This window comes from Protopterus annectens, chromosome 4.part0, assembly GCF_019279795.1.
Source record: "Protopterus annectens isolate FY-2018-M chromosome 4.part0, PAN1.0, whole genome shotgun sequence".
Taxonomy (NCBI): domain Eukaryota; kingdom Metazoa; phylum Chordata; order Ceratodontiformes; family Protopteridae; genus Protopterus; species Protopterus annectens.
In genome coordinates, this window is record NC_056733.1 from 371993102 (window position 1) to 372065190 (window position 72089).

The following is a 72089-nucleotide window of genomic DNA, read 5'->3' on the forward strand; positions in this document are numbered from 1 at the left end:
TTTGTGAAGGGCAAGTCACTTAGGTCCTTAATTTTAAATTATCTTCTGTTTTTCCTTTCTCCTTTTCTACTTTCAAAAAATAAATAAATAAATAAATAAATAAATAAATAAAATTTCTAAGCTTGTTTCCTGCCTTTCCTGTAACTAGTCTAGTCCAGATACAGATTTGCTGTAACCAGGACTGTGTATAAGCTTCTAAGCCCCCAAAGCCTTTCTGTGTTGGAGGGAAACCTTCTAGCTTATCAGTGGGAGTAGTAAGCACTAGGTAGCCTATCTACCACAAGAGTGGTTTCTGGCCCATAAATTGTAGTTTATTGGCCGTTTGGGCAGTTTTTCCATCTCTTTCAACTTTCTAGTTTAAAAGCCTGCGCTTGTCTCCCACCTTTCCTGTAACTAGTCTAGTCCAAATACAGATTTGCTGTATCCAGGACTGTTTGTAAGCTTCTGAGCCCCCAAAGCCTTTCTGTGTTGGAGGGAAGCCTTCTAGCTTATCAGTGGGAGTGGTAAGCACTAGGTAGCCTATGTACCACAAGAGTGGTTTCTGGCCCAGAAATTGTAGTGTATTGGCTGTTTGGGCAGTTTTTCCATCTTTTTCAACTTTCTGGTTTAAAAGCCTGCATTTTCACTTGTTTCCCACCTTTCCTGTAACTAGTCTAGTCCAGATACAGATTTGCTGTATCCAGGACTGTTTGTAAGCTTCTGAGCCCCCCAAGCCTTTCTGTGTTGGAGGCAAGCCTTCTAGCTTATCAGTGTGAGTGGTAAGCACTAGGTAGCCTATGTACCACAAGAGTGGTTTCTGGCCCAGAAATTGTAGTTTATTGGCCATTTGGACAGTTTTTCCATCTCTTTCAACTTACTGGTTTAAAAGCCTGCATTTGCATTTGTTTCCCACCTTTTCTGTAACTAGTCTAGTCCAGATACAGATTTGCTGTATCCAGGACTGTTTGTAAGCTTCTGAGCCCCCAAGCCTTTCTGTGTTGCAGGGAAGCCTTCTAGCCTATCAGTGGGAGTGGTAAGCACTAGGTAGCCTATCTACCACAAGAGTGGTTTCTGTACCAGAAATTATAGTTTATTGGCTGTTTGGCAGTTCTCCATTTCTTTTAACTTTTTGGTTTAAAAGCCCACATTTGTGCATATTTCCCACCTGTCCTGTAACTAGTCTAGTCCAGATACAGATTTGCTGTATCGAGGACTGTTTGTAACTTCTGGGCCCCCCAAGCCTTTCTGTGTTGGAGGGAAGCCTTCTAGCTTATCAGTGGGAGTGGTAAGCACTAGGTAGCCTATGTAGCACAAGAGTGGTTTCTGGCCCAGAAATTTTAGTTTATTGGCCATTTGGGCAGTTATTCCATCTCTTTCAACCTTTTGGTTTAAAAGCCCATGTTTGTGCTTGTTTCTCACCTTTCCTGTAACTAGTCTAGTCCAAGTACAGATTTGCTGTATCCAGGACTGCTTGTAAGCTTCTGAGCTCCCCCAAGCCTTTCTGCATTGGTGGGAAGCCTTTTAGGTTATCAGTTGGAGTGGTAAGCACTATGTAGCCTATGTACCACAAGAGTGGTTTCCATTCCAGAAATTGTAGTTTATTAGCTGTTTGGGCAGTTTTTCCATCTCTTTCAACTTTCTGCTTTAAAAGCCCACATTTGTGCTTGTTTCCCACCTTTTCTGTAACTAGTCTAGTTCAGATACAGATTTGCTGTATCCAGGACTGTTTGTAAGCTTTTGAGCCCCCCAAGCCTTTCTGTGTTGGAGGGAAGCATTCTAACTTATCAGTGGGAATGATAAGCACTAGGTAGCCTATCTACAACAAGATCCAAGTACAGATTCTTAGTTTTAGCACTTGAATTTGCTTATTCATTCTCATCACTTGTTCAGAACTTGTTGTTAGCACTAAATAAGCTACAAATCACTACAGCAGTCAACCTTCCTCTTTACCAAAAGGAAAACAGTTTTTGTACTTACTTTCCCCACTTGCTTAGAGAAAAACGGCTCTTATTCTCACTTTCCTCACTTGTCTAGAAGAAAGTAGTTTTTTATTTAGGCATGTGCAAGGGTCACCTCCCAGTGTTCCCTCCTGTCTATCTGATGAATCTGGGCATCTTGGGGAAATGTAGCAATTGCCTCATGTGCACAGACAACCCTCTCCTCCTACCACCCAACACCGCAACCTGTGAGAGATGAACTTATCTAGCCAAACGGGAGGTAAAGCTCTCTCCAACCAAGACTGAACTTGACAGTCAAGAGGAGAAGGTAAACACTTGCACCACACCACACTCATCACATAGTCCCACTAAACCTACACCACCAAAATCCATACATAAAAACACAAAAATATTTGTGGAGGCTCCCAGTAATAATCTGCTCAGCAACAGATACATCCAAAGCAGAAATGCAAGCAACCTACACCCCCCAACACAACCCAAATGACACATAACCCACAGACTCAGTTTGCCACTCAACCACAGCCCATAAGGCAAAAAAACTTACCCGACACACTATTCATAGGTGACTCTATAGTCAGGCACACTGATGTGCCACTCACCAGGGTAAACAAGGAGAAGTTTACTGTCAGCTGTCTGTTGGGTGCCAGGATCTGCCACTTAACCCATGCACTCAGATCACACCACAACAAGTACAAATATGACTCTATCATTGTCCATGTTGGTGTGAATGACCTGAGATGTACCTCCCTGGTCTACATGAAATGAGAAATGGAAGAGCTCTCCGATCTTGTAGCCCAGGCAGGTATGACCCTAGCCCTGAGTAGCATCCTGCCATCACCCAGAATGATACCGCAGTACAAGGACAAAATTATTGACTTCAAAAATTGGCTAAGCTTTTGGTGTCATTCTAAAGGGATCTAGTATCTGTCTGCCCGGGAAGACATGGTTGACAGACCACAACGCTTTGCCAGAGATGGCCTGCACCTGTCACCCCTGGGATTCCGGATAGTGGCTAAGGCTCTTGCTGGCCCTATAGTGCCTTTTTTTAGGCAAGGTTCAAATGATAAATTCACCACCATAACAGGAGCAGGCAAGCAAAAACTGAGGGCATGCTACTCAATGCTAGAAGTCTAAATCTCAAAATGCACTCCCTCGAGGCACTCCTTAAAATGGAGGACATCGACATCTGTGCAGTGACTGAGACCTGGTTCAAGGATCCAGAGAGCACCCCTTTATTACCAGGCTTTAACTCATACCACACTTTTTGGCCACCTAACACCAAAAGCAGAGGTGTGTCCATATTCATTAAAGATATCCACACCTCCAGGCTAGTTGCTCAGCATAATGCATCTAAGGTTATCCAAATGCAACTAACTCTTGGCAAAACTGCAATCCAAATTGTAGCTTGCTACATATCCCCCACCATGCCCCAGGATTCCCACTCCTCTTTTCTTGATATACTGGAAAATATTAGGGTTCAACCAAACACCCTAATAATGGGCGATTTCAACAATCCCACCATTAACTGGGAAAACTATTCATGTACCAACTCCTTCACTCAACGCTTTCTGGAATTCATAAAGTCCAGTGCCCTGGATCAACTTATCCAGACCCCTACCAGGGGCAACAATATCCTAGACCTAGTCATTACCAACATGAGTGACCAGTGTTCCATACCAGAAGTTAACTCCTCGTTGGTCAGATATGACCATAAGCTAATCACCCTAGATATCCACATTCTGTTTCCACCCCCAATTAAGGAAATCATGGTAAAAAAATTCTCCAAAGCCAACTTCATGCTTCTTAAGACAGAAGTGGTGAACTTCATGACAGATGGACAATACAGTTACGACTGCTGAATCCTACACAGATGCACTCTATAAGCACTTACACGAGTGCATGGATAATGTTATCCCAAACAGAACCAAGATGCTATCCTCCAAAAAAAGGAAGCCAATCTGGTGGTCCCCTGCCATAAACAAACTCTACAACAGAAGGAAGAAACTGTTGCAAAAGAGAGTAAAATCCCATGAGTGGAGGAGTTCCCTGGTCAGCCTCAGTAAGAAGCTGAGATCCCTTATAAGATCCTCCAAAGCTAGCTACGAAAACAAAATTGCCACTGATTCCAGGGACAACCACAAAGCATTCTGTAGCTATGTAAAGAATCTCAATGGCAACACTCAGATCTGCTCTGAGTTACAGCACAACAACATGAAAATTACAGAACCAACTGATATTGCCAACGTCCTGGCAGATAGGTTCAGTGCTAACGTTAACCCCCTCTCACCCCCTAAAGGGCCCATAACTATACAGGAAGAATGCAGAGTCCCTGTAATCACAACTATGCAGATAAAAGCTGCACTTTCTAAAGCCAAACACAGAGCATCCATGGGACCGGAGAACATCCCAGGCTGCATTTTACATGAACTTCAAAACGAACTGGCTCCCCACCTAAGCACCATGTTCAGTCATAGTCTCACATCAGACTTTGTGCCCACTGAATGGCACACAGCAACAGTTATCCCACTCCGTAAAGGGGGTGCTACCACTGATCCCAGGAACTATCACCCTATTAGCCTGACAAGTCTGGTCTGTAAGGCCATGGAATGTATCATCATGGAATTCATAAACAAAGACATTGGTAACCTCCAAACTCTGGACCCCACCCAGTTCGGGTTTGTGAAAGGCAGATCATGCCTCCTGAACCTGATCAACTTCTTTGAGGCAGTCACCAAAGCTGTAGACGAGGGTAAGGTGGTTCACGCAGCCTATCTTGACCTTGCCAAGGCTTTCGATACTGTCCCCCATGTCAGAATTATAGCTAAACTAACTACAATAGGTATAAATCCCTACATCACAAGATGGGTTGCCAATTGACTCACTGGCAGAACCCTCACTTTAAAAGTTGTAGACTCCAAATCTGACTTCAAACCAGTGACAAGTGGAGTACCACAGGGTTCAGTCCTGGGACCTCTCCTGTTTGGTATCTACTTCTCTGAAGTACAGGCTAACACAGAAGGCCTTTGGCTAAAGAAGTTCACAGATGACTGCAAACTAGGAGCCCTAGTTGGGTCCGTAAATGATGTGGACATCCTGCAGAAGGGCCTCACTGAGACAGATGCCTGGTGTCAGAGCCATGGCCTCAAGCTCAATGCCAAAAAGTGCATTGTCATCCCCTTTGGTAAAAACTCTGTACCCAATAACTACCACATAGGCAGCAGTCTACTTAATGCTAAATGTGTGATAAGAGACCTGAGGACCCAGGTGGACAGTACTCTCTCCTTTGATAGTCACATCGCCACAGTAGTCAGGAAATCCTTCTATGTGTCACACCTCATCACAAAAAGGTTCTCATCTAGGAAAAAAGAGGTCATTGTTCCACTCTACTCAACACTCATTAGACCCATTATAGAGTACAATGCCCCTTTGGTAATGTGCCTCACAAGACATCTGCAGCAACTGGAAAGGCCATGGAAGTACCTCACAAAGAGGATTACTGGCCTCAAACAGAAGCCCTACACTGACTGTCTCAAAAAACTCCAGCTTTACTCCATAGCATATTTCCTACTCTGAGGTGATCTCTGCCTAACATATAAAACTATGTCAAACTCAGAGCTGTTGGACATGCTACACTTAAGGAAATCCCAATCCCTCCGAGCTACACACTCTAGGGACCTAAACCTTGTCACCACAATGAACAGGACATGCTAAAGGGATAGATTCCTGTCCCAGAGACTTCCCATACGCTGAAACAAGCTACCCATCTATGTCAAGCAAAGTTCCTCATTAGCACTCTTCAAGAAAAATCTTGATAAGTGGATGGGAAATAGGAACTATATCCCGGGGATCACTTCTGTGGCTCTGCTCGACAGGGGCACAGGAAAATAACTTTCTTGGGTGGCGTAAGCCAGGGAACCTTGTTGGCTAGGCTTACTTAGGCCCTTGGGCCGATAGCCTAGTACCTTCCTATGAACATTACAGGGGTTGAAATATAAATAGTTGTGTCATGTGTTATGAGAGAGAGAGAGAAACCTGAGAGAGTACAGATATTCAAAAAATGGCATTCAGTCTTCATGTAATGTATTTTCATTGACCTAAAGGTTTTACAAGATAGTATGACAAATACATAGCAATGTAGTTTTTTTTTTGTACATCCCTCTCCACTACTTTTTCATTAAATAAGTACACCTTACTGAAAGACCTGGCAAAGTAACACTTGTGAACATCTTTATTGAATACTGGTGGTATGGTGAAGAAATAACACTGTAAAGTCCAGAAAAAATGGTCAGTCCTTGCTTGGTGCATAATTTTATTCAGTACCCGAAAGATAAGAAAGATATATTACTAGTACTAAGAATCCTCTACATTGATGTTAACAGGTAAGATTAGAAGCAAAAAATGTGTGCCATGCTACCTAAAAGCATTGCTATGCACTCAGTGAGGATCAGATGGCAGCAGGAAATACTGTTCCACAAAATACAGCTTGATGCGAAGTACTAAGCCAGAGTGTATAAAATTGTATAATGTGGGAGGCTAGCATAAGGGTTAAGGTATTTACCTTACAGATACAAGGTGCATGGGGTAACTGGCAAGGTTTAAATGTTCACAAGGGCAATTAGCCTAGTACTAATCTGTGAACCTGTGAACCTGTGAATTGTGAGTTAGGCTATGATAATATGGGTTGAAATGTGGCCATGGAAATTGGAGGAATTAATATATAGGGTACCACATGCAAGTGAGTACAGCTAGGACAAGTACAGGCATGAAGTAGATGGAGGTTGTCGTGGGTGCAGGAAAGGGACAATAAAGGGGATGTAGACTGAAAGGTAGACTGCACAGCTAAGACAGCAGATAGCAGTAAGATAATAAAGGAGTCAGTGAGGGAAGCAGGCCATGGGAGGGAAGGAGGTGAGTGAGGTGTTCACTGTTACAAGGAATATTGCTCAAGAAGCTTTAGACATGATGGGCACATGCCATTTCCAACAGACTGGGGAACTTCATGTAGGAGTTTGTGACTAGTGAAGAAAAATTGTTGGGTTAGCAATACTGACTGGATGAGGGAAGCTGGCAAAAGGGACAGCAGAGGATGCGAATCAGGAAGACATTAAATAGGGTAAAGTCAAGTATGATGGGACATCAGGAAGAGGGCAGATAGGATCAATAGGCTGGAATTAGACAAGCAAGGTATAGCAGAATATTGCAAGTGCTGTGAGAAGTATGGGGAAGTGGAGAAACAGACAGCAGGACAATGAAGGGAAGTAAAGAAACAAGGACTGGCATGAACAAAGGAGAGACAAGAAGGCAAAAGGAGATGTAGGTATCAGAAGATGAATAGGAAGCAAAGATCAGAGGGAGTGAAAGTCTGCCAGCCAGCCAGACAGACAGACAGACAGGCATACAGAGGTAGGAAATGTGGGAGAGAAGGTAGGGTAATATGTGGTTATCAGGAGGCAATGACAGGTGGAGAGTATAAGAAAGGGGGTAAGGAAGATGGAAGAAAGGAAAGTGTCACTTAGAATGGAAGCAGAAGGGAAAGTCAAAGTGAATAAGTAATCAGGAATAGTATGATGGAGTCAGAATATAGGAAAGCACAGCATGAGGAACAAGAGGAAGGTAGAAATACATTAGGAAGTCATGTCTTGAGGAACTCATTTCTAAAATGGATCTGATTTATGAGCTAGGGAAATGTAGAGTTTAGTAAATATGAAATGCAGTTTCTGGGCTAATCCTCACCAAGATGATTCTAACAGCAAATTAATTCTTTAGGAAAAGAAAGAGACATCTGCATATAATGATCTGAATTGCATATAATGATTTGAAGGGGGGCAGGAAAATCAATATGAGAAAAAATTTTGCTTAGACAGTTCATCTTCTGGATCAAGCAATGGGGTAGCAAGTAGGGGAATGTTATAATTGTTGGGTGGGTGAGAGCCCAGGAGAATTTTGAGATCTTTAGCAGAGAGAGGTTTCATCTGAGCTCACATGCAACTGCATTGCTAAATCAGAGCTGAAAAGGCACATTGCATATTAGAATGAATGAATGAAATTTTAAAGTGAAATGATGGCACAGTGGTGCAATGGATAGTGTTGCTGCCATACAGCAAGATGTTCTATGGTTTGATTCTCAGCTAGGGTGCCTTCTGAATGGAGTCTTCATGTCTCCCCTGTGTTTGCATGGGTTTCCTTCAGTTACTCCAGCTTCTTCCCATATTCCAAAACATGCAGTACATGGATTAAACACACTAAATTCACCATAGGTGTGACTGCGAGTGTGTGGAATGGAAGAACAACTGTGGCAGGTCTAGACACCGGTGGTGTAAATCTTGGTTCTAGCTAATTGTCACTGTTGAAGTGCAAAAATGGAAAAATGAGTTGTAGATGGATGGCTGGATAAGAGAGCAGACGTACTAGAAAGAGACAATTTTGTCAGTGCTAGAAGGTGAAGAAAAAAGAACAAAAGTTGCAAGCACTAATAGTGGAGAGTAAGGCTCATGTGCTTGGGAAACAGAAATGTGAATAATGATATCACAGGATGGGAAACAGTGACAACAGAATATAGGATATTAAGAAAATATGGCTGTAGAGGGACACTGTCGTGTTTCTTGTATATAGAAGGGATGGTGGTCAAGGAGGTGTTAGAGGATTAAGATATAAGGCAAGGACAGAACAGAAAGAAAAGTTAAAGGTGGCAGGAATTGGGAGAAGAGAGTGGAAACTAAAATTGTCCAACCAGGCTTTAAACATTCTGTTATACTATCACTAATTAAAATATCTCATTCTACCTCTGGTAATTATTATAGGACCATAGCAAATATTTTCCACTGGTGAAAATCTTTGAAAAACTGGTATATGAGCAAATTTTGGGAAACATTACCAAATATGATATATTGACTGACAGACAAGTCTTCAGACCTAAACATTGTAAAATCACTACCTTATATAACTAACTGACCAAATATATCATACTATGGAAGCAAATTTTAAAACCTTAAACATGCATTTGAAAATGTTGATCACAGTTTGCTTATGAACAAGTCAAAACACATTGATTTACCTAGGTCTATGTTCAGCTCCCGAAAAGAAATAGCATTGAACAGCCAAATATTGAATTAAAAACATCTAAAATGTAAATTACCGAACACAGCTTTTTCTGAAAAAAAAATAAAACATTGAATGACCATATTTGGCAAATAACTAGGAAGTAATGCAATGCATAAGGTAAGAAAAGGAAGCATTTTTTTAAATGTTTAAATTACCCATTACCCCACTGTAGTGCAATCTTGGAGTTGGTATATATAGTGGGGTGGGGGGTGGGAGTGTTAAGCCTCCCACCTTGGTTGATTACGTTTGCAATGTTAGCCAACTATGGCCATTCAGTGTTTTTTTTTTTACAGAAAATGTTGTGCTTGGTAACTATGTTTTAGATGTTTTTCATTCAATATTTAGCTGTTCGATGATGTTTCTTTCCAGTAGCTGAACATAGACTCGGTTTTCTCCTTATGTATTGCAATGGTTTCACAGACCTTTTGCAGTTAACATAAATAGTAACTGCTAAGACCTTAGCATTGTCTGACCTTGCAGAGGTGCAGAAGATTAAGGTTTTGGTCTGTAAATCAGCTGTTTTCTGTAGCCAGGATGCATGTTTTGATTCCTTCCATCTTCATTTCCCTAAGTCCATCATATGATCATGAATTTGCCCTTAAAAGGGACACTTCATTCATGTGTGCTTAACAAATGTATGAAATAAAAAATGACAAAAGGTATACACAAGTATCTGTACTTGGTTCATGTTTTCACTTTTTATTAATGACCCCCATCATATTTTCCTAACATTGATTGAGCATTCTAAACTGATTACCCAGTGTTACTGAAAGCCCATACAAATCAAAAGTAGCATAATTCAGATTTACTATTTGCAATTGGATATGTAAAACAAACTATTAATACTGACAAATTGGGTCAATATTATAACAATGAATGATCAAATGATCAAACACTGTTATATTGACCCTAAATGTCGAATCGCCAAAACAGAGAATGAACGGAACAGCGATTTTTTTTTCCCATGGAAAAAAATCACTGGTTCCCTCCCAAAAAAAAAAAAATTAAAAGACCACTAAACACTAAATAAAGCGGGGGGGGGGGGGGGGTGATTTTTCCCTGGGAAAAAATCGCTGTACTGGCCGTTTGCTGTTTTGCCAGTTCAACATTTAGGGGTCGGTGTAACAGCGTTCGATCATCTGATCATTTTCTGTTCTAAAGTAGACCTGACAAATCAACAGGTGTGGTGTTTGTGATGCAAAAATAGGTAATATGACATCATTGCTAATTAGGAAATCAGATAACACTCCCATACCTTCTGCCATCACTCAGATGTATCTGGGTGCTACCATGGTCAAGCACTGACCTTCACCAAACTCACAATGCAGCAAATTAGTAAAGCCCTTAACCAACTGAAAGTGTCATACAGAATTCCATTTTTGAATATGAAATCAGGGTATCACTTCAATGATGAAATCATCTAGAGCCAATCATAACACCACCGTGTGATTATACAGAATATCTAACCTTTTATCCACAGAGAGTAAAACACAGAGATTTATACACCTGGATCATAATTATTAGTATCACAACTGGATGACACTGGAAGCTAAGGCTAAGAATCTCATCTTCCAAATAATAAATGACAAATATTGTCTTCCGTTTAGACATAAGCTTTTTGTTAGGAATTGGATTTACAGTATGAGAACTCAGGAGAGCATAAAGTTGCACAGACCTCCACTTACCATAGGTGCAACAGAGAAAGCATTTTGTAAAATTTCTCCTAGGATGTGGAATGCTTCGCTAAAAAACACACAAAATAGTGGCATTTTTCAAACTACTAAAGTATCACCTTGCAGATTGAAATGTGGCTATCCTAGGGATCCTCTTTAAAACACATTTGCATATATTCCACTTTATACATGTTAGTAGTGGCTTTTCTATATTTTTACAATTCAGGAATTCATTCCAAGCATGACTATCTATCTATCTATCTATCTATCTATATATATATATATATATATATATATCTATATGTGTGTGTGTGTGTATGTGTGTATGTGTGTGTATGTGTACACACATATGGGTCCCTATCACAAGCTTGAATTCTCACAAATTGGAACAGATTAACCCAAAAACAATGGAATCCTGGAAGATAAAAAGTGTGTCACAGGCAGAATCATAGAATAGACAAAAACTGCTCTTAAGGGGGAAAAATTATTTTATATATATATATATATATATATATATATATATATATATATATGCGTGTGTGTTGAACTCATCAATGCATTGGTTCAATATCAAGAGTAGATTGCCAAAAGATCCATATGATTTGTAATACATAGTTAAAGCTAACCACTAAGCCATCACACCTAAAATAATCAGTCCTTCCAAGTCTTAAACCCAGGATGCTGTGCACTACAATCACAGCAACATACCACTACACCATTTGCAATGTGGCATTCAGGGATGAAGTTACTAGACAAGAAATTCAAACTAAATATTTAAGTTTTGAATATGGACACTAAGTCATTAAGGAACATTGTCAGAACAAAATCTCAGCAATCAGTTAACACAGAAAGTTGCTGTTGTTCCCTTTTATAGTAAAAAGGACTGAGCCAAAGAAAGACTATAAAGTGACAAACATGGAAGTTCCATTTTCTTAACAGAATTATTTTAGTTTGGTGCACTGAGTTTGGCTGTGTCACCATGAAGATGTCATGTGAACATTACATAAGTAGTTGGGTATATTCAAATGTATTCTGTTTAAAATTAAAGATTCAAGAGAAGAGTCTCTGAGTGAACAAAATTTGAAGGTTTAAAACTAAAGCAAATGTATTTTATGTTAACTTAAAGTTTATTATGTATGGGGAGCAAAAACTAAAAATTAATTAGGATATATGTTGCTAATGTGACCCTTTGGAGTCTGACAGATTGTAAAGTATAAGAAGGCTGAGATCTGAATATAAAAGACCTTGCAAGTCTATAACATGTGAGGTGGATTACAATATAGCACGACTACGTGTAGTTACATGAGAAATATTTTGGTTTCTTTATATATCTGTTACATAATTACAGTCTGAGTAGTGGTCAGTGTTAGCTTGGAATGGCTAATATGTAAGGGGATGATAAAAAATTGACATACCTTTTCACTGTGTACTTCAGAATATTAATTATTAGTGGGTTTTTGCATTGCAGACATCATTTTAAGCTAATTATATTCTTTCATAATAGCAGTACTAACATACTAATTTCTTATTCATTCTTCTGGTGCAGTTATACTAGCCATCATGTTATGTAATATGCTGTGTTTTCAGTGTTGGAAATTCAATAAATGAGTTTATTAAAAGAAAGAAAGAAAGGAACTGACATAAGTAAAGTACAAGAGCTGTGCATGCATGCATGGGAGAATAAAAGACAAATAAATGCAAGGATTGCAAGAAATGCAAGGATTGCAAGAAATGCATGAAATGATGGGGTAGGCGGAGTCAAGACAGTGCAAATGAAAGTGGGGTTGTACCTCCCACCCTAATACCTCCTGTGGAAACCAACAAAAGAGTGTCTTTAATTTTGAATGTAGGATAAAAACAAGGGTGCTAATCTGGGGTATAGCAATCTTTTATTAAGGTAAGCATGGAATGGGCTGGACTCATAGTAGAGCATATTAATGTAGTGCAAAACCTATGCCGCATAGGCAGACAATAGTATAGCAATGGCAATGAAGAGCGTGATCAGGCAAATATTTGCACTTTAAGGTGATAGGCATGATGAGAATGAAAATTCAGAAACAAGGAACAATAATGTATCTGAAACCAAGAAAGAAGGTTTATGTGTGATCGTTTGCCATATTGAACTAAACTTTTAAGAACATGGTGGATAGGCAGCAGGTGAGCCATCCAGTGTCTTGACAAGTAACCAGTGTGCACTGTATATCAAAAGAAATACAAAAAAATGGGTGGCAAGGGGTAGTAAAAAGTTACCAGCAAGCCAGACTTCTTACCAGTTCATTGAAATGGTGGGATGGACTACAGGAAAGTAAGAAAATGGGGCATAGCAAGCAGATGAACAGACAGCAGGACAGAACAGGAGGAATGATACCACATTCTTGCTTATTTATTTTTAATTTTTTACTGGAACTGAATACCAATTAATGACCAATTTCAGGCTCAGTCTGGAATAAAGCCAAGAAGAAACAATTTAATACAGAAATAAAAGCACAATGAGCAAAACTAAGTAAAAACAATTTTAAAAAAAGTTAAAAGAAAATTTTAAAGGTAAAATATAAAATTACACAAAATGTATGGTACACAGTTGTACAAAATATTAGCAAATGCTGAGAATATGCAAGCTATTGGAAAATAATGTGCACATTTACAAAAATAAAACTGTAGCACTTAATGTGGCTTAACAGCTATAGTGTTTCTGTATCAAGTAACATGACTGGTAGTGAAGCAATTGCAGAGGATCTGTTTGTGCAGGACCCCTTTTACATTTATAGATTGAGGGGAAGAGGAAATTGGTGTAAGGAAAATGGTAGAAGAATTGAGGGGAATGGTAGGGAGAAGGGGTAACACAGATACACCTGCAAGGCACACAAACAGCTGAGGAACATGTGGATACACTAAAGGGCAAGCCATAAGGTAATTACACTAAACGGGCAAGCCATAAGGTAATTACACTAAAGGGCAGGCCATAAGGTAATACATTTTGGTGTGAGGAAATGCAAAATGTTGTATAATAATACAGCCTACCATACACATGTTAGCAGGCAGCAGTGTGAAATGAGTCTGTAGTTTAGATGTATGGCACTGTGCAAAGCAGAAAGGTCCATTTAGTGTCCCACTATGAAGAACTGCAGTCTATCATCTGCAGATATAACAAATGAGTAGAGCCAGCAACAAATCAGTTTGTCACAAGTAAACATACCCAGTACTCCCGTGTGTAACATTGCAGTAACATGCCTACCATGCCCCAGGGTCACAGTCCTGGGCCCAGTACTGCATAACTAAGAGACACAACAGGAAAGCTGTAAAGAGTTGTAACCAACAGCACAAAGCAGACAAACAATTACAACCCAGTCAATCCTGGGATCTTGTTAGATGAAATAAAAGCAGATAATTACCTGTTATAAACAGAAAAAAAATGTTTATTAATAGCAGACTTTTACAAAGGGGATGGTAATATTTATTGTGTCAGGTTGGGCATCCTTACTAAACATCTGCTTCAACCTGTGGAGATATTTAGGACAATGGCAACAAATGTCATCATTCTGATTTCTTCAATGAACAACAGAATGAAGGACAATGATTTCCATGGAAAGGTCATACCAAGAATCAGCCTTCCAAAACAGATGCATGCAGGCCTCTAGCAGCTGTTGGCAGAACAAGCTATGCAGCAGAAAGATCACAATTTTGGTCTTCTTTGCACAATAGGAAGGTGCTCCCTTGGGACATTAGCATGGGTTGCCATCTCTATAAATGTTATGCAAAACAATATGGCAGCATAAGAATCACACCCTTCATCGGACAATGAATCATGGAGAGCATATCCTAGCACCTTGAAGATGCATAGCGCACATGCAGCTGAAGGTATCTATTCTTTGTCTTGTTGGTGTGGACATACAAAACAGAATGATTCACAGGCAAAACAGAAGGTGCAGACTAGTATTTACTGCTGATGTTTGCAAGATGTTCTGCCATTTTGGACTGTGAAATCTGCATCAAAAAGAATTGAGCAGATAGTTCAGTAATCTGATACACATTCAGGTAACTAAAAAACAGCATAGGCATAGGACATAGCCCACCAGAAGTATCCAGAGGTCTATTGTACTTTAGTAAGGGATATGATGTGTCACATATAGGTAATTATCACATTTGAAATGCTACCTGTATATGAAACATACCACTCAGCTGTCCAGATTTTTGTAGAATATCCAGAGTTTTGCCTTATATTTTTAGTCTATACCCTATCATAAATCTTTGGTTTTCTGGCAAATCAACGAGGATGGAAATGACAGACATTTGAGTTTCAGACTTCCTACCCTTCATAAAATTTATTCTAATGTAAAGCCTGCTATTCTATCAACTTAAGTTTATAAGAGCAGTGTTTAACATTTCCCTATTTTGGGGACTTTGCCCCCCCCCCCATTTTTATGGGTCTGTCCAGATTTCTTGCCCTAAAAGGTTGAGAAGTATAATATGAAACGGTATGCATATAACAGTACTGGGCAAGTATACATATGTTACAACTGTGTTCATTTGTACATATGCACTTATTCAAATATAGACCTAGAAGGGGGTGGCAGCCCACTGATTAGGTCAACAAATATCCCCATCCTCAATATGCAGACATGTCTAGCCTCTGCAACATCAGCATTTATGACACACTTCACTCATGCATTTACACACACACACACACACACACACACACACACACACACACACACACACACACACTCGCTTAAACATGGAAACCAGCTCCCTTACACAAGTCAGTTAACTCCTCTCACTAATATGTAAGCATTTCTATCCTCTGTAATATCAGCATTTGTAATACACTTCATTCATGCAAACATGTATGTGCACCTAGAAGGCAATGGCAGCCCATCAGCATTGGACAGCCATCCACCCACATCCATGCAAGGGTGTGTGCAGAACATGTGAGTCCTACACACTGTATCATTCTGCTACATGTAGGAGTATTCACATGTGTCAGTCAACCTTTGATCTGACATAGCTACCAGCATGTACCCCCACTCACACCTACTCTGTCTATGGTATCTTGCCCTCTAGGTAGGTGAATTACCTTCAAAGAAGAAGCATGTCAGACTTTAAACAAGTTCAGCCTTGCAGAGAGTGATGTCTTACTACAGGCTCAGGCCACATAGATGAGTTGGAATTGATGGCACATAATGTTAATGCAGTCAGTTATGCTATGCTATGCATTGGTATTAGAAGCAAGTGAATGCCATGTTATGAAGATTACCAAATAAGGCACACAACACAGCAGAACAGTTGAGGACAAGAGGTGGACTGCCATTCAGCTCCACATTCACAGAGAAGGAATCATTCTGGCATCTCTGCATGGTGTCATTGATGAGACAGGCATCACCCATGGTGGTATGTGCAATGGGACAGGAAAGAGCCATAAGCCTTATATTGCTCATAATCACCAGTCAGGTACAAATCCAGACAGCAGGATATGTACTATCTGTGTACCCACACAGCAGTGCATCAGGTAGCCACCTCCTCTGTCCCTTCTGGGTATATTTGACATTCAGACATGAAGAATTGCTGCCATAGGAAAGTGTATGTTTTCAATAAGAGGATAGAGATATTTGTAGCATGAACTCCATAGTGCATGAAGCATGTCAGACAAATGTCATCACATGCCAATATCCTGGCAGACAGTTTCAGTGCAAACTTCTCCACCCCCTCCCCCCCAAAAAAAGAGCAAGTATCTATCCCGGCAGAGGGTTGCCTCCCAAACATCTCTGATGCTCAGGTGAAGGCTGCCCTCTCCAAAGCAAAAAACACTGCTTCCATGGGACCAGATGGCGTCCAGGGGTTGAGTCCTACATGAACTCCAAGAAGAACTAATCCCTCAAATAAAACAGCTGTACAATCTCAGCCTCACTACAGGATATGTGCCCACAGAATGGCATACAGCAACAGTGGTCCCACTCCACAAAGGTGGAGCCTCCACGGACCCTGGAAACTATCGCCCCATAAGCCTGACTAGCTTAGTCTGCAAGGCTATGGAGAGGATCATCATGGAGCTCATAAACAAAGACATTGGGGACCTACAGACACTAGATCCTACCCAGTTCGGCTTCATCAAGGGCAGATCCTGCCTTTTGAACCTGGTTGACTTCTTCGAAACAGTCACCAAAGCCATAGATGAAGGGAAGGTAGTCCACACAGCCTATCTGGACCTAGCAAAGGCATTTGACACAATACCCCACTCGGGCATCATAGATAAGCTATCCAGCTTAAATATAAACCCCTATGTCACAAGATGGGTCGCAAACTGGCTCAAAGACAGAACCCACAGAGTGAGAGTTGCTGGAGCCATGTCAGACTCGAAACAGGTCACAAGTGGCATCCCACAAGGTTCTGTCCTGGGACCGCTCTTGTTCGGTATATACTTTTCCGAGGTATAGGCCACCGTGGGAGGACTATGGCTCACCAAGTTCACAGATGACTGCAAACTAGGCGCCATAATCAACTCTCCAGCTGACACAAACATCCTTCAAAAAGGTCTCACAGAGATGGATAACTGGTGCCAGAGCCATGGTCTAAAGCTAAATGCCAAAAGGTGTATAGTCATACCCTTTGGCAAAAACAATGTGCCCACAAATTACCACATAGGCGGTAACCCATTAAGTACAGAGAAAGTAATTAGGGATCTGGGGACCCAAGTTGATAGCAATCTCTCCTTTGACAACCACATTGCCAAAGTGGTTAGAAAGACCTTTTACATAGCCCACCTCATCATGAAAGGATTCACATCTAGATCAAGAGAGGTAATCGTGCCCCTTTATTCATCCCTCATCAGGCCTATCATAGAATACAATGCCCCTTTGGGATGTACCTTACCCGACACCTGCAGCAATTAGAAAGACCCCAAAAGTACCTCACCAAGAGGATCAAGGGACTCAAACAGATGCCATATGCTGCTCGGTTAAAAAAACTCCAGCTCTACTCAGTTGCATACCGCCTACTTCGAGGCGATCTATGCCTGACATATAAAGCTATGTCCAATCCAGAATTAATGGACATGCTCCACCTCAGTAAATCTAAATCCCTTAGAGCCACACACTCGAGGGACTTGAACCTCAGCACTAAAATAAATAGAACTTGCTGGAGGGACAGATTCATAACCCAGAGGCTCCCTTCACTCTGGAACAGAATTCCAATTCATGTTAGGCAGAGCACCTCACTGAATCTCTTCAAGAAGAATCTTGATGAGTGGATGGGGGATCGTAGGTTTGTCCCGGGGATTACTTCCGTGTCACTATTAGACAGAGGCACAGCAAACTAAACCTTAAAAAGGGCACAGTATACTCAAATCAAGGGGTGGCGTAAGCCAAACAAAATCAGGCTAGGCTTATAATTGCCCCAGGGCAGATAGCCTAGTATGAACCTATGAACCTATGAACCTATGCTTTTTTGTGTTTTTATCCACAGATAATACAACGTATACTTTGACAGCTGTAGAGGCTAGGAAACAAAAGCAGGCTGAAACCACTTCCCTTCTGTGGTCTGATGATGATGATGTCAACATACCCATTGATTCACAATGCCAGGGCACATTAATACCACCTTGTCTCATTCCTGGATGGTGAGTCATCCACTTGACAGGATAGCTAGGTTCCTCATACACACATAAACAGCACAGCATGTGTAGTACGGATTACCCACTCAGTATGGCCTCCACCATCTCTAATGTCACAATCACTGTTTGTTGTGGCCAATGGGGATGGTGAGAACACTGCTTCTGACATTCTCATATCCACTGTCAGAGGGCCTACCAGTGCAGCATATCATTGACCACTATGCCAGCCAGCTGATGACATGTGTGCAATATTTGGTGTCAACTGATAGATGTGCAGAGTTGTAATTCATGAAAGATCTCCTGCAACACATGCAGAAATGGAGATGGTAGTTTTTGCTGTTGTTGTGTGTGGCAGTGCACTACCACTGCATACATTTTGTGGCCCATAGAGGTGAAGCAGACATTGCTTTACATGCAGTGCTGCACAATGTGCACAGTGCCATCGGGAGTGGTGTGGCTGCTGCCGTTGGCAATCAGCAAGCATCTCATTCACTTTCTGTATATGCCAAATGGTCACTGCAGGTTCTGTTGCTGCACTGCTGGATGGTCTAAGGTATGCTGGCCGCATACCCCCAACTCTTCATATTTTTGCCCGATATTTTTGGTCTGTTCCTGAAAAAAAAATGCAGTTTTCTGGGAAATCATTGATGTTTGATGTCACTAAGTGATGCCATATATTAGAGTTTCAGATTTCATATCTTTCAGAAAATGTATGCTAATGGAAAAGCTGTTATTCTATCAACTTTATAAGTTTATATGAGCAGTATTTAAAATCTGTGCCTGATTTTGGGTCTTTGTCCTCCTCCATTATTTTTGGCTTTGTCCAGATTTCTTGCACTTAGAGGTTGAGAGGTAGGCTACTTAGCCTGCCTGCAATTGCTGGATCATGTTGTGCCGCATGCAGTATGTCATGAATATTTGGCTTGCTGTAATTTGTACATACTGCAGTAATGTTGTACTGATGTTTGGCCTTGTCTTGTGGGTTACCACTGATTGTTATCAGCCAGGACTCTGGGGGAGAGGGTGTATAACCTTCATCACCTGAAACACATTAGGGTAAGAGAGAAGAGAATGCTGGAGTAGAGTTGGTGTTGCATACCTGTTAATAACATGACTGCAACTATGTAGGTACACCAGAGTGCCTGCCCTTAACTACTAAGGAATCAGCAATGCAGATGACTTGTATGCTATATGTGGGCATCACGGGCAGTGCCAGGGTTTTGGGTAAATGCATTGACTATTAACCCCCTTTACATCCAACACTACCTGTCAGTTGATGGAATGGTAGTTCTTCTTATTTATCCAATGTCATTCATGGACATCAGACGGGGTCTTTATCACCACATGTGTGAAACCTATGGCTGCCAGGACTTGGAGGAGATGGGTGGGATCATAGAAGCCATGCATGGATGTGGATCTCTCCCCTCTTGTGCATTTTATTGTTTTTCCTGTTCACCCTCACTACCTGCTATCCTTCAGGCCCTCTCTTATTCATTTGGCTTATTTGTTCCTTTTCACTGGTGTGTGAGATGATTGACAAATGGCCATCACTTTGGCAGCCATCAGATTTTTTTTTTCCTTCTGCTTTATCTATAAAAAAATCTGATAATATTCCAGGGAGGGAACCTGTAATGGGCTGTTCTAAGAGCAGCCACTCACTTCAGTAACAGGTATTTCCTCATAGGCATCCCTGCTTCTCTCCTAGAAGCAAAATTGGTCATCTCCACAGTCTCCACCAAAGAAATAGTATAACCCAATGTCCTTTTCAATGTGCCTGTCCCACTCCACCCATGCAGGCTATTCCCCTTCAGTCTTCTTCCTCCCTGCCTGGTTTCTCAGGTGTCAGGGATAATAATTAAACTACAGTTACCTGGTTGTAGTCAGAGCTCCAGCACTTTCTGTCATGAGGCAAACATCTTCCTTTGTTGTTGTTGTTGTTTGTCTTTCGGCTTTTCCCGGTTAGGGGTCGCCACAGCGGAACTCCGGTCCGCTAATGATTGGCAGTAAATTTTTACGGTGCCGAGTTGCCAGAAACATCTTCCTTTGTATGTTAGAAAAAATATGTGGTCATCCATATATTGAAGCATGTATTGAAGAACATCTTGAAAATTATACAGGCTGACACTTGCCATATAACCTGGGTGCCAAACATGGCTTGAGATCTACAGGTGGAGGAGAAGTCCATGCATCCCCATTACTTCCCTTCAGTGTGTCATGCATGTTCACCAACACCATCTATCTGCAGACATTCCTGGAAATGCCCATCTATGAACTACTATGAGGTTGACCTCTACCTGTACCCTTTTTGGCTGTGCATGTGCCAGTGTCACACAATCAGTGGGCCATAATTCATGATAAACTGTGTAATATATAAAGCTGCTACTGATGCCATAATTTTGTCTGGAGCTTCGCAGTGTTTGGCATGCTCTTTGTTTTTTTACTGACACAACAGCATCTGCACTATTTTGGGTCTGAAGGCTATGAAATGTCACTTATATACCTTGATCCCCATAGGCATTTCCTTTTGCACTCATTAGAATGCCCCTCTTAATTTTCGTGTCATTATACCATGATTTGCAAACCATATTTGTGCCATTTAGCCTGTTGTCTCTTAGCACAGCTTGGCTATTTGAATCACTACCTACTTGCACATTCTAGTTTTCGATGCATGACTGTGATTTGCACTTTTGCTAATGTCTGTGGATATCCCTACCACATATGTTCAGATACCTGCAAGAGTGGATCTGTAGGCCATGAGGAAGGGACTATATGCATGCAGAATAAGTTCGAGTGGCAGAAAAAGGAAGACTGGGGTTGTATATGTTATCAGCAATGGCATAACAACTTAGAAATGTTTCAACAGAGAACAGAGACAGAGAAAGTATACAATCTGGTAGAACATAGTCACTGAAGACAATGACATTCATATAGTTTGGTACTAAACATTAATTTCCAGTCAAAATATAAATAATTCAATGTGTTCAGCTCTTTTTCTGTTCATGCACACTAAAAAGTATAATTAGTGAAGTGGTATGCAGGCTAAATGGGCTATTACACAAACTGCTGTATATTATTAAAACTAAATCAACTCAAAGTTGTGCTATTTTTCAGCATGATTTGAAATGAGCTCAGGTAGACATAGTATGTAATCATTAAATATCAAATATAAGTCATTGTTTTAAAAGGCTTGTAATTTTATTTTTTTCTTCTATTTCCCTTTAAGCATTTTTTTATGTGAACTTACGTTTTTTCCTGCTGCTAAGCTAATGTGTTCCTTATAAAATCTGAAATGAGACTTATGACCTTAGGACCACTACTTTAATTTGACTTTTTCTTAAAGAAAAATGAGCACACATCATGACTGGCTGTACAGCATTTGACATATGCCAGACACACTTTCTGTTGTCTTTCAGCTTATCCTGTATTCAGCAAATCAGTCCATTGTACACTGTTGTGCATTTAATTATGTCACAACACCACAAATGCCATAACTGAACGAAAGACAAAATATTCATATTATGACTTAGCAGCTTTGTTTTCTCACAATTTGAAGCCATAAGAGTTTAAAGTCAGTGCCTGGACTATTTAGCAAAACTCATCAGAAGGTGTTTAACATTCCACAGACCTTTTCTATTTACCACAGATTTCTAAAGCTACAGTCATTTTTCTAAAAGAAATGGTGCTCTCTCTTCAGACAGACCCAAGTGCCTCATGGGCCTGTTTAAGAAGGAGTGCTGCTTTGATCTTTGGCAGGGGCGTTTGGGAGACTCTGAATGGTTAAACTTTCAGAATGAACATTTCTTAGAGAAGCCAGGAGCTGCCATCCTTCTGCAATGACAGCGCACCAGAAAGGAGAGACAGTGGGATCAAAATTAGATTAGATGGGTCAACTGCGTAACCCTGTTCTACATAGGAGTCTTATGGGTTTTCAGGATGTATTAACTATTTTAATGCTGATGCTGTGTGGACTGTGCAGCTCTCTAAACAAAAGAATTACATCTTCTGTAACAAAAATCCTGATGCATTTTTTCACCTATATGCATCCTGTATTCTGACTCGAAAGTCACAAAGGAGGCAAATGAATATATGTGTGTCATGGTAATATGGGAATCTCCATTTTCAGAATGATTAAGATACCAGACACTGGACTACTTTTAATCTATGCTAATATCCTTCTTTACTTAAAGGTAAGTAAATAAGACTTCAGAGTAACAGCACACATTTAATGATACGGATATGATAGTCATGTACATTGGCAGTATATGCTATGTTTCTTACACCTTTAACTTTATAGGTAATATTGTCCACCACAATAATACTTTTGGACATCTGTAGAGTTTCTTACTGATTGCAGAGTGCACTCTATCCTACATAACCTCCCCACACAAACACATATGGTAGAATATATTTTTGCAGATCCCACCTGCAGTTAATTTTCCATCTCTCCCCAGTACCTTTCAAATGTAATGCACTTTAAACAGTACTGCCATATTACTTAAGCATATATTTTTCTAAGGCACACTATCCACTAAAATGTGTCAAAATCCTGTACAGATTAGGCCTATAATAATAAATATTAACAGTTATTTTATTCCCATTATGACTGTATTAAAATGCAGATATTTGCCTACTTACTGTTTAACTGCATACTGTTATATGCCATGTGAGCGGTTTCCTTTGTAAATTGCTTCCATTACAAATTCTATTAGCTAGATCAGTTTGGGGTTATGAAGAGACCATACGTTGCTCAGAAGATTCTTTTATGGTCAGTCATTTCTAAGTAGGTATGTATCCCAGAGAACAGATATTACCTACTTAAGTATTTTATGTATTTCTGTATATATGTTCTCATCTATTTAAATGTAGACTATGAGTTTTTAAAATGGGATAGCTGACCAATTAACTAGAGAAGAATTTAATATTACATTTTCAGTCCTAAGGTACTATTTAAGTAAGCAAGTTATTGCAACTCCTATATGACAGATCAGCTTATACAGAAAAAGTTTAGGAAGAACATGGGTGAGCGAGATAAACTCTGAAAGCAAGGAAAAAGTACTCACAATAGTGTATGCAGATATTTAGCATTGCACTTCTCAAACATCACTCAATATTATGAGTCAACTTGCTGACCAGGTATTCACTGGAAAGGCATGGCATCAGGTGTAATGATTAGTATTATTTTGATAATGCTTGTGGCACAGGTTCAGCTACAGACTGAATACCTGCTTGATTCATTTCATTCTTTGGCTGCAGTACTCGATTTATAGCCTGTGGCCAATTCAACTCACAGTACAGACCAGAGGTACAACAACTGAGTGTTTCATAATGGCGCAGTTAAGGTTGTTTAGGTAAATAGTCAAAGAACATATACAATAACACATCTATTGAGAAGTATTCCACTCCCACAGGTAGTTACAATGTGGAATAACACACTCTTCTTACCTGTTGGGGGGGGACTCAGTATCAAGCTGCATCTCAAGATGGTCTGATCCTTGCTGCATGGCAATTCCATGCTGTATAAAATTAAGCGGGGGCAAGGGGGGGTGGTTTTTACTGGCACATTTTTAGACCAAGGATTAAAAAGGCAGCAGTGCAAATTTAGTTATATTGGCAAATGGAGGCATAACCTGTGATAAGGTTGGTGCAAATTCCAAGGATGAGTGTGTCATGTGAAGCAAAGCAGACAAACTATAAAACAGTATCATTATATGTTTTGTCTTTAATAGTGATATTTATCACCAGTTGAAGGAATCAGTAATGAGAGCACCATATGCCCCAGGGTATATGAATTTAGTAATGGGGCTATTGAAAATGGAGTATATATATATATTATATATGGGTTCCATACACTAGATCGAATTGGTTCCATACACTAGATTGAATTTTCACTAATTTGAAATAGTGCATGGAATGCTCACTGCAGCAAAAGTGCACTTAATCGAAAGTGCACTTACACAAAGTTCAGTACAATGAACAGGTGTTGTACTGAACTTCCGTGCAATACTCACGGACCATAGGGTTAGGGCATTGGTCATAGTAAGGGGATGGCCCATAGGGCTATCCCCTTACCATGACCCGTGCTCTAACCCTAAGATCCGTGACGACTGCAGCGCAGTGAAGTACATAGCAATGTCCTCCACTATGGTGCGATAGTCACGAACCTTAGGGTTAGGGCATGGGTTAGGGTAAGGGGATAGCTTTACTAACTATCCCCTTACCCTAACCCGTGCCCTAACCCTAAGGTTCAGGACTATCGCACCATAGTGGAGGACATAGCTTGTTTTTTATGTCCTCCACTGTGCTGCGGTGTTTTCGGTGAAGTGCACTTATGCAAAAGTTCACTTTCATGAAAGTGAACTTTTGCAGAAGTGAGGCTTCCTATTACAAGTTCGAAGTAGTGAACTTTTGTTCTTGTAATAGATAGGAATATATATATATATATATATATATATATATATATATATATATATATATATATATATAAAATTATGGATTTGGTGAAAAGTGTAGGTATGTTATATATGTCATGGGACAGAAGTTTAACATAACAATTATACAACATAACAGATTTGGTTTTACTTTTCAAGGTAACTGCTGTCATTCTGAAGTTGTGTTTTTGGATATAATGCTAAAGGGGACAAGTGGAGGTTTAATAAAATCTAGAAATAATGTAGCAAATTTTATTTTTTTCTATGGTAAAAGTTGTCACACTTCCCTTGCAAATACATACACACATTTGCTCTTTTCTATCCCTTATGGAGACATTTTAAGAATGTGCCATTTGTGTAGAGATCTTGAAGTATTTTAATGGAAGTAAAGTGTACAGTGATTATGTTTCTTTACAAAGAGTATGATGAAGAACAAACTATGCAGTCTTGGTTTAAAGTGTCCACTTTGACTGGGGCTGAAGCTTTAAATAAATTAATTAACAATAGTCACAACCATGCAGAGAGGAAGCATATTAGGCAAAATATATTTTGTAACATAATATAATTTATTAAGTTGGAAGATGTAATGAAATATTATTGGTCATTTTTAAAAGGCAATGATTTTTTTCATAAATAGTGTGTGACCTTCCCTTTAGTTCCAATAAAATAAGAAGGAATTTTGGAGATATGCTGGCCTATAGCTATTTGACATGCCTTGAGGCAAAGATGAATGATGGGTTGGTATTAAACAGAGAAACTTACCTCTGTGGTACATGTATATTGTTATATAATGGTGACATCTGATAATATTATAAAGATCAGGTTTAAACCAAGGGAAGATGCATGTGTAAATGGAAAGGGTTGTATATAGGTTCATAGGACAATACTAGGCTATTGGCCCGGAGGCTCTTATAAGCCTAGCCAAGAATTTCACCCATGTTCCCACAAAGTCAGCACCTGTTTTCCCTGTCCAGCAGGGACATAGGTGGGATCCCAGGGGCATATTTTATGTTTCCCATCCAGTCGTCCAGGTTCCTCTTAAAGAGGGCTAGTGAAATACTCTGCTTGACATGGAGAGGAAATCTATTCCACAGATGGAGGAGTCACTGGGACACAAATCTATCCTGCCAACAAGTTCTGTTAATGTCACAGACCAGGTTGAGACCTTGGATGCAGGTTGCATGAGTGTAGTTTGACATATGGATATGCAGCAACTCCATCAAGGCTGAGTCTGAGACGGGCTGGTATACCAGACACAGGCCACCTCTGAGTGATCTGTACAAGACTGAGTAGAGGGACAGGGCTTTTAGCCTATCTGTATAGGATAGCTGTTTGAGACCCTGGATTTCCTTGTCAGGAACCTCTGTGGTCTCTCCAAGTGCTGCATGTGCTTGGCAAGGTACATACCGAAGGGGGTATTGTACTTGATAATGGGTCTGATAAGGGAGGAGTACAGGGATGTTATGGCCTCCTTGTTCCTGGATGAAATACCCTTACTTATGAGGTGAGCAATGTAGAAATCTTTCAATACAATAGAGGCAACATGGTGGTCAAAAGTCAGGCTGCTATCAACCTGGGTGCCCAAGTCTCTCACTGCTAATCGCATGCTTAGTACGTTGTTATTAATGTGATAATTAGTGGGGACACCATTTTCCCCAAAGGGAATAATGATGCATTTCTTAGCATTCAGTTTGAAGCCATGTTTCTGGCACCAGTCATTAGTTTGGTTAAGGCCCTCTTGGAGGATGTTCACATCACTAAGGGAATTTATTACAGTCCCCAGCTTGCAGTCATCTGCAAACTTGGTCAGCCACAGACCACCAGTTTTGGCTTGCACCTCAGAAAAGTATATCTCAAACAGTAGAGGCCCCAAGACCAATCCTTGGGGTAAGCCCCTTGTTACGGGTCTACCACTAGAGGTGGCTTCCCCCTATTTTGACTGAGTGGGTTCCATCAGTGAGCCAGTTAGCTACCCATCTGGTAACATATGTATTGATGCCTAGCTGGGAGAGTTTATCTATTATGCCTAGTGGGGAATAGTCTAAGTTAAGGTAGGTGTTGTGCACTGTCTTGCCCTCATCCATGACTTTGGTGACTGTTTCAAAGAAGGTGACCAAGTTTAACAGGCATCATCTTCCTTTGACAAAACTAAACTGTGTGGGATCAAGTGTTTGGAGGTTGCCAATCTCCTTGTTTATAAGGTCCATGATAATGTGTTCCATGGCCTTGCAGATCAGCCTAGTTAGGTTGATTGACCTATAATTGCCTGGGTCGGTGGACGCTCCACCTTTGTGCAGAGGGATGACAGTGGTTTTCCATCATTCTGATGGGATGAAGCCGGTGCACAGGCTTTTGTTGAACAGGGTGCATAGTGGTGCTGAAAGCTCTTGCCTAAGTTCATGTAGGACACAGCCAGGGATGTTGTTGGGTCCCATGGAGGCTGTATTTTTTTGCCTTTGAGAGGACATTAATAACCTGCTCCATAGTGATGAGGGGAGGGGGGCAGGTGCTGGGGATGTCCAGGTTTACTGATGGGGGGAACTGAAATTGTCTGCCAGCAGGTTGGTTATATCTTTGGCGTTTGTGTATGTGGTATTCTTGACCACCAATTCAGAACAGATTTTGGAGTTACCTTTGAGATTGCGGATGTATGCGAAGAAGGCCTTGTAATTGTCCTTAGTTGATGTGGGCAATATGACTTGAAGGTAGCCTTAGAGGATTTCACCAGTGACCTTATTTGCTTGTTCAGACAAAGGAGAAATTGCTTCCAACTTGGCACCTGCTCCTTCTTGGTCCTGGACAGCAATTTTTTCCTTTTATTATAGAGCCTGTTTATTGCTGCTGTCAACTCTTCCTTGAGGAAGATGATTTGGGTCTGTCAGGTATTGCTGAGTACATGTAGCTATATAGGTGCTCATATAGTTTTTTGGTTTAGGCTTGGACATTAATGCTTGATTCAGCAGAAAGGATGGTGGCTGTGAAGCTGCTTATACCTCAAGAGGTTGCAGTCAGCTTTGGAAAAGCTTTTTTCTTCGATCCTTGCAGTGGGGTGGGGGGGTCAGGGGAAATAATGACTTCAAAAGTGATTGCTTTGTGGTCAGATCTTATCAAGGAGGATGGCACTGTAGAGTGCTACAGTGGCTACTCATGTTGGTTAGTACCAGGTGCAGGATATTTTCACCTGTTGTGGGGGTGTTGGCTAGCTAATCCAATGCATTAGCATTGACAAAGTCGAGGAATCTCTGGGCATTTGTGTTTGAGCTAGAATAGGTCTTCCACTCTATGGTTGGGAAGTTAAAGTCACCCAGGATCAGGGTAATGGGTTGAATCTTCATGGATTCAAGTAAGTTCAGATAGATGGAGTGGGCCTCCTGAGTCATGGTTAGGGGTCTGTAGCTAGCCATGATTTGAATTGGTGTTTTGTCAATTGTTAGCTGCACCTGGCGTGTCTTGTGTGTCATACTGTTTGACCAGCCTGGAGGTGTGTATGTCTTTGATAAATATTGAAACTCCACCTACTTTGGCTTTGTAGCCCTCTATTTGGGGTCTAAAAGTATGGCAGGACAAATAACCTGGTAAGGCTGGGGTGCTCTCTGCAGCTTTAAACCAGGTTTCAGTGACTGCACAAATGCTAGCATCTTTCAGGATGAGGAATACTTGCAATGAGTGCAGTTTCATGTTAAGATTCCTAGTGTTTAGCAGCATGACCTTTAAATTCATTTAGAAGAATTTTTCACGTTGGTAATTTTGCTTAAAAAAATGCACTATGGGGGAGGCAAGAGCCTTTGCCAAAAGCCTGAAGCCCAGGGGAGACAGATGAAGGCTATCTCTGGCAAAGCATCATGGTCTGTCAATTATGTCCTCCCAGGCTGTCAGGTACTGGATCCCCTTGGAATGACACCAGAAACTAAGACAATTGTTAAAGTCAATCATTTTCTGTTTGTATTGAGGCATCATTATGGGTGATGGTAGGATGCTGCTTAAGGCTAGGGACATTCCTGCCTGGGACACATATTCCACAAGCTCAATCATGTCTCTCTCTCTCTCTTCGTATAGTCCAGAGAGGTATGTCTCAAGTCATTCACACCAACATGGACTATGACAGAGTCATAACAGAACCTGTTGTTGAGAGACCTGAGTGCGTGAGTGATATGGTGGATTCTAGCACCGGACAAGCAACTTACTGTGACTTTCCTCTTGTCTAGCCTGGTGAGGGGCACATCTGTGTGTCTCACGATAGAGTCTCGTATGACAAGTATGTTGGGTTTGTGGCTGGGCCTTAGAGGCTGTGAGACACAGGCATGTGTACTATGTGTAGTGCTTGGTGCAGTGGGTTGTGATGTGCATGTGTGCTTTTGCCTCGGAGGTCTCTTTTGTTTAGGTATGTTTTTTCTGAGAACCTCCACATATGTAGGAATGCACTGTAAAGGTGAGGGTGGTGTTAGAGGTGTGGTGCTTGTGGCGTTTATTCAGACAACCTTCTCAGTGCCAGATGTACTGGCTTGTGACTGAGACAGCAAGGATTCTAGGTTCTTAATGTAATCACATCTCTCACATATTGTGTTCCTAGATGGTAGAAGAGGAGGGTTGTCCGTGTACATGAGGCAGTTGCTACACTGTCTCAGGATGCCGATATCAACAAGACTGGCCAGAGAAACCACAGGAAATTGTCCGCCCATGGTTGTCAGAATCTGTGGGAGAGAGGTAAATGATGGTAGAGTGAATACTATAAGAATAGACTACCTATAGGTATAAGTAGGGCTGGATAAAATTACAGTAGTTGCAAGAGAGGTCATCAGTTACACAGGAGTGCTGGTAAGGGAAAAAATGCAACTGAGATACCTCTCAATGGGTTAAAATAGCACAGCGGCAGTGTGCAATAAACAAACAAATGCAACACCCTGCAAATTCAGGGTATAAATACCAGAAAAGAAGGAAGAATCTAGAAGCTCAAATTACTACTCAATCCTGCTAGCCCCCACTCTTTCAACCAATCACTCATGATAGAGAAGGTCAGGCAACCCTGTTACTCTCACTAACAGCAAAGACAAGACACTATCAGCAGAAGATGGTTGCCAGAAGCACAGGAAACTCAACAAGCAAAACGACCAGGCCTGGATAACAGCAGGCCTCTATCCAGACTATGCTACCTGACTAGAACACAGAAAATTCACAAAAGTACACAGAAAAGTACAGATAGAGCACTCACAAACAGAAAATACAACTCTCAGCATGAAAAAACTGTTTACAGTTAAGTAATTCAATAAAAATGCAATGACATTAATGGAACACTATCTCGCAATGAAAGAGTTAAAACAGTATAAAACAGTACGTAAATGCAGTGAAACAGTAAAAATAAAGCTTTATACCAGTGCATAATATAGTAGATTAGCTGTATAGTGCAACTATAAGCATTAAGAAGTGCAATTCAATGAAATAAATGTAAGAAAAAAAACTTACTCTCCTATTGGAGCCTCAGGGATTTTCTGCTTTGTCACATTGATGAATCACCACTCCTCAGCCTGGTAAAAAACAAGCACAGCCCCCTTGCAGACACAGGGTTTAAATACTAGAAAAGATGGAAATATCTAGGAACTCGAATTACTACCCGGTCCTGATAGCCCCTGCTCTTTCAACCAATCAGTCATGCTAGAGAAAGTCAGGCAATCCTGTTACTCTCTCTAACCATGAAGACAAGACACTACCAGCAGAAGATGGCTGCCAGAAACACAGAAAACTCAACAAGCAAAACATCCAGGCTGGATAACAGCAGGCCTCTATCCAGACTATGCTACCTGACTAAAACACAGAAACCTCACAAAAATGTACAGAAAATCACAGATAGAGCACTCACAAACAGAAAATACAGCTCTCAGTATGAAAAAGCAGTTTACAGCTTTAGGACTCCCCTGTGGTTTTCAAAATATTTTCAAAACTGTGAGGGTGTTTAAGAAAAGGCTGCAGGCAGATGTGAGGGACATAAAAAGTAAAAATGTTGAAAGTTCAGTTGGTATGAACTTTTTAGAACACGATAATGGCGATTGTGGAACATTACAAACCATGGTGTTAGAACAATTAAAGTTGGATGATAGGGGTGGCAAAAGTCTGAAGGATGTTTATTACAAAAGGAAACTTAAAAAATTAGACATTAGAAATTTGGAACTAAAGGATTGAATACAAAATATATTTGGAATTATTTATTGTAATAATTGAATGTCTGATTGATTAATTTGATTGAGTATATTTAATCTTGCTTGTTATATATGCTGTAGTTTTTTCTTAGAGACACTTTTATGGGACTTCTCTGAAGGATTTGCTAGGGTTGCTAGACACAACCCTCTTCACCCTACCCTCATTATGGCTCTGATATAATATATTCCTTGGCTTTGCAAATTAGGCTTGTAAGACCAATAGGTCTATAGTTCTTTGGCTCTGAGGTAGGGCATCCTTTATGGAGGGACATATTGTTGGCCATTTTCCATACCTAAGGAACATTATCTTGTTTAAGATAACCAAGTTTGGAAGAGATTTGAAAAGGGTGTATTTGGTGTTGTTTGTTAAGCAGCCAGGTATATTGTCAGAGTCCACAGAGATGATATTTTTAGCAATTAAGGCATATTCCTTATTAATTGTGGAGGGAAGCAGGGAGTCAGGAATTTGTGGTACTTCAATTAATGTTTCTGGTGTGACCCTGGTACTAAATATATCTGAAAACATATTAGTAATATCTCTATTATCAATAAATTTGGAGCATTGTTGATCATTAATCATCTGATACTTTTACAAAAGGCTTTAAGGTTATCCTTGGCTTTGGATGCTAATTTTAATTCATGTTCTATTTTGATCTTTCTTCTTGCTGATCTTTTTCAAAAGAGTATTTAGTGGGATAAGTTTCACTTTATTATAGTCCTATTTTTTTATGTTATGGGGGTTATAGGCTCATAGGTTTATAGGTTGTTACTAGGCTAACAACCAGTAGGGCCCCTACAATTGTAGCCATGTATCCCAAACCATTTCCGCCCCAAGTATCATATGAGGGGGGCATGTTAGTAGGCAGGTTGCTAACGATTTGTAGGAGGGTGTTAGGATTAGACATTTCTTATTGACAGCCTATGTCCATAAGCGACATGGGGGCCAAATCAGGGAAAAATTACAATTTCCCATCCGATTGTCAAGGTTTTGTTTGAATAAGGTTGGTAATCAACATGGATGGGGAGTCTAGTCCGTAGTGCAGAGATTCTTTGGGGCACGTCTGTCTCTCCAGCATGTTCTGTTTATGTCACAAGAGAAGTTCAAATCACTGCATCTAGTGTTTCTGGTGCTATTTCTGTTGCACATGTGCAACAGATCCATCAGGGCTTGGTCTGCGGAAGCCCTGTAAGCCAGGCAAAGATCCCCTCTCAGCACCCTGTAGGAGAATGAATACAGAGACAGAGCCTGCAAGGAATCAACATAGGACAGGGTATTCATGCCCTGAATTCTCCTGTTGAGAAACCTATGTGGATGTTCCATCTGTTGCATGTGCCTGGTTAGATGCATGCCAAAGGGAGTATTGTATTCAATGATAGGTCTGATAAGGGCTGAGTAGAGTGGTACTATAACTTCCTTGGACCTGAATGCAATACTCTTGCCTATAATTTGGGAAAAATAGAATGATTCTCTTATTATCTTAGCTACATGTTGCTCAAAGGCCAGATTGCTGTCCACATATGTTCCCAGATCCCTTACTTCTGGGTTGACTAATAGAGGCATTTTATCGATGGAGTAATTAACTTGCATTGACAGTTTTCCAAAGGGCATTATAATGCATTTTTTGGTATGGAGTTTTAGGCCATGGCTTTGGCACCAGTCATTTGTCTGTCTTAAACCCACTTGCCCAATGTTTGTGTCTTGAGGGGAATTTATCATAGCTCTCAATTTACAGTCATCTGTGAACTTGATAAGCCAAACACCTTAACGTTAGCCTTGACTTTGGAGAAGTAGATGCTAAACAGGAGCAGGCCCAGAACAGAGCCCTGGGGTACTCCATTTCTGACCGGTCTCTTGGTGGAGGTGGTCTGACTGATACTGACTTCTTGGGTCCTGTCTGTAAGCCACACATCAATCCAGCAAGTTATGTGAGAGTTTTCAACTAGCTCGGAGAACTTGTCAATAATGCCTCAGTGAAGGTATTGTATCAAATGCTTTAGCCAGGTCAAGATATGGCCTATGCACTGTTTTACCCTCATCCATTGCCTTGGTGACCCTCTCAAAGAAGACTGCAAGGTTAAGTAGGCATTACCTTCCCTTATCAAAGCTAAATTGGGATGGGTCCAGTGTCTGCAGGTTGACAATGTCCTTGTTTATCATTTCCATGATAATTTGTTCCACGGCATTGCATATTAGACTTCTTGTACTGATGGGTCTGTACTTCCCTGCGTCGGTTCTTGGTCCACCTTTGTGGAAGAGAATGACTGTTGCAGTCCTCCATTTACTTGGAATGCAGCCTGTTTCAAGGCTGTAGCTGAAGAATACCTCAAGTTGTCCTGACAGGTCATGTTTTAGAATATTCAGAAGGCAACTGGGGATGTTATCCAGACCCATGGAAGTGGTGTTCTTGGCTTCAGTGACTGCTACCAGCACCTGGTCCCTGATGATAGCTGGGGAAAGTATGTTGGATGGGATTTCACCTGGTGGAACTGGGGGGGGGTGGAGTGGGGGGTGAAGTTTGAGCTGAACTTATGAGAGAGTAAATTTGCTATGTCACTCTCATTGGTATTCTGTGTCACCTCTTGGTTCCAGATGTAGTTGAAGAAGGCCATATTATTGTCCTTAGCCTGCAAGGCTATCCTGACCTCATAGTTGGCCTTATTGGACTTAATTAGAGTACCTTTCAACCTCATAGAGCAAGAAATCTGGGCAAAGCCATCAATAACGGGGGAACAAAGGCCTGAATTTTCTGAAGGGTATGGAGTCTGAAACTCAAATATCTGTCATTTTCTGACGTCAGCCCTCAGTAATTTGCAATGATTTGCCAGAAAACCTCAATTTTATGTGAAACAGACAAAAAATATGAGGCAAAAATATGGACATTCTGCAAAAATATGTACAGTTGAGAGGTATTAGACCTTTTAGTTTCTTGCATTAGTTGTATAAGAAAGCACTTGTCTTTAAGGGATTTGCATTTCCTGATTTTGGTCATAAGTTTTCTTACTTTATTATATACTGCATTTAGGTGAGGATTGTACCAGTGGGATTTGTTTTTAGTGTTTATTTTGGGATTACTGCTGGTAGGTATAGCAGCCTCTATACAGCCATTCACATGTCTGTATAGCAGCTCTGAGAATAATTCTGCAAGGTAGCTGTGGTCTCAGGGTTGCAGGAGCCCTGCATTTTGACAAACTGTAACTTAATAAGATGTAGCTTGGTTTTGAAGAGTTCCTGACTGTTACTGGTTTGCTGGATTTTTTGGGTTGATTTTTACATCAAATGAGACAGCTTTGTGATCCAACCTCACTAGCGAGGATTTGACAGGTGGAGAGGGGGGTGGGTGTGGTGGTGGGGTTGCAACTTCCTCCCACGTTCATGAGTACCAGACCAGTAAGTTTGATCCTCTGGTTGGAGCATGCACTATCTGTCCAGGGTGTTTGTGTTAATAAAGTCCAGGAGATATTATGCCTGTGAAAATAAGGTAGTGTACATTTCCCGGTCTATTTATTTTATTTATTTAACATTTGTTTACCAGGAAAGTCCAACTTGGAACAAAGCCAATCTTCAGTGGAGGCCAGTGGAGCAATGCTCCAGATGCATGTTTTTGTAATGTGGGAGGAAACCGGAACACCCGGAGGAAACCCACATGAACGCAGGGAGGACATGCAGACTCCACACAGAAGGCTCCCCAATCAAGAATTGAACTAGAGAATCTCTTGCTGTGAGGTGAAAATGCCACCACTGTCTATAGAGAGGTAGTTAAAGTCAGCTATGAATAGGGTGTTTGGTTGGAAAGTGAGTACCTCTAATAGGTTTAGGTAATAGATGTGAGACTCTAGGGGCATAGATGATGACCTGTAGCTACCCATGATATGATGAGGGACATTACCGATAGTGACTTACACATGGATGAGCTCCATGATATCATCCCTGTTTAGCCAACATAGAGGTATGTTTGCTGGTTATATAGATCAAAACACCTCCACCTTTGGCACCGGCCTGTGCTGTTTTTGGTCTAAATGTGCAGAAGGCACTGCATCCTTGCACTTCCGGCGTACTTTCTATGGCCTTAAGCAAGTCTCTGTGTGGCACAGATGTCTACATTTTCTACATTCTCCATTGAGGAGAGCTTGAAGGATGAGGAGTTTTTTTTTTTTTTTTTTAGGCTCAGAACATTGACCAGTAGCACCTTAAGATTGCTTGTAGTCTTTTTCACTGTGTTGGTAGTTGTCACTTTGGCAAAGCCTAAAAAGACTTTAAGGGGGTGAATAAAGTTTTAGCCAGTTTCTGAAAGCCTAGCAGGACAGGTGCAACCCATCCTTGGCAAAGCTGCATGGTCTTTTGACCATGTTCTCCCATTCTGACACATACTGAATCTGCTGTAGTGACACCAGAAACTAAGCAAGCCAGTTATTAAAATCAAGCATTTTAAGTTCATACTGTGGTATCAGTCTTGGTGATGGCAGAATGCTGTTCAGTGCAAGGTTCATAGCTACCTGTGGCACATATTCTAAGAGACCCATCATGTCTCTTTTCATACAGTTCAGTGATGCATGTCTCATGTCATTTCCACCCACACAGACTATGATAGAATCATATTGGCACCTGGGGTGCAGTAATGCGAGTGTGTGCATGATATTGTGGATTCTGGCTCCAGATAGGCAACTAATCATAATCTTCTCCTTATTCAACCAGGTGAGTGGGGCATCTGTGTGCCACACAATGGAGTCCCCAGTGACAAGAGTATTAGGTAAAGTATATGCTTGCCTGAGGGGCTTTGCTGTTGGAGGACTAATGGGTGTAGTTTTATGTGATATGTTTGGTGCTGCTTTGGGTTTGTGCTTTAGTGCTTGCTAATAAGCAATGTTGCCATTAGGTGGCTTTGGAGGTCTTTGAGATTTGGGAAGATTTCTTTTAAGCACATCAGCATAAGACAGTCTGCGTTTGTGTGTGTGGTGAATGGTATGTGTGTGATGTAGTATGGTATTCCTGACAACCTTGTTTGTATGTGAAATTTTTGCCTCCAAGGAAGTGATGTAATTACATCTCTCACATACTGCATTATTTTCTTTAATTTTTAACCAGTTGTCTGAGAACATGAAGCAATTTGCTACATTGCCTTAAGATGCCCAAATCTACCAAGATAGCCACAGAGACATTTGGAAATATGCATATCCATGTTGTCTGGTCTTGTAATAGGGAAGGCTGTTGAGGATTAAGATTACGTTTTAACAGGGGTCTCCTAGGGTAGTTTATGAGGATAAGGGTTGGATATTATTTAATAATAGGAAATGGCAGTACTATTTGATGCACAAGCTGGCTGCTTTAAGCTTATTTCTGCACAATGCTACACTGTTTAACATGTTTTGTATCTAATTCTAACTATAGATACATTTTTCTATCTAGGTGTTTACTACTATACAAGGCAATGTGAACTGCTGTGGCCCAGGTAGCAGCTCCATGCAGAGAAAAAAAGCTTGAAAAGTGACTCCTATACCCTCTAGCCAATAAAGAACCATGTTCTGAACTTCCTCCAGTGCTACCCAACTCAGGGAGACCAGGTAAACACCTTCTTCTAAAAGATGTCTAACCCTAGAATTTCTTAATGTAAAAGCACAGCAAAAGCAGTTCTCAAGTGCAGATAAAATAAATAAATAAACAACTAGCAAACATCAAAGATATACGTGCCAGACAAGAGGTGAATTTCCTATTATACATCCATTGATACAAGTTGTGCTTAAATAGAGTTAAGGAGAAACTCTACCTCACATGGATGAGGAGCCTATTCCTGAAACTGGGTATTTTCTGAAAAACATATCTGTTTCTCCAACATGCCATATTTATGTTGAAAGCAAAATTTAGGTGCTTTAATCTAGTAGTTCTGATGCTGTTATGGATGTGCCCTAGATTCATCAAAACAGGGTCCAGGGATCCCTTGCATATCAGGCAAAGATTACCTCTCAGACGTTTATATGATACTGAGTTAAGACATAGGGCCTTGAGGGTAGGACACTGCATTTACTCCCTGCATTCTTTTTTAAGGAAACTAACCTTTGTGGATGTCCCAGTTGCTGCATGTGTCTTGTCAGGTACATGTCAAAGGGATCATAGTACTCTATGATGGGTTTGACGAGAGCTGAGTACAGTGGCACAATGACCTCTCTTGACCTAGATGACATGCCTTTACCTATAAGATGAGCAACATTGAAGCATTTCCCTACTACCTTGAACACACATTGGTCAAAGGCTAGGTTACTATCTACTTGTGTTTCCAGATCCCTGACTAGTGAATCAACTTTTAGGGGTGTTTTTATCGATGACATAGTTACACAGGGTAGCTGACTTCTCAAAAGGTACTATAATGCATTTCTTGGTATTGAGGTTTAAGCTATGCCTTTGGCAACAAGCATTTGTCTGTGTTAGATCTTCCTGAAGACTGTTCTCATCTTGAGCAGATTCAATGACTATTCCCAGTTTACAATCATCTGCAAACTTGGTTAACCAGAAGCCTTTGATATTGGCTTTGACATGTGAAATGTAGATACCAAAGGTGATTGGGCCCATCACAGAGCCCTGATGTACTCGACTGGTGACTGACCTCATTATGGAGAAAGCCTCAACAATCCTAACCTCTTGGGCCCTATCCATGAGCCAGCAATATATCTGGTGTGTTATAAAGGGCAAGTTTGCTGAGAATGCCCAAATGGGGAATTGCATCAAACACTTTAGCCAGATCTGGGGAGATGGTATTTGCCATTTTCCCCTCATTCATTGCCTTAGTGACCTTTTCAAAGAAGTCCACCAAGTTCAGTAAGCCTGACCTTCTTTTGGCAAAGCCATACTGGGATGAATCCAGTGTCTGGAAGTCTCATATGTCTTTGTTGATAATTTCCATGATAATTCTTTCCATAGCTTTGTAAATAAGACTAGCCAAACTAATGAGCATGTAGTTTCCAGGATCTGTTGAAGGTCCTCTCTTATGAAGGAGGATTACTGTCACAGTCCTCCATTCTTGTGGCAAAAAGCCTCTTTTAAGACTACAGTTAAATAGTGACTCCAGGGGTCTTGACAAGTCATATTTTAGACTGTTCAGGAAACATCTGAGGATCTTATCAGAGCCCACTGGGGATATGTTCTTGGATTTAGCAAGTGTAGCCAGTGCATGGCCGCTATATAGTTATTGCGGAAGTAGTCATATTAGAGAGTATTTCTTGGGAGATGATTGAGAGTGAGAGGGAGGATAAAGTTAGAACTAAATTTTTCTAACAGATTTGCTACATTGTCAGGCTTGATGAATGTGGCTCCATTAAATACTAGTTCAGCAGTTTGCTGTGTGCTGCCCTTGAGGTTTCTGATATAGCTGAAGAAGGTCTTATGATTATCTTTCACCTGAGAGGCTATATTAACCTCAAAGTTGGCTTTGTTTGACCTAATTAGCCACTTAGTTGCCTATTTAGTTTGCCGAGAGTTTTTTTTTATCTTAATGGGAATTAGTCTTCTTTATATTTTCCATGCTTTTTCCCTTTTGGTGCATATGCTGTATAATTTGGAATGCCACTAGGGCAGATTGTTTCTGGGGATAGTTCTGGGCATACTTCTGGTAGGAACAGCAACCTCTATACAGCCATTGACACGGTTGTACAGAATTTCTGAAAGCAATTCAGCACATGCTGCTGCGTTCTCAGAGTTTGGAGGGCATTAAATTTTGTCATTCCATCACTTAATGAGAGGTAATTTGCCTTGGAATAGTCCCTAACTCTTACTGGGTTTACAGACTTGATTTGCTTTCAAAGAAGACAGCTTTATGGTCGGACTTACCAGGGAGGACAAGATACTGGGGATGGACAGCATTCTCCTGTATTTGTGAGTATGAGGTCCAGTATTTTGGAGCCTCTAGTGGGCATATTCACTATTTTGTCAAGGATGTGTATATTTATGAAGTCCGTGTGCCTGTAGATATGAGGCTGTGTAAGAGTCCCAACCTACTGAGGGGCAGTTAAAGTCTCCCATGAGTAGGGTCTTAGGTTGGATGGTAAGTGTCTCCAGTAGGTTCATGTATGCATTGTGAGCTTATTGGGACATGGAATGGGATCTATAGCTGGATAAGATATTGTACAGGATTTTGTCAATGGTGATCTGCAAGTGGAGGAACTCATCCTGTTTGACCACCCTAGAGGTAAGTTTCTTATTGATGTATATCAAGACACCTCCACCTTTAGCCCTTGTCTGTGCAGCTACTAGTTTAAAACCGTGGAAGGCACTGAAACCTTGCACTGCAAGGGTACTCTCTGGCACTATAAACCATGTCTCAGTAACTGTACAGATGTCTATATTCTCAAGTGTGAGGAGGGCTTGGGGATAATGTAGTTTTTTATTTAGGCTCCTGGCATTAAGCAGTAACACCTTGAGGTTCATTTGAGTTGATTTTGCTATGTCGGTAGGTTTGTCAGTTAGACATTGCCTAAAAAAGGCACCATATTGGTGGATAAAGTTTTAGCCAATATTCAAAAGCCTAGAGGGGACAGGTGCAGATAGGAACATGGTCTGTCAACCATGTCCTCCCAAGATGACAAATATTATGTCCCCTTAGAATGACACCAGAAAGATGCCCAATTGTCAAAATCAATCATTTGTTTAGCTCATATTGTGGCATCATCCTCGAGGATGTTCATAAGTTACTCAATGCTAGGCTCATACCAGCCTGTGACACATAGTCTGAAAGCTTCATAATGTCTCTGTTCATATAGTCCAGGGAGGTACATCTCAGGTCATTTACACCTACATGGACTATGATGGAATCATACAGATACCTATAGTGTAATAGCTTGAGTGCATGTGTGATATGGCAAATAATGGCTCCAGATAAGCAACTGTTATCTTCTTCTTGTTCAGCTTAGTTAGAGGGGCATTGGTTTGTAATAAAATGGACTCCTCAATTAAAATGTCCTGGGAAATATGCTTGCTTGCCTTAGGGGCTTAGTTATTAGGACTCCATCGAGAGCAACTGTATGTGTGGTGTTAGGTGTTGTTTTTTCTGACTGTCTTTGGACTTGCTTCGGCATAGCTTTGCCAACAAGCAGTGTAGGCAATCTTTGTAGTTTAGGAAGATTACATTTAAGTGTCTTAGAATACTTTAATCTATGTATCTATTGTGTGCTATGTAAGTTGGGTGTTGTGTGCGTGGTTTCAACAACCTGATGTGTGCTTCTATGCAAGATTTTTGCCTCTAGACTCATTGTGTATGTACACCTCTAGCATACTATGTCTGCCTCTTTAAGGATTAAATCGTTGTAGTTAAACATGAAACAATTGCTGCATTGTTTAAAGATGCCTATATCCACCAATATGGCTACAGAGAAGTTAAGAAATTGCATATCCATGTTCTCCAGTCCTTTGATTGGTGAGCTACAAGGAGGTGGTATATTGCAGTTCAGCTTTTAAGGGTGCTTTGTTGGTGCAGACTAAGAAGGGTTCTTTATTGATGTAGATTATGCTAAACAGTACTAAAGTCTACTAACTTTAATGTTTACACAATACTGAATTCTACTAAATATATAGGCATTGCCACTCAATGTCCATTTAGCTGCTCTTAGCTTATCAGCACGCAAGGTATATGCTGTTCACTGCTTTACAGGGTATGTTTTAATGGACCATTCTTTCCTGAAATTTGCTTTATAGATGTTTGTATCAGGACGCGGTTAACAACTGTTATGAGATGAGTACCTCTGTGCAAATGCATTAAATTTATAACAGCACAGAGAAAACACAAAATTAACTAATGACCCCTTTGGCCAATAAAATGGCTACTCTATGAGCCCTTTTGTTTGTTTCCCAACTTAGATAGACCTGGAAAACTCCTCCTGCCACAAAATAAATAAACCCAGTCTTTCTAATGTAAAAACACAGTAGAAGAGACCCACAAGTACAATGTTACCTCAAGTCAATTAAACAACTAGCTGAAAATCCCTTCTTGAAAGCAATTTCAAGACAGTCTAACAGCAGTAACAGTGAGAGGGATAGCATTTTTTAAGTTGTTTTACCTGCAGTTGTGCTTCTGTGTAGTAACACTGACACTGTCTATAACATTAATGCACTCTTCAGATATCAAGGAACATTACTCAACTCATATCTAAATTATTCCTGTTGTAAAATTCAGCAGTGCAACACCTAGTATATACATACTATCTATCTATCTCTCTCTCTCTCTCTATATATATATATATATATATATATATATACACACACATACACACACACACACACACACACACACACACACACACACACACACACACACACACACACACACACACATAGGTTGACAGTACTGCGGTGTTCCTCATTATAGCATATGTTTAGATGCAGTATTTGGAGGCATTTTCCTTTTCAAGGCATGCATACTGCTTTAGGATGTGTTTTATATGAAACAAAATTACAATAGCCTTGATAGTGATGTCATGCATTTCAGGATATAGTGCTGTAAACATATATTATATGTACAGCAGGTAACAGCAGAAAAAATAACTTTTAGTAGGAAGAAATGGTACTAAAAATAACACTTGAAGTTCACTGGCTAGTATGACAGAAAAGTAAATTCCATCCACCCTAAGCATTTTATACTATGTGGTGTTTCTAAATTTTGCAATGCACCCTTGAATGGGCGTACCTTCATTGGAGGTTGTGCGTCAGGGCCGGCAACTCGGCATGTAAAAATCACCTGCCAATCATTAGCAGACCGGAGTTCCGCTCTGGTGACCCCTAACCGGGAAAAGCCGAAAGACACAATAACCCTTAAGTAATTCAGTGCCTAAAGGGCATGTATCCCAGTGGCAAACACGTCTTAATAATGGGCTGTATATAATGACAGCAATGAGGGAGCAGTACTTACACTCAGTAGCAATAAAAGTAGGGAAGTGATTGCAAATCATCTGAAGCATGAACACAATGTCCACTTACAAGTTGTTGTGTCTTTCGGCTTTTCCCGGTTAGGGGTCGCCACAGCAAAACTCCGGTCCGCTAATGATTGGTAGCTGATTTTTACATGGCGAGTTACCAGCCCTGATGCACAACCTTCAATGAAGGTACGCCCATTCACGCATGTCTCCACGCAGAAGACGCTCTAGCTGAGAATCGAACCGGACAGCGGCTTACTGTGAGGTGACAATGCTACCGCAGCACCACCACCGCGGGTCATTCTCCACTTACAAGTATGATGCCATATTCAACCACCATTTTCACACCATGGTTCTATGCATTATATCAAACCAAGAAGAACAAGCTCAAGACATCACAGGTACATCCAATTTCATTCACTTATTCTCACACAGATGGCACACAACACAAAGCGTGCTCTATTGGGTACATGAATGCAAGATGCCCAAACAGTAAATGGCCATAGTTCATACTTTGGGCCTCACTACTTACTAGCCATTACAGAAGTTGGTTTCAATATAATACATGGATGCCACCAAAAGTACTCATAAACTATCAGCCAGGCACAAGACAAGGATGAAATGTTCTAGCTCTTACCGATATATTGTCCAACTCGGCCCTAAAACTCATTGCGAGAGTAACACAGTACTAGATAAAGATACTTCCTGGCTTATGTTTTAAATAATACTAGGACAACAAGGTAAAATACTAATAGCAGTACTCTGCAGTATAGCTTTTTCTCAACAGCTACAATACAAGCCAATCTTCAGAAAATAAATGATTTAAAGCATCACACAGTTATATTACTTGAACATTTAAGCATGAACTGGTAAGGTAAGGTCAAAACAAATTTAAACTATCACAAATGGTCAGCACATGCACCTTAACTCAAATTCTCTCAGACAGCACAATTCACAGTCCTAAAACTAACCACAGTTCGAGGTTTGATATAATTCTAACAATCATAGCCACCTAAGGTAAATACACAGCAAGATTTCCAAATACTAAAATTAACAAAGCTAAGAGAAAATATATCAGACAATATCAAATAAAGAAACATATGTTACTTAAATAATTTTGGAAATGCATAAACTTGATATCCAAAAAATGTTATCTTCCCTAAAGCAAGCCCTAATACAGCCTTAACTATAGAGACAATTCAAGAACTAAAAGAAAACATATCATACCCTGCTAGCTTGTGTGTCATTTTTCTTTATATCGTTACAACCATTTTTCTTGCCCCTACAGAAAAAAATCCTATATTATATCTTTGTTTCAAAGTTTGGAAGTAAAACCAAAGTGTAGGTCACCCTTCTCCAAATTCTTCAACTATGTTCTCACACACATACTATGTGAACCAATAGAATACATCTACAATATGACACTGACAACAGAGTCATTACCTGGCAGCTTTAAATGCGCCTGAATTACACCACATGCAAACATTACTGTGCAACCCAGTTCTAATAATTACCATCCAATTACAAATATCTACCTATTGACTAAAATGCTGGAAAAATAATGTAAACTAGGTACTAGAATACATGATAAAATATGGCATCTTAACACGGAAAACAGCACCGGTTTCAGCATTGGTGCAATTACAGTGACATATGCACTTACTGAACAAATTAATACAAATATGGATAATACCAGTAAAATATTCTTGGATCTAAAATGAGCATTTGAAACTGTAGCTCATTCTGTATTACTACAAAACTACACATTTGTGGACTTTCATCTGAAGTCACAATCTTGATATCTATCTGCTCAATAAAGCTTTTATAGTTATTGGACATAATTCTCTATGCAAAAATGGGAAGCACCATCAAAGGTGTTTCTTAAGGAACACTCCTTGCACCAGTCCTCTTTTCATTATTAATTAATGAACTATCCTGAGAACTGCTACACGTATCCTGTTTGCAGTCCTCAAAAAGAAAAAAAAATGCCTAATTCCCTTAGTAAATCTCTTTAAACAGATTTCAGCTTAGTATGAAACAACAAAGTAAAAACACTGCCTCAGTGGGTCTTGACAATATCCCAAGATGCCTCTTAAATAGCTTGAAACACTAACCACAACTTCTAGACAGGCTTTGTCCCTGGGGAGTAGAGGATAGCAACAATCATCCCTCTGCATAAAGGAAAACCATCAACAGGCCCAGGAAATTGCAGACCCATAAGTCTGACTAGTCACATATGCAAGGCCATGAAAAGAATAATCATGGATCTGATAAACAATGACACAGGAAATTTCCAAACATTGGACCCAGCACAGTTCAGCTTAGTCAAGGGCAGGTCATGCCTGCTCAATCTGGTGGACTTCTTTGGGAAAGTCACCAAGGCCATGGATGATGGTAAAAAAGTGCATACTGCCTACCTTGACCTGGCTAAGGCATTTGACACAATTCCCCACTATGGTATTGTAGATAAACTCACAAAACTCAGCAGATGGTTTCAACCAGTTGGCTCACAGACAGGACACATGTCATTAGAGTGGGGTAATCCAAATCCATCAAGATGCCAGTTACTAGTGGTGTACCACAGGGACCTCTACTGTTTGGAATATACTTCTTTAAAGTAAAGGCTAATGTAGATAGCCTTTGGCTGACCATGTTTGCTAATGACTGCGAGTTTGGGACAATCATTGAATCCCCCAGTGATGTAGATATCTTTCAGAAAGGTCTGACTCAGACAAATAATTGGTGCCACAGTCATGCTCTAAACTAAATGAAAAAAAAAACATAATTATACCTTTTGGGAAGTTGAATACCCCTGCAAATTACAACAGTAATAGCACACCTCTAAGAGTGGACTCAGTGCTACACATATAGACAATAACCTGAGCTTTGACCTGCATGTGTCCATGGTGGTGAGGAAGTCTTTCTATGTGGCACTGGTTATAAGTAAGGGCATGGCAGCCAGATCCAAGGAGGTTATAGTCCAACTATACTTTGCTCTTATCAGGCAAATAATTGAGTGCAATGCATCCTTCAGCATGTACCTGACCAAGCACTTGCAGCAACTGGAGTGGCCTCTGATGTTTCTTATAAAAAAAATTACAGCGTATAAACAACATGTCCTATGCAGATTGCCTAAAAGCCCCATCCCTTTACTTTGTGTCCTAACAGCTATTACAGGATGATTTACATCTAACCTACAAGGCGTTCTGAAATCCGGTCATGATGGAACTGTTACACATTTGCAAAATAAACAGAATGAGTATTGCCTGATCCAAGGATATAAATCAGGCCTGTAACATTAACAAAACACATTGAAAGGAAAGATATGTGTCTCAGAGATTACTCATTTTCTGGAATAGGCTACCTATACAAATGAAGCAGACCCTTCCCTGACCCTCTTCAAGCCCAATTTGGATCAATGGATTGGTAATTGTAAATTCACTCCTGGCTTGGTGTCTATGTCCCTTATGGACAGGGACAGTCTATAAAATACCCCAAGACAAAAGCACAGACCTAAGACATCATCTAGCCCTTAGGTTTCAAAAATCTTGGTAAATCTGGGTAATAATGGTTAGGGCTCAAAGGGCTCTTGAACTGTTAGCCTTGTAATCTCCTATGAGAAAATAAAGAAAACAATATAAAAATCACTGGTTTGATTCAAAGTTGCAGATGCCTTGGAATTTGACATTATAGCTCAAGAGATGATGGAGGATGAGGCATATGATGATTATAAAAGCAGTCATACATAACAGACAAATAAATGCATAAAACATTTGCCTCATGGATTAATCCTGGGCAATGAGGATCAACAGTGTACAGTTTAATGAATTATGTTTAGCAGAGTCCCAGCATTGCATGAATTTCATTGCATGACAAGATGTTTTGTGTCCTTTGACAGATCCTTGGGATCTTTGCTGTTTTCAAACCTGTGGTCCCCAGAATACTTTTTGGACCACAAATAAATAATGCACATGTTATTTTGGATTCACCTTCCTGATTGATTTAACAGTATACTTATATACTAGATTATTTTAAATTGTAATTGTTGTTTGATAAAGCAAACTGTGTGTTTGTTTTAAATTTAAACAGTCTTTAGCATTTTCTAGCAAAAAGTTATTAACCAATAATAACAAAATTACCCACTTCAGAACATTTTAACCATAAAAGACCAATAAAACTGCTGTTATTATAATCCCCCAATATCCATACTTATCAATTTTAATACTTGATTGTGTACACCATAAATGTCTGATTGTATTAACAAAATGACCCAGTAAAGTATAACGGCCTAGTTTACACAATTGCATAGTATTCTTTCAAAGCCAGGCTAATGATTGGTTAACATGATCATGGCAGGAGGTTCAGCCATTCTCATTCACAGACAAACCCTGTACCCACTAGTTATATTCTTATTATTGAATGTGTACACCTCAGATGTCTGTGGTCAAAATAAATAATAACAATCATGGACACAGTAATGTATTTCAAGTTTGTTTCACAGAAAGATTATTTCACACAAATGGACTCTACTTCTGCAAAGTCAGATTGTTTAAACTGAACAAATAAAAAGAGGGCAAGTTATTTACATGCATAGACAACACTTACCCACCACGCAACAGTCATAGCCACTTTGCTGTGTACACTTCATCAGATTGTGATAAAAATAATAACTCTCAGCCTCCTAGTTCAAGAATCTGGGACAAAGCCAAAAATAAAATAATATAAAGTAAAATAAGTAAAATAAAATAAAAACAAAATAATGAGGGTTACAGGCTAAGAATCATGGGCATATTTTAAGTATTGATGTTATATACTAACAAAGTTACAAGAATAACATTAACATGCATTTTCTAAAGGATAGGATGTCTGAAACACATGTCTATTACTGTTTGGTATCTGCAATCCTCAATAATTTGTCAAAAACACAACATTTATGAGGAACATATTTAAAGTATGAACCAAAAGTCAGGTTCTACAAAATCAGGGCTCATTTGAACTTTGGTTAATACAAAATAAGCCAGGACATAATGCATTTCAGCTTATTTCACTCAGTTGTACACCAGTCATATAAAGCCAGAATTTTCAAACTGTGAAAACATCAAAGATATGACAAATACAAACCCTTCAGATGAACTTACTTACTTTAGTCACTTCTTCTACCTTTAGCCAGCCTCTCCACCTTCAGCAAGCAGTTATAGTGACTTTGATGATTGTATACACTTCAGACATCTGTGCTAAAAACAATTGCTCCATAATATATTTCAACTTTGTTTCACACTCACAGAAAGTATTCCTTCCATATTTCTTCAAAGAAATTATATTAGTCCTGCAAAGCCAGGTAAGAATTACTGAGCAATTTACAGTAGTCATTTCCCACCCACAGGCAACCCGATACAGGCCAGCAATTATAGCTATTTCATTGTATGTACACACACATTAGATATCTGACTGTAATAAAATTATAAAACATGACTAAGCAATAATGTATTTCATCTTCATTTCACACAAGCACACAGCTGTTGGCCTAATCATAGCAAAGTACTCCCTGTCCTACAATTTAAACTTTCCACTAACTGCTCATATCTGACTGTCAGGATATAAAAAAAATCCCCATCCTAATGAAACATAGGAAGGCAAGGATCAGAAAACTACAGTTGATTTAGATATGTGCATTTATTTATTTATTTATTTATTATTTAGCAAAGTAAAGAAACATTTCCTTACTTTAAAAAATAAAGTGCCTAGCAAAACAATGCACTGTCCATTGCTGGTCATATATAAATAGTAGGTAGTGTGAATATACAGAGGTAAATGCTTGCAGTGTCATCGAACACCATTTTCTTAAAACTAAAAAAATGAATACCTTTTTGTTAGCAATTGTTATTTTCACCATATAAGCTATCTAAGATGAGTTACCAGTGTTGTACATAACAAAACTTTTAAAAATAAAATTATTTCTGAATAACTGGTAGTGGATTGGCCAGTAGCTGTGGGCCCCAGACCATTGCCCAAGTCATCTCAATTATAATTTGCCACTGTCTGTATCATTACTATGAAGAACAGTCTATCATCTATTTTAGATACAATATTGAATTTGAGTTACAGTACTACAATGTTGTTATCTAACCTTCTAACTTCTGATTTGGTCATTCACCCAAGCAGATGTATTCAACAGAGAAGTTTATGTTTGTAACAAATACAGAGTAGATATTAAAATTACTAATTAAAGTTAAAGTAATCTAAATCCATCCAAAACCAAAAGTCTATTGTTGTTGAAAACTATTGGTGAAGTCTATTGTTTTACACTGGAGACCATAACAGATTAAAAACATGGTATTTTCTTCCAGGGGTGTAGCCAGAAAATTCCATTTTGTACCAGAAAACTCCTTTTATTACCCCTCAACCCACCTAGAATTTGAAATAAATGGACATATCTTTTGAAATGTTGCCCCCTTGCAGTATACAACTGTACATATTATTTTCAGTGGTTCCTTCTAAAACTATTAAAGATATTGTTTTTAGATTTGAATCTTCTCTTTAAGCAAGTTATGTACTCATTGTTTGAAGCATTAATTTAGACAGTTGTAAAAATATTATGGCCTGAAAAAAGTCTTTCTGGGTGATGCAAAGAAAACACATACTCCGTATAATACAAAGTGTATGCCTGGCTACACTCTTGCATTCTTCAAGTTACATCAGTCTCACAGTTTGTTAAACAATTTCATCAAGTTACAACAGTCTCAGAGTTTGATAATAGTTAAATGATACAAAAACATAGAATTATAGCATCATAGGAAATTACTAGGCTATCGACCTGGAGGTCATTTTAAACTTAGCCATTTCATCCCAATGTAATACCATAGAAATGCTAGTCAGTATCCAAAATTGCATTTAGTGATGACTGCCCATGTCCAGCAGGATTGTGGGCTCTATCCCCGGTAAGAATTTACTGTGCCCCATCCACTCATCCAAGTTCCTCTTGAACAGTGTCATAGAAGTGCTCTTTTTCACATGAATTGGTAGCCTGTTCCAAAAATGTGGCAGTCGCTGGGAGATAAATCTGTCTCTCCATCATGTCCTATTTAAGTCACAGGCCATATTTATGTCCCTGGAATGGGTAGCTCTAGTCCCATTTGATTTATGGATATGCAGCAAGTTCATTAGGTTTGGGTCTTGAATTGCTCTGTAGGCCAGGCATAAGTCTACCCCAAGAAGCCCATATGATATGGAGTATAGTAACAGGGATTTTGGTTGGTCTGTGTAAGACACATGTGGGAGCCCCTTATTCTTCTTTGTTAGAAACATCTGAGGTCTCTCTAATTGCTGCAGGTGCTTAGTATGGTACATGCCAAACAGGGCATTATACTCAATTATAGACCGGATGAGTGCCGAGTATGGGGGGGGGGGGTTATATATTCTTTTGCTCTCGAGGAGATGCCTTTACTAATGAAGTATGCAATGTAGAAAACTTCCATTACTACAGTAAACACATGGTGGTTGAAGTTAAGGTCGCAGTCAACTTGTAATCCCAGGTCTCTTACAACTTCATGGGTACTTAGGGTATTGGTGTTGATTTGATAGTGTGAGGGGACATTGTTTGTAATGAAGGGAATGATGATGAATTTCTTTGCATTAATTTTGAGACTGTGACTAATACACCAGTCCATGGTCTGCGTGAGACCCTCCTGGAGTATACTGACATCATTTGGGGATTCAATGATTGCAGCTAGTTTGCAGTCGTCTCCAGACTTGGTCAGCCACAACCCCTTAGTTTTAACCCAAACTTCTGAGAAGTGTATACCAAAAAGTAGGGGGCCCAGCACTGATCCCTGTGGCAGACCACTGGTAACAGGTTTGCTGGCTGATGTGGAGTCACCCACTTTGATAGTGTATCTAGTTTGTGAGCCAGTTGGCAACCCATCTTACAACAAAGGGGTTTACATTCAGTTTACTAAGTTTATCAGTAATGCCTGAATGAAGAAATGTGTCAAAAGCCTTTGCCAGGTTGAAGGTATGCTGTGTGCATGAATTTGTCCTCGTCATTGGCCTTGGTCACATTTTCAAAGAAATCCACCAGATTTATCAAGCAGGATCTGCCCCAAAGCTGATCTGGGTAGGATCCAGAGTTTGGAGTCACCTGTGTCTTTATTTATGAGGTTCATAATGACACATTCCATGGCCTTACAGATGAGGCTGGTCAGGCTTATGGGTCTGTAATTCTCAAGGTCTGTTGCTAGACCACCTTTGTGGAGGGGAATAACTGTTGCTGTTCTCCATTCCACAGGAACAAAGCCTGTGGTTAGGCTATGATTAAAAAGGGTACTTAGTGGTGATGCTAGTTCATATTTTAGCCTGTTTAGAAGACAGCCTGGGATGTCATCTGTTCCCATAGAGGCTGTGTTTTCTGCCTTGGACAAGACTTTAAGGACCTGCCCTTCAGATATGTACGGTGGGGGGAGTTAGGCGGAAGGTTTGTTGTAAGTTAAGAGGGGATAAGGGAGTGATTTTTTCACCAAAGCTGTCTGCTAGCAGGTTTGCTATCTCTTTGGGGTCAGAGTGTGTGTGATACTGCTGGTCACTAGTTCTGTACCTGCTTGGGTCCTACCCTTTAGGTGACATATGTAGTTGTATAAGGCCTTATGGTTATCCTTGGCTGTACTTGCTAAGTTTTTCTCAAACAAGCCCTTGGAGGATTTGACAAGTTGTCTTATTTGCCTGTTGAGACTGAGGAGGGTGTTTCTCCATTGTTGGGGCCTTGCCTTTTTTTTCTTGGACAGCAACCTTTTGCATTTATTGTAGTTTGTTGATGCTGTATGTCCTCCATGGCAACTTGTTTTTACTTGGGGTTCCGGTTTTATTCTTTCTGGTACAACTGAGTTTATACACTTATTAAAGTAATTGTACAGGGTCTTTAAGCGTCAGTGTAGTTACCACTTCCAGCTTGGGGTTGGTCTTGGATTGCATTTTCACCTTCACCTAGGAGGGTATAATTTGCCTTGGTAAGGTTTTTTAGTCTGATTTTACCCTTTGTGAGTTCTGGTGTTAGTGCCAGTTTGAAAGTGACTGATTTGTGGTCAGTTTTATCTAATGAGGGTCCGACAGTTACAGCAGTGCATCTGTTTGACATGTTGGTGAGGACCAGATCCAGAATGTTCCTCTTGTTGGGGTATGGACAATTTGTTCAAGGGCATTTGAATTAACAAAGTGAAGGAACTTTTGTGCTAGTGAGTTAGGGCTAGTGTTGGTTTCCCAGTTGATGGTGGGATAATTGAACCCCCCCCCCATTACCAATGTGTTCAGTAAAATTTGGATTGTCTCCGGTTTGGTCAAGTAGGCTTTATGGGTGTCATGACCCATGGAGGGGGATCTATAACTGGCTATGACTTGAATAGAGGTCTTACCCACTGTAACCTGCACCTGGAGTAACTCCATGGAGTTGTCCAGTCTAACCAGACGGGAGATGAATTTATCTCTAATATTGATTAAAACACCACCTCCTTTGGTTTTCACACATTCATTTTATGGTCTAAAGGTGTGGAAGGCATTGTAGCCTTGCAAGGCTGGGGTACTGTCTGAGGCCTTGAACCAGGTTTCTGTGACTGCACAGACATCTACATCTTCTAGTGATAGAAGTGCTTCCAGGGAGGGCAGTTTTGGGTTTAAGCTCCTAGCATTTAACATCATGACCCTTGTTTTGTTCTGATTGGTTCATTTCTGCTCTTCTGCTTCTTCTCTTCTACTGCTCTTCACTCCCTCAACTGGCTTGAACTGCCTCACTACCTGTCTTACCTACAACTGACTACAGCCCACAAATTAATCTTTAAACCTACAGACTGCCCTGCCCTTAGCCAGATTTTCAGTGCCTACCAACCACATAGCACTCTCAGATCTGAGAATCAGCCCCTTTTGCTGGTTCACAAACCACTTCTCTCTGCTGGACAGCTTCTATACTCTTGCTCCGTAGCAAAGGCCTGGAATGCCTTACCCATGACTATCAGAATTACAAAAACTGCTCACACTTTCAAAACCTCCCTAAAAAAACTTTTAACTTCCAACTTGAACTGTACCTGCCCCCTTCCATAAATCATAATCAACCTGTATTTAATGTAAACTTTCATACTTGAAAAGTACAATACTTAATTCAAAGTGTAATACCCTTCTACTTTATGCTGTCTGAGTTATCTATATTAATGCCAGGTGCAAGCCTCACTATTATCCATGCTTAGAATTTTTTTTTTTATGCATTGTGGAATCATGTGTCATTTTGTAACTTCAGTTCATCTGTTAGAAATGTTATGCAATGTGCAGAATTTTGTCATTTGGTTAACAAATCAGTTAAAATGGTTCACTTGGCTATATATAGCTAATGAACTTACTCCAGTTGTACTCAATTCACATCATACTATTGTTATACATAGTCCGGTAATGTACTCATGCCAAATGTATTTCCTGCATGTTAAGCACTTGTTATGTATTTACTGTATGTTTCTTGTTACTTGTAGAGCTTTTCTCCCCAGGCCTTCACTGAAAATTGGCCCTTTGGCCCAGTGGACTATCCCAGTAAACAAATGCAAATAAATAAATAAAAATAAATAAATTTCATGTTTATAATGTTGTTTTCAAGACCTTGCCTAAAAAGGCACTATAGGGGAGGCAACAGCCTTTGCCAGCAGCTGAAAGCAAAGAGGTGCCAGGTGTAAACCATCTATGATAAAGCAGTGAGGTCTGTCAACCATGGCTTCCCAGGTTGACAGGAATTGGATCCCCTTTGAATGACTCCAAAAACTGAGCCAATTATTGAAATCAGTCATTTTTGTTTATACTGTCGCATCGTTCTAGGTGAGGGTAGTATACTGCTCAAGGCTAGGGACATACCTGCCTGGGACACATACTCAGAGAGCTCAACCATGTCTCTCTTCATATAGTCCAGTAAGGTATGTCGCAGGTCATTCACAACAACATGAACTATGGCAGAGTTATAAAGGTACTTGTTGCTGAGAAACCTGAGTGCATGCATGATCTGATGAATCCTGGCACTGGACAGGCAGCTGACTGTGACTTTCTCCTAGTCCACCCTGGTGAGTGGGACATCCATGTGTCTCACTAGTGAGCCTCCAATGACAAGAATATCTGTTTTTCGAGTATTATGCCTTACTGGCTTGGTGGATGAAACACTGGTGTTGCTATGTGTCATGGGTGCTATGGGGACTGTGCTAATTGAAGCAGTCCTGTGTTTTGGAGGTCTCTGGTTTTCCAGTAAGTCTTTTTACAGAACCTCTGCATATGTGGATTTATGTGTTTGATGCATACTATGTGTATGAGCAATGGTACGTGTATGAATAGTGGTACTATGATCATATGTATGGGTGAGTAGACAAACTTCTCTGTGTTACTGTTTTGAGTGAGAGAGAGCATGGATTCTCGAGTGTTGGTGTAAATACATCTCTCGTACTATATACTTGAGTGTGTTATTAGTAGAGGATTGTCTGTGTACATGAGGCAATTGCTACACTGCCTTAAGAGGTTCAAGTCAACAAGGCTGGCAGGAGAAACAAGGGTAGTCCAACTGTCCATAATACTAGGTTTAAGAATGTTGTCACTAGAGGTGGCTATTAAAAATCAATCACATTGAAGCTCAGTGGATGGATATTTCTGCCTGGGTTTTAGGGAAAATTTGTTGAATTTAATTGTCTGGCTTTGGCGTATAACTAAGGTGCAGTGAGCAGTGCTGCATGAAGCACAAACAAGCAGAAACATGCTCAAATGCAGGGCCTGAATACCAGACTTGAAAAACTTTAAAAATATTCAAGAGAACCAATGAAGATGCATATTCTAAGCCCTAGACTGGCCTCCCTTAACCAGACAGGTCCCAATCAACATAATTCTGTCACAGAAGTGCAGCTAGGCCACTTCTAATCCAAGATGGCCTGGAAAATGTGCTCAGAACAAACAAATCACTACAACCAGTTCCAGAAGCAGAAAGCCTGTATCTGGATATTGCTAAAGCTACTAGCTACCCTAGTATCAGTGGGAAATGCTAGAGAATGTTTAAAACAGCAGAAAAATAGCAGTGAACCCCTTGGAAGGAAGTGTAAATGGCTGCTCCACTGACAGAAGCACTGTTATTCATATTTTTATTCTTTCAAAAGGTTAGTGGGTTCATTGTATAACTTGGAATGGATTCATCCTTGAGGAATCTACTTTCATCCTTTCCTTAGTCTTACTGATGGATAAAATCTTTATAGTTCTGTCAATAACATATAAGCTAGTAAAACAAACCTTTGTTTTAATGGCAAGCATAGGACTAGAAACTCACTTAAGCAATATAGGGGGTACATGGCTTAGCAAACTGAAAAATGACCAGCATAGCATTTCTTGAAGTAATAAGAACTCACCATAGTATTTAAATGGCATAAACACTTCAGAAAAGGCAGCCATACTGTCACGAATGACTTCATTTAAAGAGTTTGCATTATTTATTTATTTGACATTTGTTGACCAGGATAGTCTGACTGAGCATGTGCCCTTTTTCAGCAGAGGCCCGGGAAGATTAATCTCCACAAACATAAACATATAGGATACTCACGGTACAAAATATGTAAGAAAATGTGCATTCAAGGTTGAACTCGAAAATATAAAGTACCATACAAGTATATAATATGTAGTTCAAATTAAGTAAGAAAATATATAAAATCACAAAAAAGCTAATATAAGAATAAAGAAAATTATGAAAACATAACAGTACAAGAAATGGGAAAGAAAAAGTACAAAAGGAGTCCATAAAAAAGGGAAGTATAATGGAGGTAGGCAGGTATTAGTCATTATTTAAGTTACCTATAATTTTGTGATAAATTATGTTCTTTGTTCTTTAATACTCTATAACACTGATTACCATGGAAAGATGTTCAAAAAATAGCATATAACCAGTCTCAATGTCTATTATTTGAATGTTTATGTACATCTAAACTTTGCTTACCTTTAAATGGGCTCTGTTTTGACCTTGTAACTATCTGCTTGATGAAATACTAGACTTTGTGTTTCTGACTAATAAGTGAACCCCACTTGATATCAGATCTATATTATAACATCGAAATCTACAAAGATCGAATGTTATAATATTGAACCCTAAACACCGAAATCTGCAAACATCGAACAGTCAGAATAGAGATTTTTTTTCCCAGGGAAAAAAATCGCTATTCCGAGAAACATACACACAACACAAACACACACAAAAAACAGCAATCCACACACATACACTTAAAATCCTAGACCTAAACCTAAACTAAACTTTACATACACTATTAGTTATCCACTTACCTTAACCCGACCCTAACCCTAAGGTCCGTCAGTATCGCACACTCACCTCACTCGCGCCCTAACCCTAACCCACCCCTAACCCTAACCTACACACAACCGCATACTTACCTGTCCCGCTCCCTAACCCTAACTCACCTAACCCACCCCTAACCTACACACAATCGCAGACTTACCTGAACCCGACCCATAACGTTCCAACATATCGAACGCTGAAAACAGTGAAGCCACAGCAACGGCCCACCGAATTCTTTCCCTGGGAAAGAATTCGGTGTCCTGCACCTTTGCTGTTTTCAGCGTTCAACAAAACTGGTTCGATATTATAACATTCGAACTTTATAAAATTCAATGTTATAATAAAAACCCCTTGATATCTACATATGTTTAATTATATGTAAATAGTAACCATTAAAAGCATGTGTCACTGAACCTTCATATCTGGGGATATTTGTATACAGATGTACAACTTCACATTATTATCAAAGCTGTTTCCTTATTTTCTCATGTAGTGACAGAAGGCATTTCCTCCTTGGAACATGAATTGTGCCCGGGTATAATTATACAGAAAAGTAAAACTAACAATTTTAATGACTATCAGAAACAGATATATGACTTCCACAATGCAACCTATGTACAACCTGGGAAAATTCAACAAGAAACCTGTACCTCACACTGCAAAGGAAAACATTAGAAGATGCACTCCAGAACAAGGTTTCAGTAAGGCCATGCAAAACAGAATCAGTAAATCTGACATTCTGAAGCAGAATCAGTAAATCTGACATTCTGAAGCAATGCATCTCATTCTTTAAATCTAGCTTCCTCTCATCTAGACACTGTGTTGATGTCATTGAATAATGCAGCAACGGGGGAAGTAAAGACTGGTGATTTTTCAACAGAAGCCCTATAAAGTAGTTTCATGCATTCTCTCCTTGAGAACCTGTCATCCATAATGGCTGATCTAGTTGGAAACATGTCTTGGCTTTGGCATTATCTTTGATCTTTTGGCTCACGTCCTGTCTACTACACAGTACCTGGATAGATGCAAATGGTCTTATCAGTTTTGTACTTTCTCTGACCATTGACCAGTGTCTTTTAAGAAGCCGGAATCAATTAGAGAAGAAACATATTAAGTGGTTCAATGAGGGAGCTGCATTCATAGTTTTTCTTTCCTTCTTTTTTTTTTAAGATTATTAGTTTAACCTTTAAGGTCAGAAAAATGTTTGATCCCTGTCTATTGTAAATGAGTCTTCAGTAACCACTGGCTAGCATAAAGTACTTGGAATTTTATAGTTATTATGATTAATATGCATTCATGTAAAATGCTTTATGTGCAAAATTATTACTGATTAGGTGTCATTCTCACAAATATTAAACAGTGAAATTATAAATGAGATATGTACAAAATTATTAATGAGTATGCGTCATCTTCAACGGAGACCATGAGATTAAAAAATTAGATATTTGAGATAGTATTTATGCATGCTATTTCACATTTCTTCAAAAGAGTCTGTAATGCAGAACTGATGTGGTTATATGTATTTCCATTTTCAACAACTGACATCATGCAAATTAGCTACAGATGAAAACAAACTAGCAACATAGATTTATTAAAGAGTACTTCCAGGTAAGTGACACCATGAGATACTCACACACAACACACACACACACACACACACACACACACACACACACACACACACACACACACACACACACACACACACACACACACGAATGGGCAAATATTTTGGCTTTACTTACATAGCAATCTGATCTTTATTTATTACATTCCTTTTGAATATATTTACTTTTTTTCTGACTGCCTATGACCTTTTGCAAGCATTTTATAGCTTTTTTTTTCTTTTTTTTTTATTATTGTTCTTGAACGAAGATATCTAACACATCCCAATGATACAGCCTTTAGGATTTTACATTATTTCAATACTTTCCATCACTACATCATTTTAACATAATATGGCAATACACTTCTCCAGATAATTTTTTTCTGCTATTCTAAGAACTGTCAATGCCCCCAACTGTACTTTTACTTCAAGCATTTTTTCCAGTTTGAACTTTTTTTTAACTTATACAGCAACTATTTCCATCAATCCATTTCTCTATCTATTTATTTGTGTATAAACACTTCAATAACCTACTTAATGATAGTGTACATAGAAAGGGAAATAGAACATTCAGATTTAATATAAATCTCCCCAAATTAAATACAATCCAAGTAAAGTAACTGGATAGGTATTTTTGTGTAAGTGATTGCATTTGTATATGTAGCCTAATTCAAAAATGGTCTTTAAACTAAAACATTAACCAACACAGTGTAAGAGCAAAGCAAAGCAGTGTACATTCACCAGAGCCGCCTACCACTGCACTGACATTGCTAAAAGAAAAGTAATAAATCATAGTTAAATGAGCCTTGTTGAAGCTTGCTGAAATGGTAAGTGTGTGATGAATCAGTACTATCTAAACCACATTCAGCCTGACATTTTAAATAGATTCTTGTGCTTCTTCACAAGGCATTAACTGCTAGGAATCTGTCAGTACAATTAGGTAAATACAGTATTCTATTCTTTAAACAACTTCTTTCACTTTCTGTTGTCTTAACTGTGTATGCCTTTGAATAAACCTTTAAATTCTGTCTGAAGCTTTTCAATAACTTATTTTAAAATATGTGTTTAATCACATTTTAATGAAGAAATACAGATTGAAAAGCATCATGATTTGTACCTAGCATAAAGTGGAAATACAGACATTGCAAAAGTACAATGCATTGCCAATAAATATTTATTTTTAACATACTTGCTATGCAATTCCTTACCTTGCATCATACATTTCTGCATCCTAACCTTAATCAGGTAAGGTTTCACCCTAAGCTTAATCAGGTAAGCTTTATATTCAAATATTTCACATTTGTAAGTAAAATTATAGTAACTAATTCAAATACCTAACTAGGAAAGCAATACTGAATGAGTATACCTAAGGATAAACATAAGGTAGCAAATATATTTTGCCTTAAACACTCCTTTTGATAGGTTTCAGAAATAAATGTAATATCAATATAGGCAACTTGTTGTTTCCAGATACAGTACAGAAGTAAAATATGAATGAATAATCAACTCAAAGGCACATCACAGTATTTCACTGATGTTAAAGTATTGTCTCAAGACAGCTTCCTCATGTTCAGTAGTCAGTTACAATAATGAGTTAAGATTTATTGATTTTTTCAAGCTTGTAAACTCATTCCTACTCATCACCCTAAATTATATATACCACATCTATGGTCTCACTACAGTGCTGAAAAGTGGAAGAAAACTGTCACTGGCTCACCCAATATCTTTAACTGTGGTTAAATTAGCTATGGAGATATGCTGTCTCAGACTGTTTGCAGCTATATTCAGAATGTTATACTTGCAGTGATATTGTTTAGAAAAAAGACATCTTATTAGGAATGTGCACATTAGTAATTTCTTAGATGGTAGAATCAGTAATTGCTCCCTATGCAATAGATTTGTCAAAGCAAAAGAATCCACAATTATTATATTTAATAAGGGTGGCACTGTGGCACAGCAGATAGCATTGCCACCTAGTAGCAAGAGGTTCCCTAGTTTGATTCTTGGCTTTAATGCCTTCTGTGTGGAGACTGCAAGCCCTCCCTGTGTTCACATGGGTTTTCTCCACATGCCAAAGAGATGCAGTAGGTGGACTGGATACTCGAATTTAGCCATAGGTGTGAGTGTGCTATGGAAGAGTAACTGTGGCAGGGCTAGCCACATGGTGGTGTGAACTTTGGCTCTAGATGATTGTCACTGTTAGGGTGACACCCCATTTCCATGTGTAAACATGGGAAAGGGGTTGTGGATGAATGCATAATAACTATACTATTGCTTTAGCAATTTAATCTTTCTTACAGTCTAACCAGGAATGCAAGTAGGACTTTTGAAGTTGTTCACTAACTCTCAGAATGTAACATCTTTCCCTTCTAAGTGTTACCAATCACCCCATCCCAGATATTGCTTCTTTTTCAACAGCATAGCATTTCAGTACCAAAAGGGAAAAAACTCCTGAAGTGATTTTTACCTATCCTGGCATTATGTGAAAGAAATCTAGTTAACAAAACCTGTAATGTAATAAAACAACAGCATGGTAAATATGTTGTTGTGTCTTTCGGCTTTTCCTGGTTAGGGGTCACCACAGTGGAACTCCGGTCCGCTAATGATTGGCAGTAGATTTTTACGTGCCGAATTGCCAGCCCTGATGCACAACCATTCAACAAAGGTACGCCCATTCACGCATGTCTCCACACAGAAGACACTGTCATTTTTTCAACTCTAAATTCTAGCACATCTCATAACACCAAATAAATACGTGGCATATTACTGTCTATATCCTTGAAATTAAGAACTCATAACAGGAGAACACAATATTGATAGATCAACACAAAAATGAGTCTTCCTTAAAATAATGCTAACTTTTTAAAAAGAAAACTAAAGTCCCAAAGAATAATCAAACTTACGAATACCTATAAATATCTTATTACATTGTGAGTTCATTTCTGTATCTCATTTCAAAAACATTGTGTCATTATTTTTTTAAACAAGAAATACTTTAATTACATTATCACTTATAACATAGGCAATCATACATTTATATGAATGAAAGCAAACCATACTGACATATTTATAGCTGCAAACATTATACATCACATATAATCTTCTATATACAATCATTTCAGTCAAACATTAAATAACTCATTCAATTCGAGCCTTCCTTTATACCTTATCCATCCTTCAAAACATTACTGTGCATGTATTGTTCCCATAATTCCCATTTTTTCAATGTAATTTGCTCCTACTCTTTTCTAAAGAGTCCACTTCCAGTTTTTTTTTTTTTTTATCTCGGTTACTATATTCACTACTTCTAGTATGGTTCATTTAAACTTTGATTTCCATTTTCTGTAATTGTTTTTTGGCAGCCACCACAATTATACTCATCAAGGCCTTACTATGTCTATAGAAATCTGATTCTGTATCACAGCTCAAAAATCATTTCCTCAGTAACACCAATTTGCTTACCAAGTATTTTTGACAGAGTAGTCTACAGGGAATTTTTTAAGTCTGCCAACTCATTACACTCCCAAAAAATATGTTCACAGTTATTTATTTGTCCCCCATCACACCTCCAACATTTGCAATCTACCTAAGCACAATTTCTTCAGAATCTGCTTGGGGTATAAAAATCTTCTTCTTCTTTCGGCTTTTTCCCAGTTCTCATGATTGGCAGTGGAGTTTTTACGGTGTCGAGTTGCCAGCCCGGCACCCAACTTTCTACAGAAGGCACACACATGCACATACTCACACCTAGGGCCAATTTAGAGTGTCCAATCCACCTACAGCATGTCTTTGGGATGTGGGAGGAAACCGAAGCACCCGGAGGAAACCCATGTGACCACAGCGAAGACATGCAGACTCTGCACAGAAGGCACTCCAGACGAGGATCGAACTGGAGAACCTCTTGCTGTGAGGCAGCAATGCTAACCACTGCACCACGGAGGAAACCCACACGACCACAGGGAGGACATGCAGACTCTGCACAGAAGGCACTCCAGACGAGGATCGAACTGGAGAACCTCTTGCTGTGAGCAGCAATGCTAGCTGCTGCACCACCGTGGGCTTGGGGTATAAAAAATACATATGCAAATACTTCTAAGCAAAGATTCTAAATCTTCCAGACTTTGTTGCATGTTTGGGAGCCATACATATATCCTCCCATTGTTTGTTTGTGAATTGCTTATTTAGTCTCCCTTCTGAATCCTTTCTAACCTCCTCTAGTTCATTCCTATAGCTATTAGGCAATATTTTATATGCCCTACCAGTTATCCATTTTAACAGCAGCTTCTGTTCTAGTTTCTACTTAAAACTCTACCAGTGGTGGTCTTTCACTTAGGATACCCCTATTCCTTTATGTTTGCTTATAGTCTGATATCAGTCCTTGATAGGGAAGATAATCTCTAGCCTGCAGTCTAAATGAAGTATTCACCTCTTCCCATTCTATTATAATTCCCTCTCTATTTGCTCCCAAAATGTTGGTTCATTTGCCAGTTTTCTCCAGTAAATTTCAGCCTCCTCTTGCCTATTTTCTGCACCCCTAATTGCAGTCATCAATATTGGCAAAGTCTCCTTTCTCCATTCCCATGCTGGTTTAATTCTTATAATACTTTTGACTTCTTTATGAATATAATATTCCATATGTTTTTTGTTATTCTCCTTAAAGATCTGCATCCAAAATCCCAGTGTCTCCTTATTCCTTGGGTTTTCCTCCATTTCATCATCATCCTCTTCCACTTTGAATTATTGCTTTCTGCTTGTGCTATGTATAAGAGCATTAACTGTGTAGCTCTGAAATACACCTTCAAATCAGGTAATCCCAAACCACCTTGTTCTGTTGGATCAGCTTATCCTTCTTGACTCTTGCCCACTTCATCTTCCAGATAAAATCATTTAACTCTTTATTAAATGCTATCTAAAACTTCTCTTCTGGTTGATAACGATATGCCTAATTTGAGCATAAAACTAAGGGGATAGAACACATTTGCACTGATTGTGTCTTGCTATCCATATCCATAAAACAGAGATTCCAATTTCTCAGTTTTTGTATTATCTTTTATTTAGTCTCTTCCTTCATATCCTTAACTGCCATAACAGAGTCCTTTTTGTCCCATACTCCTAAGTAATTCATTTTATCATGTCCCCATAAATATGGGTTTTGCTGAAAGAATTTATGTGTGGGTACACAATTTACAGCTATTTATTTGTTTTATCTTCATTAATTTTGTATCACAAAAAGTATTGACATTGTTTAGAATGTTCCACTAAACTGAAATGCCCTTGTCTGGTTTTGTCAGGTACAAAATAATATCATCTTCAAATACAGCCAACTTTTCTTGATTACCATACCAATTATATCCTTGAATTTTTGCATCCAATATTTTCTTTGCCAATGATTCTAAATCTAACACAAATAACAAAGGGGAAAGAGGACATCCTTGCCTGGTTCCTCTGTTCTAAATGAACTTATCATAGTGGAACCCCCCCCCACACACACACTTTAATTTTCACGGTATAAAAAAACGGCAGTGCAGAGCTGGAGACCACAATATATGGCAGAACAGCCAAGGATGCAACAGACAGAAGCTTTAATATAGTCCAATGATAAAACCAGTGCTAAAAATGAAATAAATCCAAGTATTTAAGTGCTTTCAGCTCTGTCTAGTCAGAGACTTCCTCAGAAACATTTCAATTATAAAACCACTAGTTTAAATACAAGAACTAGTTAGTCACACCCCCTAGTTACCACCATAAACCAGTCCTGTATCACCAAATATACATATTTACAAATTAAAGTTTAAAATATCTATCTAAAAATTATGAACACAGACAGAACAAATATTTTAAAACTAAATCAATTCACACATACATAAGGAATCACCTCTCCAGTGCTTTTAATTTAAAAAAAACTTGAAAGGGAAAAGTAATCATTTAGTACTGGCCACTGCATTGCATTAGTCTTTAATTGCCAAATAGCTTCTTTTTTCTCAAGCATTAATGCCCATGGGCCTCCTCTAATATCAGCAACAAGGCTTTCAATAACAGTAAATTTGAAAGAGTGGTCTCTACATTCCATACAATGCTTCACTAGAGCATTTGTATCAGTTTTATTTTTTTATATCCTTTATATGCTCGTATATCCGGTTTTTAAGACATCTCTCAGTTTTTCCTATACAAAAACATGGGCATTTTGTGCAGAAAGTGCAGTAAACTACTTTATCAGACTCACAAGTATATCTCTTATTTAACTTAACATACACATTATTTACTTTAAAGGTACAGCCTTCCATAATGTAGGAACAGTAGTGGCAGCAGCCACATTTTTTCCATATAACTATTTAAAGGTTCTGTAGGTGTTACTTCTAAAATGTTTTTAAGACATTTTCCTTTCCTATATACAATAGCAGGTTTATCTCCAATAACTTGTCTGATGTCTTTGTTACTTGAAATAGCGACCAATTTTTCATCAAGATATCAACAATCATTTTACTACAATTATTAAAAGTAGTAACAAAGACACTATGAAAGTTATTGTTTTCCTGGGAGTCACATATGGGTTAATACAAGCCTCATCCACCTCTAACAGTGGCATATTTAATTCTTCCATAAACATTTTCATTTGTACTTTTTCTTGATTTCCATATTTCTATGCATTATACAGATTTTCAAAAAATTTCTGAAATATTTCTAATACATCTTCAGGATCTCTGGTTATTATCCTTGTTATAGGTTAGAATCATTTCTACTTTCTGTTGCCTGAGCCATTGTTTTAAAAGCTTTTGTGCTCTGGAGTCATTATTAATAAACTATTCCTTAGCAGCAATCTTTCTAAACTCATATGCATATTACCAAGGTAGTCCCTTATTTTCTGTTGGACAAACTTTTCTATTTCCTCCTTAGCATGTTCTGCATCAAAAATGAGTTTTACCCCCCAGGAAAAAAATATTTTAATGATAGCTGGATACAGGAACTTGCATCTCACACCTTTTTCTCAACATTTCCTGATCGCTGGAATAAATTTACACTTCTTTGGCCTGGTGTACAGCAAGTACTCATTTTCTCTAAACATTCTACTGTCTCTACTGTCTCCAAATTTAGTGCTTTGTCCTCCTGCCACAGTTTTGTCAGAATAAACTCTTTCTGATGGTAGTATTGCATCTTTACTACTAGAGGTCTTGGCTGATTTTTAATGGCCAGGTTTGGCGCATACACATGATGTGCCCTTTAAATTAACAACTCCTGCTATGGAATACCAGTCCACTTGCTTATTTATGTTTTCATAAAATTAATACAGTCTGTTCCTTCAAGTTTCATTGATAGAACAGAACATTTTAGGTTTGTTTCCCCTACATTCTCTGTCCTCTAATTCTACCACTTTTTGAAACATCTCTTCTTGAGCAGTCTTATACTCAGCCAGCTTTTTCTTCATTTTGACCTTTGATTTTTACAGTTTTATCAGCTCATCTGAATATATGTTTAAAGCTTCTTCCATTTTTCCAGCATTTTATTATTTGAGTTGATATATACTCCTTCAGTGTTTCATTAATTTTAATCAGCTCTAAGCACATTTGATTTTTTTATTTTTTTTCCCCCTCTAGATTACTGGAAGTTATGTCTTGCACCAAAGCTGGTGCTTGAACTGCTTTTTGCTGAACAGCTGCAGGATTCTTCCCAGTCAGTGTTTCCTCCTTACATTTTGTGATTGATTTTCTTTAAGGTTCTCCAAAGTTCTTCTTCATTGCTGGCATCCAGGCAGTACACTTACTAGGCAGTAACTGAAGTTTACACAAAAAGACAACTTCACTGGCTCTCTTTTCTGAGTTTCTGCTTTCACACTGGGGTAGCTGAAATTAAGATGTTACTCAGTGTATACTCATCTGGGAAGTTTCCATTGTGTCACTGATATATTAACTTATTCACTCCAATGGAGCTCAGGAAGTTTGCACTGTAACTTCCAATGGGCGGGGCCTAAGCATTTTGACAGAATAAAATTATTTTCTCACATTTCAAACAAATGTACATGTTTCTGGAACCATAGTGGTTATGAAAGACATATAAATGGCAAACTCTACAGCACAAACTGTTTTTATAGTGGTTGTACTCTTTAGGATCTAGTTCTTAAACCAAATTTCATAAGTCACAGTAAACACAGTAATTATTACATTTGTAATATATTTTAAATAACTTACAATATCTCAGCAACCACTCACGTTATACACACACGCACACACACACACACACACACACACACACACACACACACACACACACACACACACACACACACACACACACACACACACACACACACACACACACACACACAGTCAGCAGCATTTTATTCATTTAGCTGAGAACGTTCATATGAGGTTAAGGAGTTCTCTCTCTGTGTTACTTGGTTGTTGAGATAATTAGAAAAATGAGAAAATTATATCTGTATAAATTAATATCATAAAAACAACAGTTAATATCTATTTTTCTGCACTAGACAGAGGTCAAATATTAATACAGTTGAGTTTGCCATTGTGTAAGCTTTATGAAGAAATATTTTAAAACCTTGTACATAGGATGGTTTTGGAATTACTGATGCAAATATGAACAATCAATATTTGACACCTAGAGGCATCAGTAGGAGTTAACTGCAGAAGCACCTGGAGGTGTCACTCGGGTATAATGAGTTAAGAGCAATGCGTGTATATTTTGCTTCATAAGAAGCATGACATAATTATAATTACACTTATAATGCTGAGAGATTATTGGAAGGTTTGAACTATGTTGATGATGTGGCAGAATGGTAGAAAAAGGACAGAATTATGCTGCCACAGGAAGTGAGCCACAGGTGCAGACTGCAAATGTCATCAGAAGAATGAAGAATAAGAAAATGAAAGAAGGTTGGCAGGAAGATATGCTGATAGGTTGACTGCTTGGTGAGTCAGTATATAGAGTTAACCTCACATGAGTCCTGACTATTTCTATAATAAGGTTTATGCTGCATTGAAGAGAAGGATTAGTTTAACATATGTTTATATAGAGACAGGAGACATGGGCATGGAAATAACTGTGACATTGTTAAACAACATTTTGGTAGGGAAATAGGAAATCTGTAGAGTACAATCATATGCATACTAAGTGAAGATATAAAACGGAGGGCATAATAAACCCTGTGAATGTTAATATATTTTAGTTGGTGTTATAGTTATTTACATTGGTTTATATAACACATTAAGAACTGGCATGCATTATGTGAAAATACAAATTATTCCTTGCACTGCAAACTCAGTCTTTGACGACACGTTAACACAGATTCAGTGCAATCATATTGCAAATCAGTCAAGCAGATTGCTTAAATATGTTTCTGTCTGCTTTTCTGATAGATTTTCAGTGTGTTAACAGAAAAAGTGCAAACACAATATTTCATTCTTAAAAAATATGACAGCAACAGATTTTTGACTCATACTTCACGTTGTTGAAGTATTCTCTTCATGAAGCCTGCTCCTCAGTTAGTGCTACTGTTAAAGTAATGTCATCTTTTGTTGCTGTTGTTATATGGATAGTAAAACAGCAGGTACATATGAAGTGTAGTTCTAACAGGTATTTTGCATCTGAAGACATTAATGACAAGTCATATTATTAGTAATCCAGTTAAGTACATATCAGCGTAAAGAAAGTCAATGGAGCAACTGACGTGACTGGCAGTGCACAATTAGTGTGCCGCACCTGAAACTGAGTAGCACATCGGGCATGAGAACAGTACATCATTCCACTCTGCTTGGTGAACCAAGACCTGAGGAAGTGTGATGTCTGGAGAAAAAAGTAATGGGAGAGTAGAGCTGGGGATAAATGGTCATATGTTTAAAAAGACGTCTTTGGTGTGCAACAATGGAAGCTCAGTGTTCATAATGTAAAGAGTGTCTTGGTGTCCAAAAACATTTAATATACTTTAGGGTACAGCTATGAGCCAATACAAGGTATGTAGCATGAGTGAGTATTTAGACTCAGTAACATAACTATGGAGCCAGCTAGGGCAGTTTATATGCCCAGACTCATTCTCATGCACAGCGTGGTTACATTTGCCATATATAATGTATTATGAAGGGGCAGCTGCAGTTTGTGCCTTGATGCCTAGAGCAGCACAGGGGGCATCTTAGCAGGAGAACATTACACTGTACTATGCACAAGATAGATGCCATCTCTGTACATGACAGAGGTGGGTACAAAGGTGTCAAGTCACTTCCTTGGGGTTTATAAGGTGTATGCCATGCGTTCCATATGTACACATCTTTCATTGATTGGCATCCACAGGATGGTAGATATAAAACAGTAAGGTTAGGAATCTAAACAACTACAAAGGGGTATACAATTGTTCACAGTAGCACTATAAGGGGATATATAGCTGTTCACAGTAACACTACATGGAGCACAGTATGCCCATGTGGAACTAATGAAAGCATCAGTATCGTCAGCAAGAGCAGAACATAACATAAATTGGTGTTATAGGCATCGTTACAAAAGAAACACACACACACACACACACACACACACACACACACACACACACACACACTATTACTTGCAGTTAGACATTCATTCAAGCTTAGAACATGTGGGCTTCTTCACTTAATTTGCAAGCCCCATGAAAAACAGATCCTGCAGTATAGAATTATCTTATTTAACAATGGATTTGTTTAGTGGTAAAGAAGACAATAAATCTGTTTAAACTGCCTTTTAAATGTATTCAGCATTTTTTTCCCCTGCATCCCTTTCTTCTTTCCTCTACTTCTTCATCACCTGTCCATTGTCTCCTGAACGCTTTCATGAGATCCTTCCCCACAACTTATTCTGGTAATCCATTCCCTGGTTCCACAACTGTCTACATAAATAAGTACTTTTGCAGATACAGGGAGTCATTAGTCCTATGGAGGCAATTTAATATCAAATCTGTTTTTCATAATATCATTAAGGAATTGTAAAAATAAGCACCAGGCATAGAGACCTTCCCTTCAGATAAGCAGGATATCATCTTTAAAATAAAAATAGACAATTGCACAATGTTTTTTTTTTTATATATAGCCTTAAACAACCTCATGAATAAAAAATAGCATAAGAGAGTACAGATGAGGCCCCTGTGACTTTATCTTTGGTTTGAAAAATGTTTTCATCAAAGGTAAAATAGTTATATATATAAGTGCAAAAACAAAATCAGTTCCATGATCAAATGGGCTTTCAGGGTAAAGTTTGTCAGTACTTCTAAACCATTGTTATCTCTTATACTAGTATAGAAATAGTAACATCAATAATATTTGAGTATAAGCATAGCAGAATCAAATACAACAAAAGGAAGGCTAGTGTCAAAAGGAGAAAGCGTGTTGTTTATTAACTGCCTATCAGTTTCAAATATCCCCTCAGATTAGGCATAGCAGATATATAGAAGGATACTCTTATGTATTATGGGCATTAAATAAGAAATTGGTAAGCTATGCTTCTGTAAGACAAGTTTGATGTTTGTTCAGTAAAAAATAAAGGAACATTTCTCTGTATAATATTTTCAGTACAGCTCCCCACAGCTGAAAAATTAATAAGCATGTGGGGTTCCCATCCAGTTGTTTAACACACTCCATTATTCAGTATGATTAAAGTTATAACTTATTACAATCCTCCTTAAATTCATAAGAAACATAGCCATACATTTTAACATATGTTGTAAATGTGAGACATGAATGTACTAGGCACAGCAGACAAAAAAAAGTCTACATTTGTATATCCATAGACCAAATTATCAAGAAGTTCAAAATCAAAACTTCAAAAATAGTGTGTAACACTGCTGCTATCATTTTCCAGGATAGCATTATCACAAATAGGACAATGCAAAAAAAGTTATTTAAATGTAATTATTTCATGGAGATGTACACTGAGTTAACATCCTTACCTGTTCCAGGGTAACAGTCTGCATTTGCATCTCATGTGGCTTTTGAGTCACTTGGATTACATCAGCAGGCCTTTGGCATAACTGATCTTTATTGGCCTGTCCTATGTGATGTATGAAGCATATACAGTAGATAACCACTGTACTGCAGAACAGTGGCTGCTGCTGACAGGCCATTCAGCAGCTTTGAGGCTTCTGCCACTGGACATGATATAAACTCCGAGTGCACATTCAAAGGTATATGTTGCTGTGGTTATAATTCATTTGAAGTGCTGTTATCCAAGACTAATATCAGTGATATGCAACATTTACACATCTGTGTCCTTCATGTGTCCTAGAGGATGAGTGTTATGTGTATACTGTATCAGTGGCTCAAAATGTAACAGGTTTATCTTTCATACTGGAAATCTCAGGAGGCTTTGGGTTCCACTGTCCACACCCATGTTAAGCTATTGGATTCAGAGTCCAGTATTTACTGGACAGTTTTGGGCACTCTCCTATTTAGCATGTATTTCTCAGCCTTTCAGGCCATTACTTCTGGCCAATGGTTAACTAAGTTTGCAGATATCTGTGGAGTAGGTGTTGTCATTCCATCTTCAACTGACTCACAATTGCTCCATCACAGCTTAAATCATGTTAACAATTGATGCAAAAACAATGGTTTCAAATTAAATGTGATACAATGTAGCATAGTTCATTCTGTTATACAAACAGTTTCACTTACTCTATAGAAGATGCATCCTCGAATCAGAGACTATTGTAAGGGAAAACTGGGTACTCCAAAGGTGTCTCCAAAGTAGTTTGGAAAACCTTTTATCTGGCCTTTCTAATTTCTGAAGGTGTTTCCACTAGATCCAGAGAAGTTTTGATTCCCCTTTACTAATATCTTACCAGACCCATTACTGACTATACTGCACCTTTTGGCATGTATTTATCTAAACATATCACACAACCCGAGGGACATCAGAGATTCATAACTAAGATCAGTGGCCTCAAATTCTTAGTTATCAGGAGAGAGTGGCAGCCCTTTCTCTGTACGTAGTCTCTTCCAGACTACTAATTGGAGAGCTATGTCTAGCCTTTTATGCCATGAAAGATCCATTCCTATTTGATCTCCTATTCCTTTGCAGAATTTATACTTATAAAGGCTCTAGGGCCGCTGGCCTAGTAACCGCCTATAAAACTCTGTTAAATGAGCTAAACCTTCATCAGCAGATAAATAAGACATTTTGGTATGATAGATTCATAGCTCAATGTATCCCTCACCTTTGGAATAGACTTTTATCACATATCAAGTAGAGTACTACCACTGCCACCTTCAAGGTAAACCTGGATATCTGTATGGGCAGCCTCAACTTCTCTACCACCTTATCTTATCTTGTTGTCCTTGAAGCTAGAGGGAAATTTTGAATAGGGTTTTTTCGGCTAGGCTTGAAATGCTCTGCAGTCCGATTACTTAGTTCTTACATATGAACCTATTGTATGATGTGGTATAAAAGGGGAGGGAAGGGGACTACACTCCTGTTATGCCATTCTTTGAATGAGATGTCAAACAAACATCTTGTGTACCTTAGACGTTGATAGCTCATGTGGATGTAAAAACTGAAATTTCTCATGATACCTATTAAAAACATTGTAATCACCAAATATCCCTCATCAGTATGAATACCACCACAAGTCATTCCTAAATGTAGTCATACCTAGTGGGACTAACCCAACTAACAAGAAGTGAAGACATAAATAAATATATTGCTATTACTATTTAGTGCTGTCTTCAATGCCAGCATTTATGCTGGCCAGGTGGTTGTTTCTGAATGGATAGCAGTCCTTACTTTCTGGATTGTAATATACTCTCTTTTTGAGGATCTACTACATGGGCTGACTGTCTGTGAATCATATAAAACTTGTTATGCTTGCTGCCATGTATATTTGTATATGGTCGGTATAGCAGACACATTTTGGTTTTACTTTTAACAATTTTTTTTCATTTTTATAGCTATGTGAAACAAATGATTACCAGTTGTATGAAAACCTGCATTCTTTTGACAAAAGAAATCAAAACCCAGAAAATCTGTAGGTGTTACTGCTCAGTACTAGGAATCTGAACAAGAAACTCCACTCCTTGCAAGGTCTACTTACCCTGAGTAGTATTGACATTTGTGTGATCACTGAAACATTGTTTAAAGCCACAGAGAACACTCAAGCAGTGCAAACCTATACTGCCTTCCATTTAGACCAGCTACTACACATGCAGCAAATAAAGGTGGAGGTGTCTCAATTTACATCAAAAATAAATTAATCTTAAAGCTGGTCAAACTGGACAATGGACTTGAACAACTCCACATTCAAGTCACCATAGGCAAAATCCCATACCACAAACTATAGGTCCCCTCTATGACCCAGGAAACCCATAACATGTATTTAAGTTTACTGCAAACACTCATCATCCAAACCAATACCAATATTCATGGGCGACTTTAATTATCCCACAACTAACTGGGATTTATATACTACATCAAACATGCAGGGGTAGAAATTCCTGTATTTTGTAAACACAAATGAGAGCAAACATACTGGATCTGGTCCTCACTAATATGGGAGATGCTGCACACCCCTAGTGTAATGCCCTGTCTGCTAAAAAACAGTCTTTGAAGTAAAAATAAAAGTTGGAACACCAGCTAATATTCAAATGCTCAAGAACTACTGTAAGGCTAACTTCTTACTATTAACTGATAACCTGACAAAAAAAATGCAAGGCCCCCTAAACCCAAACAACAATGCTACCTACACAGAACTGTTCACAGAAACTAACTCAAAAAAAAAAAAAAAAAAAGAAGCCACCCTGGTGGAATCACAGCATTAACAGGCTGTATATCAGGACAAAATGCAAAAGTTAGGAGGTTTAGAACCTAGCAGGATAAAAATGCTGTGATCAAACTAAACAAACAACTCTGAGGACAAATAAAGTCTACCAAAGCCAAATTTAAGGTAAATTTGGGCTGCTCCCAGATGACAGACAGCTACAAGGCATCTAGGCTTAAAAAGGCCCAAGTGGTCATTAGCATACTACAAATCTATGAATCTAGTAAACTTCCACAAACACATAATTTTAATAGGTTCATTGGTGCATAGGTTCATAGGTGTTTACTAGGCTAAAGACCACACGGGCCTTTTTAAGCCTAGCCATGCATCCCAAATCTCTGACAAGTTCTGATACCCTTGATAAGTGGAAGCAGGGGTTTGGGAGATGAAACATTTACAAGCAGGAGCCTGGGAGATGAACCATTTATAGGTTGCCTGTGTCCAATAGAGACATAGGTGCCAAGCCAGGGATGAATTTCCTGTTCCCCATCCAATTGTCCAAGTTACACTTGAATTGGGATAGGAAGGAACTCTCCTTCATGTGGATG